Source organism: Amborella trichopoda, chromosome 1 (assembly GCF_054954075.1).
Source record: "Amborella trichopoda isolate Santa Cruz 75 chromosome 1, AtrichopodaSantaCruz75HAP2 v2.0, whole genome shotgun sequence".
In the NCBI taxonomy this organism is placed as follows: Eukaryota; Viridiplantae; Streptophyta; class Magnoliopsida; order Amborellales; family Amborellaceae; genus Amborella; species Amborella trichopoda.
This window is the reverse complement of record NC_142336.1, coordinates 3263497-3335585: the sequence shown is the minus strand read 5'-3', so window position 1 is coordinate 3335585 and position 72089 is coordinate 3263497. Positions and strand designations below refer to the sequence as shown.

Genomic DNA, 72089 nt, shown 5'->3' with positions numbered 1-72089 from the left:
CTTATACGCACAGACTGCAAAGCAGCCAAAGATATTCTGCAAAAAGATGTTAAAAATTTGATTTCTAAACAAATATTTGCTCGCTGGCAGGCCATACTTTCGGCCTTTGATTTTTCTATTGAACATCTTCCCGGGTCTTCCAATTCTTTACCCGATTTTTTAACCCGAGAATTTTTGCAGGGGGGGCCACACTGACGCCAACGACGAACCACCACTTTCACTTGCACTTCAATTATTCAAAGATAATCTCTCTGATAAGGATCTTTCATCCTTAAATATGGGTTCCCGAAGCAATACTCGCCGGGGAAAATAACCCATGAATTCTTTAGTCCCATATGAAGGGGAACCCTTACCCCTGAATATTCGCTCACCATCTCAATCACCAGTACATCAAATCACATACCCAGAGGCACGTACTTCAACTCCTACTTTTTCACCTGCCCAATCCAAGTCCACTCTTCCAACCAATACTCCCAGATCTGAATACATTGAAAGAGCCTTTCTAATAGATATTTCCATAGAGCATCAGCAGGTTCACATGGACCCAAGCAAGCTCGCACCATTATATCTATTAAATCATCTTAATCCTATCAATGGGGTTAAGACCAGAGAATACTATGAAGCAATTCTAATGGAAACAGGATCCATCTCTGTTGTCCATTATTTCCAACAAAACACCAGAATCATAGCCTATTCAAAGGTGCAAATAAAAAAGCTCCTTCCTTATACTGAGTGGGGTTCTAATCCCGCACATGGGAAGAAAATACAAAATTCTGATTTTTCTTACAGATATTTCAAATACGCTGAGTATATAGAAGCTTGGCATAAATTTTTCTACTACCAAAACCCCAACAATACTCATAGCTGGTATTTACAGTTCCGGCTACCAATTTTCGAAAGATTCCCCACCTGGTTTCAAAACTGGTTTTTTGTGTGGGGATCAACTGCTATGGTTTTACCTCCTGCCTTCAAGGATTTGCAGGAACAATTTATACAATACAATAATACTAATAATACAGTTGATACTCACCTTTACTTCATGGCCTTATATCAAATCCCTTGGATTATGAAATGGGATTATACCATCTCCCCTAATACTTCAAATGATTATACTTATATCCCTCGTTTGGGAAAGACTATTTCTGTCAAATGGTGGGATATCTTCCAAATGGATCTCACTAAAGCCACTCCTAAGAGAATACCTCCTGAATCACCTATATACCAGAAAGACCCAAATACTCCAAACACTTCATTTGATTTTCCTACTTATTTAAGGAACATGCTTCAAACCAACCCTCATGCTTCCAAGGACGAACTTGAAAAACAAATGAAAGAGATATTTGCTGAAGCAGGAAGAAAACCTACATCTTCCGAAGAAACAGTTCAGTCCTCTCCACTACACATCAATAGGTATCTTCAGCTCAGTCAAAAGGATCCAGACGAAACAGATCCAGATGAAACAGATCCAGAAGAAGATGATCCGGATGAGTTTAGCCAGAGACCATAATCATCACCTTGCAAAAAGAAAAGATAATATGGGTCCTACCACCAAAAAAAAAAAAGGACACTCATTGTAATAAGGCCAAAAGAGCCGAAATAGTTTACTTTACTTTTTACTTTACCTTTATTTTACTTTTTACAGCATCCTCCTATGCTCATGTTTTGTCCACTAGCACTTTTGTCATATACCACCGACACCTCCCCTTGTCGTATTCGCAGACATCTGGGCCCCTCTCCTTTGTCCATATGCACCAAAAGATTCCCTTCTCTTTTCCTTTTCTGTCCTATACAAAACAGTTGCCAGCTGTCTTCCTTTATTACCAATGGCCAACAAAGCTATCCACCTAATTTGTCCTCTTGCCAGCTGCTTTCCTCCACCGACAAAGCTATCCACCTCATTTGTTGTCCTCTTCCAACTTAATGGCCAGCTGTAAAGACAAAGGAATCTCCTCCGACTCCTATAAGAAGGAAGCACCTCCTTCATTCGAAGGCAGGGCCTCACTCCTCTCCTCTTCCAGAGCCAAACCTCTCCTTCAACCTAAGCCTTCCTGAAGCCTCTCGACCTTCCTGAAGCCTCTCGACCTACCTGAAGCCTTCAACCTACCTGAAGCCTCTCGACCTACCTGAAGCCTTCAACCTACCTGAAGCCTCTCAACCTACCCTAAGCCTTCAACCTACCTGAAGCCTCTCAACCTACCCGAAGCCTTCAACCTTACCTGTAACTTCAGACCTCCGTTAACCTCAGACCTCCTGTAACCTCAGACCGCCTGTAACCTCAGACCGCCTGTAACCTCAGACCGCCTGTAACCTCAGACCACCAGTAACCTGAAACTACCAACAACCTCAGGCCACCTGAACCTCTGCACTCCTGCTCTACACCTGTGCACCTCTGATCTACACCTGCACCCGAACTCTGCAACTGTTCCCATTCACAGCTATCATTGCCCTCATAGCTGGACCAGGTTCTCTCTCTCCTCACTCTTAATGTGTGATTGCAATATCAATAATTTGCCTTCTTACTGTCCTCACCACTGGAAACTCTTTTCCAGTTACTGTATATGCACCCAGTAAGTCTTATGCTTCCTTTTTCATTTATGCATTTCTAGTTTTATTTCCTGCTTTCCTGTTTTTATTTCCTCTGTAATATTTCCTTGTAATCTACCCTGTAAATGATAATAAAATGCTAGTGTGATTTCCTGGAAAAATTCCATGCAATTTAAAATTCTATTTAATATTAAAATAGGTCATATTAGTTATGCTCAGTGGATTGTAATTGACATCTCGATAATTCCTTTCATAGGAATCATATTATTCTGTTTAAATTACTACAGAATTTTACAATCATTAATTCAATATAACAGCTTGCTGTTTACTTATTTATTATAACTCTGTTATCCGCAATAGTCGAATCTCCATAGACTTAAAACTAAAAAACAATCAATTAAAATAGATAAAACCTAATCAAAAGACAGTGCTGTAGATCCTGGCGCAAAGTGGTATATTAAAATAGTGGTACAAAAATGGTTTGTCCAAGTCAAAATCATTGTTGCTAAAAATTATATTTTTGAAACATCAGCCCTTATCGATTCAGGAGCTGATCTCAATTGTATAAACGAAGGACTTGTACCTTCCAAATATTTTGACAAAACTACTCAAATATTAAATACAGCAGATGGTAGTAGGTTATTTATTAAATATAAATTATCCAATGCCTCTGTATGTAATAATCACCAATGTATTCATACACCATTTATCATGGTTAAGGGATTAAGCCAATCAGTAATTCTAGGGGTTCCATTCCTAACATTGCTTTATCCTCTAACTATTGATGAAAAAGGAATTTCATCAACAATTCAAAATATTCCAATACAGTTCAATTTCATACATAAACCAAAACTGAAAGAATTAAATAATGTCAAAAGCCAATTACAAGGCAAAGAAAAATTTCTTTGCACTCTTAAACAAGAAATTAAATATAAAGTAATTGAAGAGCAATTACAAATGCCTTCAATCCAACAAAAGATTCAAACAATACAAAAGCAAATAGAAACCTCAATATGTAGCGAACATCCTAATGCTTTTTGGGATAGGAAAAAACATAGTATTAGTTTGCCATATGAACCAACTTTCTCTGAAAGTCAAATCCCTACGAAAGCTAGGCCAATACAAATGAATACTGTTTTATTAGAAATGTGTAAAACCGAAATAGCAGAACTCCTACAGAGAAAGCTCATTAGACCAAGTTCTTCACCTTGGAGCTGTGCAGCTTTTTATGTTAACAAAAATGCTGAAAAAGAAAGAGGAGTTCCTAGATTGGTAATAAATTATAAACCATTAAATAAAGTATTACAATGGATTAGATATCCAATACCTAATAAAAAAGATTTATTAGACAGAGTTGCTCAGGCTTGCATATTTTCAAAATTTGATATGAAATCAGGATACTGGCAAATCCAGATCCAGGAACAAGATAAATACAAAACTGCATTCAATGTTCCCTTTGGACAATACGAATGGAATGTAATGCCTTTTGGATTAAAAAATGCACCATCAGAATTTCAAAAAATAATGAATGATGTTTTCAACTCTTACTACCCTTTTATGATAGTTTATATTGATGATGTCTTAATATTCTCTGAATCAATTGATCAACACATAAAACACATAAATACATAATATTTTTGTACCACCATTTTTGAGAAGTATGTTGATCACTTACTCTTTTGATAATAGCAGAGAAATTATATTCATCTGGATTTTTGATAATAGGTGATTTTGATTTATTTTTGGTAATATTGATAAATTGGGTGATGATAGCTCTTTTTTCCTCAGGATCAGTTATTTTATCTATAATGTCTAATATAAAATTATCTTCCTGTGTGAGTGTGTGAACATTATGCTGAGGTAAAGGACAACTACAATCTTCTGATGATTCTGTAGTAGTCTCAGTATTGGTAGAAGAACTATCTGAACCTATAAAATCAAGATCATTACTATCTATTTCTTCAGTATAAGGACTACTAGAAGTAGAGGAGGAAGAATCATATGATATTATACTTTTTAATTTTGCTTTAATTGAATCATCTATTTTTAATTTACATTGGTGTTTATAATGTCCTATTTTACCACACTTATAGCATACTGGGAGTTTGCTTTTTCTCTTTGTATTGGGAGAAAATTTTTTGAGTAATTTTCTTTTTGATTTTTTATAATATTCTTTATCCTTATTCTTCTTTTTGGTTTTAATATATTTTTCTTTTTTATATTTTTTCTTTTTCTTTTTGACATAGTCAGGCATATTTTTTCTATCTAAATAATATCCAAATTGCTCACAAAAGTCTCCAAGTTCTTTTTTCTTGGTGAGCTTTTGTTTGTCTATTTGTCTTTTTAATTTCATATCAGTACAGAGGGCTAAGCCTTCTGCACATATTTCTGCGGAGAGTTCTCCGAGTGTATATGATGAATATACTATTATTCCATTGTGTTTTTTGCGAAGTCTTTCTTTGACTTTTTCTGCAAATAGATATGGAAGACCAGCTATGAATTTTTCCTTCCAATGGTCTAGCTGGCAATCTTCACGTATTAAAAGCCTTGAAAAGAATACATCTTTATACCATTTATAATGAGAAAGGGTAGGACAGCGTAAATTAGATAGCAAGTCTTCTGATCTTGCTGCAAGCAATGAAGTACTGCCTACAAAATGTAAGGTAATTGTGTATATTAAGGTATTAACAGCATCACTTTCTGTATATATAACTTCTTGGTTTTGTTCATTTCTTCCAGTCCATTGTCTAGTATTGTTTAAAATCCTTTGTTTGGTGTCATCATCCACATAGAAGTCCCACCATCCTCTTAACCATCCTGTGAATCCATTTACTATTGCTTTGGCAACTTCTTGATCATGGTTGCCTGCCATTTTATTTGCAGAGGCATACATGGTCATATGTCTCATGACATCTAGTATTTTTAGTTCAGATAAACCATCTATCTGCCAATTGACTATAGATCTTCCAGAATAAGATACTGCTTGTTGTATTGAATCTTCTTCCATTTGAATGTCAACAGGAGTAGGTCTCTTATGATAGGGTAAGGTTGTTATGGGTTTCCAGTATTTCCCATAAGCTATTTTATTAATGGTATCCATTAGAGGTGTAATATCCATAAAAGCTTTTTCTTGATTTTGGATTGTATCCTCTATTATAGGTTCTTCTTCGGTGAGCATCATAGTTTCATGCTCAGGTATGACAGCTTTACCTTTGTCAGATGACTCAGGTATCTGTGAAGTGATGGTAGATGGAGGAATATGGATTTGAGGTGAAGGTACTCCTTTCAGATCTAGTTGGGATAGTTTGGAGATTAATTGATCCATAAGGGATTTATTATTTTCTCCAATATGGAATTTATTCTTATTTAACTCAGGTGGTGGTTTAAATAATACTGATTTAGGAATGGGAGATATAGTAGGTTTTTCCTTGGATACGATTCTTTCTATTCTTTCAGTTTGCTTTCCAAGGGATTGTAGATATAAGTTTGTGTAATTATTTTGTTCTACAATATGGGGTATGTACTCTTGTTTTTTATTGATTTCCTTAGGTATGGCTTTATATGGTGTAGCCACTATATCATAGAAGGAGGAAGAGTGTACAGGCTCATTTTTCTTTGGAATACCTGTTTTGAGTATAATGCTTTTCTCTGGTGGATGTATACTAGCAGTTGTAGTACCATCAGTACTTATATATGTCTTTTCTTCTATGGTTTGGATTTGTTTATTAAAAGAGGGAATAGTAATATTTTTCTCTAAACATAGGTCTTTTAGCCAATGAAAAAATCTTATATTTAATCTTTCTTTATGTAAGAATTTATTATATTTCTTATGTAGTAATTCCATTAATCTAGGTGGTTGAAATCTCTGTAAATACCATTCTCGAATATGTTTATTTTCTTCTGATAAATAATCTTTTTTAATAAAAGCTTTATTTATTTTTCTTTGTTTATTTTCTAGCTTGGCGGCTAGATAGGCTGCTATATATTCTTCTGAATATTGAGTAGGATCATCTTCTTCAAGTTGTAATGTACAAACTTGAAAGTCATATAATTCTTCTATACTGGGTTCAGTATTAGAAGTTGTAGGATGAGATGATGTATATGTTGGGATTACAATATTATCTCTGGTTCTATGTGTTCCTTGAAATTGTATACCTGGATTAGATGAATTTATTTGATTATTGGATGAAGATGGATGACTATGACTAGGAGGAGGTGGTAATATAATAACATTTGGGTTATGAGAAATTGATTTTCTATTTGGTATATTTTGTTTATTATTTCTCTTTCTGTTTATATCAATATCATCTTGTGTTCGTGTATTTGTATTTTGGAATTGTATTTCCACATTTCCATCTGTATGTTCTATGATATGATTAGGAATAAACTGTTGGGGAATTTCTCGTGGCTGATTAGCATTTTGTAATGCCCATGATTGAGGTAGAATTATATCTGACCATTTTATAGTTTTTGGGACTATCATATTAGATTTTTCTATATTTGTTTGGAACAAAATTGTTTGATCTTTTTGATCAAGTTTCAAGGTATTGGGACTTAATGTATTCATAACTTTATAGTATATTCGATAGACTATGGCAAGATTTTGTGATCCATGGATCATATTAAAACCATGTGTTTTAAGATTTATTGTTAATATATCTAAGATATTGGGGTCTGTTAAAGAAACAGAAAAATTAGGAAAACAGTTAAAATATATTGGCCCGCTACAGAGGCTGGATTCTACCATGCCTAGTAGGGAGTCTGTGAAAATATTGTGTCTTGTATCTCTTAGGCATACAAGCACAGAAGTGTTCAACCCTGGTCGGGTCAAAGGTTTCACGGCTATTTGGATTAGACCAATGTGCAAATATTTGTAATTATGTTCTTTATGTTTTTCTATTACTTTTTTAGAGAGTAGGTGAAAGTCTTCTTGATTTTGTGTAACTGATAGACTTTCTTCTACAGTTTTGATGGCATAACCCATCTTGAGTTTGAATGATCCTTTGTTATAAACATCATGTATTGGTACCTTGGGAATATTCCAATTTTGTATATTCTCCTCAATATCATTTATGATTATCTGTTCTTTATTTTTGACTCTAAGTTTGGAAGATGAAGGTACAGTTTTACTAGTAAGATTTCTTATGAGATTTGCCATCCGTAGGTTGCGGATAATGACAATCTGGACATTCAGTGGCCTTAGCTTTTTTCCCTAAGCGGCTCTCCTGGCCTTGGCGGTACTTTTCGCATCGGCGTTCACTTGTCTCTTGTCTTAACTCTCGGACCAACTTTCTTGGTGGTCAATCTCACTTAATTTCTTATAGTAAAATGTCTCTTTATCTCACTTATGAGGTAAGAAGAACAGTTGTACAAATTCTACAGTTATAACTGTTTGCACAGTTCCACTGTGGAATAGTTCTTACTGTTTAATTTGTCAGACAGTGTATCACTGTATGGCTCTGATACCACTTTGCGCCAGGATCTACAGCACTGTCTTTTGATTAGGTTTTATCTATTTTAATTGATTGTTTTTTAGTTTTAAGTCTATGGAGATTCGACTATTGCGGATAACAGAGTTATAATAAATAAGTAAACAGCAAGCTGTTATATTGAATTAATGATTGTAAAATTCTGTAGTAATTTAAACAGAATAATATGATTCCTATGAAAGGAATTATCGAGATGTCAATTACAATCCACTGAGCATAACTAATATGACCTATTTTAATATTAAATAGAATTTTAAATTGCATGGAATTTTTCCAGGAAATCACACTAGCATTTTATTATCATTTACAGGGTAGATTACAAGGAAATATTACAGAGGAAATAAAAACAGGAAAGCAGGAAATAAAACTAGAAATGCATAAATGAAAAAGGAAGCATAAGACTTACTGGGTGCATATACAGTAACTGGAAAAGAGTTTCCAGTGGTGAGGACAGTAAGAAGGCAAATTATTGATATTGCAATCACACATTAAGAGTGAGGAGAGAGAGAACCTGGTCCAGCTATGAGGGCAATGATAGCTGTGAATGGGAACAGTTGCAGAGTTCGGGTGCAGGTGTAGATCAGAGGTGCACAGGTGTAGAGCAGGAGTGCAGAGGTTCAGGTGGCCTGAGGTTGTTGGTAGTTTCAGGTTACTGGTGGTCTGAGGTTACAGGCGGTCTGAGGTTACAAGCGGTCTGAGGTTACAGGCGGTCTGAGGTTACAGGAGGTCTGAGGTTAACGGAGGTCTGAAGTTACAGGTAAGGTTGAAGGCTTCGGGTAGGTTGAGAGGCTTCAGGTAGGTTGAAGGCTTAGGGTAGGTTGAGAGGCTTCAGGTAGGTCGAGAGGCTTCAGGAAGGTCGAGAGGCTTCAGGAAGGCTTAGGTTGAAGGAGAGGTTTGGCTCTGGAAGAGGAGAGGAGTGAGGCCCTGCCTTCGAATGAAGGAGGTGCTTCCTTCTTATAGGAGTCGGAGGAGATTCCTTTGTCTTTACAGCTGGCCATTAAGTTGGAAGAGGACAACAAATGAGGTGGATAGCTTTGTCGGTGGAGGAAAGCAGCTGGCAAGAGGACAAATTAGGTGGATAGCTTTGTTGGCCATTGGTAATAAAGGAAGACAGCTGGCAACTGTTTTGTATAGGACAGAAAAGGAAAAGAGAAGGGAATCTTTTGGTGCATATGGACAAAGGAGAGGGGCCCAGATGTCTGCGAATACGACAAGGGGAGGTGTCGGTGGTATATGACAAAAGTGCTAGTGGACAAAACATGAGCATAGGAGGATGCTGTAAAAAGTAAAATAAAGGTAAAGTAAAAAGTAAAGTAAACTATTTCGGCTCTTTTGGCCTTATTACAATGAGTGTCCTTTTTTTTTTTTGGTGGTAGGACCCATATTATCTTTTCTTTTTGCAAGGTGATGATTATGGTCTCTGGCTAAACTCATCCGGATCATCTTCTTCTGGATCTGTTTCATCTGGATCTGTTTCGTCTGGATCCTTTTGACTGAGCTGAAGATACCTATTGATGTGTAGTGGAGAGGACTGAACTGTTTCTTCGGAAGATGTAGGTTTTCTTCCTGCTTCAGCAAATATCTCTTTCATTTGTTTTTCAAGTTCGTCCTTGGAAGCATGAGGGTTGGTTTGAAGCATGTTCCTTAAATAAGTAGGAAAATCAAATGAAGTGTTTGGAGTATTTGGGTCTTTCTGGTATATAGGTGATTCAGGAGGTATTCTCTTAGGAGTGGCTTTAGTGAGATCCATTTGGAAGATATCCCACCATTTGACAGAAATAGTCTTTCCCAAACGAGGGATATAAGTATAATCATTTGAAGTATTAGGGGAGATGGTATAATCCCATTTCATAATCTAAGGGATTTGATATAAGGCCATGAAGTAAAGGTGAGTATCAACTGTATTATTGGTATTATTGTATTGTATAAATTGTTCCTGCAAATCCTTGAAGGCAGGAGGTAAAACCATAGCAGTTGATCCCCACACAAAAAACCAGTTTTGAAACCAGGTGGGGAATCTTTCGAAAATTGGTAGCCGGAACTGTAAATACCAGCTATGAGTATTGTTGGGGTTTTGGTAGTAGAAAAATTTATGCCAAGCTTCTATATACTCAGCGTATTTGAAATATCTGTAAGAAAAATCAGAATTTTGTATTTTCTTCCCATGTGCGGGATTAGAACCCCACTCAGTATAAGGAAGGAGCTTTTTTATTTGCACCTTTGAATAGGCTATGATTCTGGTGTTTTGTTGGAAATAATGGACAACAGAGATGGATCCTGTTTCCATTAGAATTGCTTCATAGTATTCTCTGGTCTTAACCCCATTGATAGGATTAAGATGATTTAATAGATATAATGGTGCGAGCTTGCTTGGGTCCATGTGAACCTGCTGATGCTCTATGGAAATATCTATTAGAAAGGCTCTTTCAATGTATTCAGATCTGGGAGTATTGGTTGGAAGAGTGGACTTGGATTGGGCAGGTGAAAAAGTAGGAGTTGAAGTACGTGCCTCTGGGTATGTGATTTGATGTACTGGTGATTGAGATGGTGAGCGAATATTCAGGGGTAAGGGTTCCCCTTCATATGGGACTAAAGAATTCATGGGTTGTTTTCCCCGGCGAGTATTGCTTCGGGAACCCATATTTAAGGATGAAAGATCCTTATCAGAGAGATTATCTTTGAATAATTGAAGTGCAAGTGAAAGTGGTGGTTCGTCGTTGGCGTCAGTGTGGCCCCCCCTGCAAAAATTCTCGGGTTAGAAAATCGGGTAAAGAATTGGAAGACCCGGGAAGATGTTCAATGGAAAAATCAAAGGCCGAAAGTATGGCCTGCCAGCGAGCAAATATTTGTTTAGAAATCAAATTTTTAACATCTTTTTGCAGAATATCTTTGGCTGCTTTGCAGTCTGTGCGTATAAGGTTGATTTAAAATATCACTTTGGAATTTGGTAACGCAATGAACAATGGCTAATAGCTCTTTTTTCACCATTGAGTAATTTAATTGGGTAGAATTCCAAGCCTTTGAAGTATATCGGATTAATTGTTCTTTGGTATCTACTTGTTGTTTGAGTATACCACCAAGTCCTTTATCGGAGGCATCACATTCGATTATTTTGAAAGCAGTGGGATGAGGAAGAGAAAGGCATTCAAGGGTTTTTACCTTACTCTTTATTACCTTTATTGCGTGAGTGTGAATGTCAGACCAAGGAGGAGGATTCTTCTTGAGTCTATCATATAATGGTTTAGAATCCAAAGCAAGGTTAGGATAGAAATCACTTACGTAATTGAGGCATCCTAAAAACCTTTGTAACTCTGTTTTATCAAGAATCTTATCAGGAAATTTATCAGCAAAAGCTATAGATCTATCTATTGGAATAATGGTGCCATGATGTATCATATGTCCTAGAAATCTGATATTGGTTTTGAAAAGTGTAATCTTTTTGGCAGAAACCACTAAGCCTGCTTGGCTAACAGCATGGATAAATGTATTTATGTGTTTTATGTGTTGATCAATTGATTCAGAGAATATTAAGACATCATCAATATAAACTATCATAAAAGGGTAGTAAGAGTTGAAAACATCATTCATTATTTTTTGAAATTCTGATGGTGCATTTTTTAATCCAAAAGGCATTACATTCCATTCGTATTGTCCAAAGGGAACATTGAATGCAGTTTTGTATTTATCTTGTTCCCGGATCTGGATTTGCCAGTATCCTGATTTCATATCAAATTTTGAAAATATGCAAGCCTGAGCAACTCTGTCTAATAAATCTTTTTTATTAGGTATTGGATATCTAATCCATTGTAATACTTTATTTAATGGTTTATAGTTTATTACCAATCTAGGAACTCCTCTTTCTTTTTCAGCATTTTTGTTAACATAAAAAGCTGCACAGCTCCAAGGTGAAGAACTTGGTCTAATGAGCTTTCTCTGTAGGAGTTCTGCTATTTCGGTTTTACACATTTCTAATAAAACAGTATTCATTTGTATTGGCCTAGCTTTCGTAGGGATTTGACTTTCAGAGAAAGTTGGTTCATATGGCAAACTAATACTATGTTTTTTCCTATCCCAAAAAGCATTAGGATGTTCGCTACATATTGAGGTTTCTATTTGCTTTTGTATTGTTTGAATCTTTTGTTGGATTGAAGGCATTTGTAATTGCTCTTCAATTACTTTATATTTAATTTCTTGTTTAAGAGTGCAAAGAAATTTTTCTTTGCCTTGTAATTGGCTTTTGACATTATTTAATTCTTTCAGTTTTGGTTTATGTATGAAATTGAACTGTATTGGAATATTTTGAATTGTTGATGAAATTCCTTTTTCATCAATAGTTAGAGGATAAAGCAATGTTAGGAATGGAACCCCTAGAATTACTGATTGGCTTAATCCCTTAACCATGATAAATGGTGTATGAATACATTGGTGATTATTACATACAGAGGCATTGGATAATTTATATTTAATAAATAACCTACTACCATCTGCTGTATTTAATATTTGAGTAGTTTTGTCAAAATATTTGGAAGGTACAAGTCCTTCGTTTATACAATTGAGATCAGCTCCTGAATCGATAAGGGCTGATGTTTCAAAAATATAATTTTTAGCAACAATGATTTTGACTTGGACAAACCATTTTTGTACCACTATTTTATTTATTAAATTAACTGAAGGAATTGGAACTGTTGGTATTTCACTAGTCTCTATAGGACCAGTGGTTTCTATTGGGTTATCTGTTATCAAGTCATTGAATTCTATTTCATCTGTCTCAGAATCTTGTTGAGACATTTGTTGTAATTCTAATATTTGAATTCGTCCTTTTAATTGTACTATTTCTGATTTTATTTCTTTGATCTCTTTTTTGAGATCAGATATTGTAGGTTCTTTTTGAGAAGTATGTTGATCACTTACTCTTTTGATAATAGCAGAGAAATTATATTCATCTGGATTTTTGATAATAGGTGATTTTGATTTATTTTTGGTAATATTGATAAATTGGGTGATGATAGCTCTTTTTTCCTCAGGATCAGTTATTTTATCTATAATGTCTAATATAAAATTATCTTCCTGTGTGAGTGTGTGAACATTATGCTGAGGTAAAGGACAACTACAATCTTCTGATGATTCTGTAGTAGTCTCAGTATTGGTAGAAGAACTATCTGAACCTATAAAATCAAGATCATTACTATCTATTTCTTCAGTATAAGAACTACTAGAAGTAGAGGAGGAAGAATCATATGATATTATACTTTTTAATTTTGCTTTAATTGAATCATCTATATTTAATGAGTCTATTTTCTTTTTTAATTTACATTGGTGTTTATAATGTCCTATTTTACCACACTTATAGCATACTGGGAGTTTGCTTTTTCTCTTTGTATTGGGAGAAAATTTTTTGAGTAATTTTCTTTTTGATTTTTTATAATATTCTTTATCCTTATTCTTCTTTTTGGTTTTAATATATTTTTCTTTTTTATATTTTTTCTTTTTCTTTTTGACATAGTCAGGCATATTTTTTCTATCTAAGTAATATCCAAATTGCTCACAAAAGTCTCCAAGTTCTTTTTTCTTGGTGAGCTTTTGTTTGTCTATTTGTCTTTTTAATTTCATATCAGTACAGAGGGCTAAGCCTTCTGCACATATTTCTGCGGAGAGTTCTCCGAGTGTATATGATGAATATACTATTATTCCATTGTGTTTTTTGCGAAGTCTTTCTTTGACTTTTTCTGCAAATAGATATGGAAGACCAGCTATGAATTTTTCCTTCCAATGGTCTAGCTGGCAATCTTCACGTATTAAAAGCCTTGAAAAGAATACATCTTTATACCATTTATAATGAGAAAGGGTAGGACAGCGTAAATTAGATAGCAAGTCTTCTGATCTTGCTGCAAGCAATGAAGTACTGCCTACAAAATGTAAGGTAATTGTGTATATTAAGGTATTAACAGCATCACTTTCTGTATATATAACTTCTTGGTTTTGTTCATTTCTTCCAGTCCATTGTCTAGTATTGTTTAAAATCCTTTGTTTGGTGTCATCATCCACATAGAAGTCCCACCATCCTCTTAACCATCCTGTGAATCCATTTACTATTGCTTTGGCAACTTCTTGATCATGGTTGCCTGCCATTTTATTTGCAGAGGCATACATGGTCATATGTCTCATGACATCTAGTATTTTTAGTTCAGATAAACCATTTATCTGCCAATTGACTATAGATCTTCCAGAATAAGATACTGCCTATTGTATTGAATCTTCTTCCATTTGAATGTCAACAGGAGTAGGTCTCTTATGATAGGGTAAGGCTGTTATGGGTTTCCAGTATTTCCCATAAGCTATTTTATTAATGGTATCCATTAGAGGTGTAATATCCATAAAAGCTTTTTCTTGATTTTGGATTGTATCCTCTATTATAGGTTCTTCTTCGGTGAGCATCATAGTTTCATGCTCAGGTATGACAGCTTTACCTTTGTCAGATGACTCAGGTATCTGTGAAGTGATGGTAGATGGAGGAATATGGATTTGAGGTGAAGGTACTCCTTTCAGATCTAGTTGGGATAGTTTGGAGATTAATTGATCCATAAGGGATTTATTATTTTCTCCAATGTGGAATTTATTCTTATTTAACTCAGGTGGTGGTTTAAATAATACTGATTTAGGAATGGGAGATATAGTAGGTTTTTCCTTGGATACGATTCTTTCTATTCTTTCAGTTTGCTTTCCAAGGGATTGTAGATATAAGTTTGTGTAATTATTTTGTTCTACAATATGGGGTATGTACTCTTGTTTTTTATTGATTTCCTTAGGTATGGCTTTATATGGTGTAGCCACTATATCATAGAAGGAGGAAGAGTGTACAGGCTCATTTTTCTTTGGAATACCTGTTTTGAGTATAATGCTTTTCTCTGGTGGATGTATACTAGCAGTTGTAGTACCATCAGTACTTATATATGTCTTTTCTTCTATGGTTTGGATTTGTTTATTAAAAGAGGGAATAGTAATATTTTTCTCTAAACATAGGTCTTTTAGCCAATGAAAAAATCCTATATTTAATCTTTCTTTATGTAAGAATTTATTATATTTCTTATGTAGTAATTCCATTAATCTAGGTGGTTGAAATCTCTGTAAATACCATTCTCGAATATGTTTATTTTCTTCTGATAATTAATCTTTTTTAATAAAAGCTTTATTTATTTTTCTTTGTTTCTTTTCTAGCTTGGCGGCTAGATAGGCTGCTATATATTCTTCTGAATATTGAGTAGGATCATCTTCTTCAAGTTGTAATGTACAAACTTGAAAGTCATATAATTCTTCTATACTGGGTTCAGTATTAGAAGTTGTAGGATGAGATGATGTATATGTTGGGATTACAATATTATCTCTGGTTCTATGTGTTCCTTGAAATTGTATACCTGGATTAGATGAATTTATTTGATTATTGGATGAAGATGGATGACTATGACTAGGAGGAGGTGGTAATATAATAACATTTGGGTTATGAGAAATTGATTTTCTATTTGGTATATTTTGTTTATTATTTCTCTTTCTGTTTATATCAATATCATCTTGTGTTCGTGTATTTGTATTTTGGAATTGTATTTCTACATTTCCATCTGTATGTTCTATGATATGATTAGGAATAAACTGTTGGGGAATTTCTCGTGGCTGATTAGCATTTTGTAATGCCCATGATTGAGGTAGAATTATATCTGACCATTTTATAGTTTTTGGGACTATCATATTAGATTTTTCTATATTTGTTTGGAACAAAATTGTTTGATCTTTTTGATCAAGTTTCAAGGTATTGGGACTTAATGTATTCATAACTTTATAGTATATTCGATAGACTATGGCAAGATTTTGTGATCCATGGATCATATTAAAACCATGTGTTTTAAGATTTATTGTTAATATATCTAAGATATTGGGGTCTGTTAAAGAAACAGAAAAATTAGGAAAACAGTTAAAATATATTGGCCCGCTACAGAGGCTGGATTCTACCATGCCTAGTAGGGAGTCTGTGAAAATATTGTGTCTTGTATCTCTTAGGCATACAAGCACAGAAGTGTTCAACCCTGGTCGGGTCAAAGGTTTCACGGCTATTTGGATTAGACCAATGTGCAAATATTTGTAATTATGTTCTTTATGTTTTTCTATTACTTTTTTAGAGAGTAGGTGAAAGTCTTCTTGATTTTGTGTGACTGATAGACTTTCTTCTACAGTTTTGATGGCATAACCCATCTTGAGTTTGAATGATCCTTTGTTATAAACATCATGTATTGGTACCTTGGGAATATTCCAATTTTGTATATTCTCCTCAATATCATTTATGATTATCTGTTCTTTATTTTTGACTCTAAGTTTGGAAGATGAAGGTACAGTTTTACTAGTAAGATTTCTTATGAGATTTGCCATCCGTAGGTTGCGGATAATGACAATCTGGACATTCAGTGGCCTTAGCTTTTTTCCCTAAGCGGCTCTCCTGGCCTTGGCGGTACTTTTCGCATCGGCGTTCACTTGTCTCTTGTCTTAACTCTCGGACCAACTTTCTTGGTGGTCAATCTCACTTAATTTCTTATAGTAAAATGTCTATTTATCTCACTTATGAGGTAAGAAGAACAGTTGTACAAATTCTACAGTTATAACTGTTTGCACAGTTCCACTGTGGAATAGTTCTTACTGTTTAATTTGTCAGACAGTGTATCACTGTATGGCTCTGATACCACTTTGCGCCAGGATCTACAGCACTGTCTTTTGATTAGGTTTTATCTATTTTAATTGATTGTTTTTTAGTTTTAAGTCTATGGAGATTCGACTATTGCGGATAACAGAGTTATAATAAATAAGTAAACAGCAAGCTGTTATATTGAATTAATGATTGTGAAATTCTGTAGTAATTTAAACAGAATAATATGATTCCTATGAAAGGAATTATCGAGATGTCAATTACAATCCACTGAGCATAACTAATAATACCTATTTTAATATTAAATAGAATTTTAAATTGCATGGAATTTTTCCAGGAAATCACACTAGCATTTTATTATCATTTACAGTATATATATATATATATATATATATAGGAAGATACCTATAGGCGAAAATAAACAGTGATTTCGCCTACCCTCGTCACCATCGAAAGTTCATTGTACGGTTACGATTGTCCGGTAGTGTTTTATTTTTCATTTTTTTTTTTACAAATTAGAATGACCTAAAATTTGGAGCATATGTTCATCAAAACTAGTCGAATTTAATAAAAATATCAAAAAAACTTTTTATATGAAAAACATTAACCAAAATACCCTCGAAAAGTTTCGGGGGTATTTTGGTCAATTTATTTTCTCGAATTATTACTTTTATATTTTTATTAGGTGCGTCTCACTAAGATGTATACACACTCAAAATTTTAGATCATTTCGATTTGTAGAAAAAAATGAAAAATGAAACACTACCGGACAAAACATGATCATGCGATAAACTTTGGACAATGATAAGGATAGACGAAATCACTGTTCATTTTCATGCATAGGTGTTGCGCTACCGTCATCACTGTCCAAAGTTCATCTATAGGCGTTGAGAAGACTTTTCCATATATATATATATAATAATAATAATAATTTTATTTTTTATAATTATATTTTGACTTTGTAGTATACAAAATTAGAACTAATCTGGATCCAGATCTTATATATATATATATAGGTTTAGATCTGGATCCAAATCCAAATATTCTAGATTTGATTCGAACCCCAATTCTCAGCCCTAATAACAATAAATTAAAGAGATATTTATATGATTTTCTAAAAAATTGAGCCCCTTTTCGGGGTTCCGGAAAAGGAAAAAGAAGCGCCCAAAGCTACCACAACAAACCTAAACCTGTGTTCTATAAAACCAGGCCTTGTAAAAACCAACTATCCAAACAGGCCCTAAAAGTTGAGGATCGTCTCGTCATTTGTTTATTATAAAATGGGCGTGTGGGGATTCAGATTTCAGAAAATACTTAAGGCGGGAGTTTCTCGCTCTAAAACTCTTCACTCTCTCTGAAACCCTTTTTCTTCTTCTCTCAAGTAAGAAAGCCCTGCAACTCTGCAATTCTTTAAATTAAGCTCCATTATCGGTATCAATTATAACATACAAGAATTTTAAGCATTTTATGAGATAATCTCAAGCCCTAAAATGTAATATTATCGAAGCCATGGAGAGATTATTGAATCAGTATTTTTCTGATTTTTTTTGCATCTCTTCTGAGAAATTACTTTTTCTGATTATTGTTTTTTCTTATATGATATTCATTTGTCATATATGAATTTTTTGAAGTCCTATGATGGAATATATGGAAGACACTACGTAAGACCCATGGACGAATGAATACTGTTTTGCCCATACGCTCATCACCGTCTGAAAAAATCCGGCCGCCTGTGTTCAAGGTTCGTGACGGTCAAAAAAATCACGTGGAACCGCAACGGATAGCAAAGGGCAAAACACTGTAGCATTTGCAAAACGCTGTAGCATTTAGCCTGTAGGCGTTTTTAAGGTTTTTCCGGAATATATAGGTTTCCATTTATCCTCTGTTTCCATTGTCTTTGTTTTGATATTTTATATTTATTTCCATGATATCCACTTCTAATATCAAGCTTTAATCCCTAGAATGAATAGTGCTTATTTATTTATTTTCCCCTTCTCCAGAAATCGTTGTGCAATTTTTTCCTGGTATTTGTTCTAGTTTGATATCGATACTTCCCATTTTTTGTTAATTCTGGTTTTGTTATTTTTCCTGGTATTTCTCTATCTTTCTGCAATTTATTTAATATGCATTACACCCATTTAAATAATGTAGAATTCAGGAGCTCGAAGAGATGGCTTGTTTCCCTCCACCTGGGTCTATTACATTATGTGAAATCAATCGTGCTCTCGGTACTCATTCACTCTTCAAATTCATGTCAATGTTTCTACATTTTAGGGTTTTGTGAGTACTTTAGGGTTTCTTAGGGGTTAATGATGCTCTTTCAATTTTGCAGTTACTACTGAAAGCTACACAGATACTAGATCTTACGAGGTCTATGGGAAAGTGCTCGTAAGCAATCAAACCTCTACCAACTCTTCAATTTATTTTTCTTTAGATTCACTGGATCCCATTTCTAAAGAACTGCCATCGGTGTTTAACATTAACTTATTATTATTGTTGGGTTTTGTTGTATTTTTCTTTGAGTTGCTTGAGCTTTGTGATCAGTTATAAGAATGCTTAAAAAGGCTGACTTGGGTGAGTGTCAGTGAGACTGTGAAGATTTAACTTTAACAAAGAAAATTCAAGGAAAGGGAGGCTCTGGTCATTCTGGGTTATTTGGCATGGAATTGCCTGGTTCCTGATTGGGTCCAGCTCCAGCGAGTCCCAAGTTGGACTGCAGATTTTCAGTCACTGTTCCTAAATACCGCATTGTTGTTGTTGTTGTTGGTCTTACTGCTGCTTATATGGTTTTTACTTCATCATCCCATTTGTCATTCAAGTTTGTGCAAACATGTATGCTTATTTGGAATCTCAGTTCTCTGTGTAAATGTTCAAGGGCTTCATTGACCTTCAGATCTGTAGTATATGTCTGTTAGTCTCTATTTTGAGACTTCCTTTTAATGTGAATGACTGCATGGTGTAAAATCTTCCAGATATATCACTATGTTAGGTGTTTTTATCTCACTTTTCTTTTCGTGAAAAACTATTTTAGGTCTATTTTCAATGGTTTACATTGAACAGAGCAGTTAATATGCAATTGATTCGATGTTATTTTTTGTGGACTGGTGTATATAAGTGGTTATTCACTAGCATTCAATAACTTTTGTGTTGTCAACTCTCTCTCTGCCTCCAACCACCTCCACACCCCCCCACCAACCCCCCCCCCCCCACATATATATAAAAAAAGAACAAAACATTCACACACACACACACCTTTTTCTTGCAATGCCCTTGGTTGTCATATGCTTAGTGAGGGAAGGTTTCCTTTTTATTTGAAAGATGAACTGTTATAGGTGTGTGATTTATGTGAGTGGTTTTTCTTTCCTTCTGGGGATCATCCAAAATCATGTTTTTTGTGCTGATTCTCTGTTCGGACATTACTATGCCTTTGCACATAATGTAATTATTAATGTGTGTATGGGATTTATTAACTTAGGAAATTTTTAGAAGATCTCTTAATGGAACTTAGCATCATTTTACAGGGACTTGTGTTTGATCCGATTCCTTTCCAGTCGGACACATTGTTACCTAATTTTGAGAAAGAGTTGGAAGATGAAAGTGGTGATGGAGTTCGCATTGCATCAGAATCTCCTTTTGTTTCAAGAGGTCTTCAATATTTGCAAAGGGTATTCAATAACTTCTTTGAGCGTGGCTTTTCTCCAAAGAATGTGAGTTCTTATGGCAAACCTCAACTATAGCATGCTACTACATTTTGTTTAAGTGTTCTAGAAATCACATTTATCAAACATTTATGAATTGTGAATTGTGGAGATGTATTGGAATGAAATGGAATGAGTATAATAAGGGGAAAATATCTCCGTACCCCCAATTTTTAGGTTTCATATCTCATTACACCCAAGGTTTCAAAACATATCTTGGGCCATAGAAATCCTAAGTTTTATATCTTCTAACCCCCCAATTAATTTTACCCACCACTTTAATCCTAGTGTTTTAGCCCAAACAAATATTAGAAAGACAACTTTTTTTAAACCCATCCACTCTCTCTTTCTCTCTCTCCCTTGTGACTCCTCAAACCCCTTCTCTCTCTTCCTTTCCCGTGTCTCTCACGCTCTCTCTCCGCTTTGTGTTTCCCCAAACCCCTCTCTCTCTGTATACTGTGTTTCCCCAAAACTCAAAGATAATTTCAATTTTATTTTCTTTGCTTTACCATTAATTCATAGAATTTAAGTATTCTTATCAAAAGAACAAACCAAATTCACAGCATGCCAGGAAAAGAGATGGCAACTCTTTCTCTTTCTCTGTGCTGGTGAATAGGCTTTGTTGTTTCCCATATCATTTCCAGCTTTACGTGAAAGACTTAGATTTTCTGTTGTTACTCCTATTAAATGGCTAATTCTCCATCTTACCAAATGTGAAGTTCCTATAAAAGGTTAAAACTCTTTATAAATCAGGTCAATGGTCTCTCTTCATTCCCACACCATACACAGTTCGATCCGAACTTCTACCATGCCCAAAACCCTCTCATATACAGCATAAGAGAAAGAGGGGGAGAGAGATCATGTTCTCAATGCTGCTACGAAGAAAGAGACCATGTTCTCAACACTGCTATGCACAACCATTAGAACCCTTACCAGATAAATGTTGCTCCCATCCTCAACTTCTTCGCCAACATGAACACCTTCTTGAACTTGTAGATACTGGCAATGACCTCCTCTGGTAATGGCCTCTCCATTTCCGCAACCTCCTCCAACCGGGGAGCCAAAAGCTTCATCCTCCCCGTCAAACTTTGCACTATATCTCTCTCATCACTTACTGATCTATTGGTTACCTGGCCAAAATCCACCATTAAAGGACATGCTGGGTCTTTGGGCTCCCCCTCCACGATTTTCACCTCTATTTTTCTAGAATTAGAGCCTCTTAGAAAATGGGCTTTTTGGGATCAAACCAGGTTAATGGGGTGGGCCATTTTTAGAGAGAGAAATGCCCAACCCAATTGGGGAGAGAGAGAGGGAGGTTTGGGGAAAGACGGGAAGAGAGAGAGAGCGTGAGTGAAAGGGTTTAGCAAAAGTTGTCATTCTCAGATTAGTTTGGGCTAAAAAATAGGATTAAAGTGGGAAGATTTAGTTCAAGGGGTTAGAAATAAAACCTCGGATTTTTATAGCTCAAGATATATTTTGAAACCTTGGGTCTATTGAGATATGAAACATAACAATTGGGGGTACGGAGATATTTTCCCTATAATAAATTATGCATTGTGTATGTTTCAACATGGAGCTTAGTTAGGTCCAAAGAAACTGGATTAGTTTCTCATCTTTTTTATTTGAACTTCTAGTATTGGCTTTTCTGGGATATATTTTTTATGGGGAATATCGGTGTGCTTTGTGAATTGCTCAAATTGCATAACTCTATCATGTTGATCCATTGTGATAGCATTTGCTTCCAAGAGAGGTAAACCTAATTTTACCTATTGCATTGATGTCGGGCTGCTTTATTATATCTCCATTCTCCATCTTAAGTTTATGTACATTATATGTGAAGCTAATTTTACCTATTTCATTGATGTCGGGCTGCTTTATTGTATCTCCATTCTCCATCTTAAGTTTATGTACATTATACGTGAAGCTTGCTTGAGAGCTGATAACTAGAAGGTGATTCCTTCAACCCTATTTGGTGATCCCAAGAGTTTCTACAAGTGCATGGAGACAGACTTGTAAAGCTAATGAGGTGATAGATGAGGGCATGTTTGGATGCCACAAGAGACCATGGTTTGGGAGCATTTGGTGATGACTTTGTTTACAATAATTTTTTAAAAAATTGTTTTGGTTTTGTATATCACACAATGAACGAAAAGTTGTGCGCCCGACCTCTTAGACAGACTGTTTTAAAAATCGCCTTGACCATTAAAACGCCTAGGCATGGTCAAGGCGGATAGTATTAGGTGGAAAAAGCTAGGTGCCTGCCTAGGCTGTGTAAAAAGGGGGAGCCTAGGTGCTGCCTCGACCTTGGCGGAAATTTTTTTTGGGGAGAGGGCAAAAAATGTTATTTTAATCCCTTAAAAGCTCTTGCCCTCAAACAATTTTAGTGAACTTTAGAGTGAGAAACAACTTGAAAAAAAATAGATTTGAAGATTTTTTGAGAGATCGAATTTTTTTTCGAAAATCCTCAAATGGTCATGATATAAAAGGATATTCATCATCAATATTTTTGAGGCTTATAGGGGTTGTAAAAGACGAGATTTGGGATCCCAAACAGTTTGGTTGGCTTGAATCGAGTCCACTTCAAGAAGGTTGGTATATTTCAATAGTTTTCATTAGTTCTTGTATTTTTTCCCCTTAATGTCTAATGATGTTATTACTTGCTATTTTTTTTTTTTTGATACTTTGTGATATATATTTGATATGTTATTGTCTATGTAGATTATTGTTTTTCCATTTACTTGTATGGTTCATAAACCTTTTTTTTTTGTCTTTGTTAGTTGGATGTGACTTTTAGAACGGATATGACTTTTTTCTAATGACTTTCGAAACTTTTGTGACTTGTGAGTGACTTGTGATTTGCGAGATTCAAAGGACATCTTGAGTTGATTTTATCATTTAATGTTGCTTTTGAGTTATAATTATTTCATTTACAATCTAAAGTTGTAAGTGTTTATGTTTGATCTGTGCTTCCGGCATCTTAACAATAGATTATATACAAAACTTACTTATTAAATAAAAAAACATACAATTTTATATACAATAAAATGGGGGGAGGTGTGGGGGAACCAACTTAAAAAAAACACTGGCTGCCTTTGAGTCTAGGCCCCCGCCTTAGCGCCTAGGTGGCCCAGAGCTCTCACCGCCTAGGCGGCCGCCTACGCCTTCTTGAATATTGATATCACAAAAAAAAAAAAAAAAAAAAGAAAACCCTTATCAAACAAATCTGTTTAGGTTTTGTTTCGTGTGGATGCCCAAGTTGAGTGGTCTTCCATTTGCAGATTAGACCGCAAACCACAAAGGGAATTTAAGAGGTCTTACCCTCTTTTTTTCTCCATCCACGAATGATGCTCTCAACTGAGTTGGGGCCTTAGGCACACACAACCACAAACGACACACTCTCTCTCTTAATTTCTGCAACTGGGGCCGCCACCATTCTTTCTTTGCCATCTCTGCTGCCGCTACCACCACCATCCTTGTTCTTTCCCACTATTTCTGCTGCCATGTCCAACTGCCACCACCACCGTAGGGCATAGCCATGCTTCTTGCTCTCCATCCTCTTGGGTGGCAATGAAGAACTTTCAATAGGCAGGATTCGTTCTTCCTTTGCTTAAAGCAATATCTGAAAAGCCTAAGCTTGATGGCAGGAAGACTGAAATCAGGCTTCCTTGAAATATTCTTAAACTGGTCCAATCTCAAGGTTATGGTATTGTACGATTTTCAATGTGGAGGGAAAGCTTCAATTTCTATATCATAAACCAGTCTTATCTCTCTCTAATAAAAACAATAAAGAGATTTTCATTGTGGTGGCATTGAAATCTAGAAATTCTCTCAAAAAAACCTGGCGGTTTTCATTGAACAACTCCTAGGGTATTGAACAACAATTATTTGTATATTCTTCCCTTTTCTCCCACAATTATAATGGGTTACAATTTTGAAGGCCTTGAACAACAGTTCTTCACACTTTTTGCAACGGCTCCATACTATTTATAAGCTCTCAGGAAATTTAAGGTTTTTTCCTTGCATTCCTTCCTCGAGAAACCTTGAGGAAACCTTGAAGTTAAGCAAGAAAGCTCACAACAATCATTCTATCACAAAAATGCCAAAGAAAATGGGAGCAAACAACTAAGCCTAAGCAGCTGGAGCTAGACAGAGTACAAATGGGGCCGAGATGAAAAGCTTGAGATAAAGAAGAATAATTCCGGTGCAAAGGCAAGAGTTATACACCCAAAGCTGCTTGAAGAAAACCATTCTCGATTCCATGGTTTAGAGAGAGAGGGGTGTTCTAAGAAGGGTGAGAACCTTAAAATTTCCCTTAACCCGTCACAAGCTCGGGTAAAAAGGGTCGGCTATATTAGGAAGGTAGCCAATGTAAAACTTTGGCAAAAATTGTCATGAATCCAGGATAATTGTGTAAACCAGTGGTTAAAAGTCGCCGAATCGGCACGGAATCGGCCTATTCGACTCGAAAATCGGTAATCACGTATTGATACCTATGTAAAATGGAGAATTGCCCGGTTATAGAGAAGAATCGGTGATTCTGTACAGTAACTCAGTGCATGAAGTCATGAATCCCGCTGCATGACATCATGAATCGTACATGGCATTTTTGTAATGTTTTGGGTTAAAATGGGTTATAGGTGTCCAACAACCTCCAGGCCACGTGTCCTTAACCACAAGCCCCACGCTAATTCATGTGTTTCACACGCGTAAGAGTTGGTAACAAAGTGGTATTTATTCCCATCAATTTTCTTCCGTCTGTCTGATGTGGGATTATTGTGATAAAAGGTAATAGCTGAAATACTAATATAATATTATCTTTAAGTCGGGCGAATAGTAACACAATTCAAACTATGGTGTGGTGGCTAGCACGCCCTTTTCTCACTTGGACGTCGTAAGTTCAACTCTTGACAGGTTTCACATCCTTCCTCAAAAAAATTATAGTTTTTTGTAAAAAAAGTATATGGTTCTTATAAAAAAAAAAAAAAAAAGTAATACAACAAAATTTCTTTTTCTTGTCAAAAAAATAAAAGTATAAAAGTTTATTGTAAAAAAAACATATAAGGTTATTGTCAAAAAAAAAAAAAAAAAGGTAATACAACGTTTTTTTTTTTCTTGTTAAAAAAACAAAAGATTATTGTAAAAAAAATATAAGGTTCTTGTCAAAAAAAAAAAAAAAGAAGGTAATACAACAAGTATTTCTTTTTTAAAAAAAAGGTTCTTGTTAAAATAAATTAATAAATAAGGTAATACGACAAGCATTTCTTCTAAAAATAAATAAATAAAAGGTTATTGTTAAAAAAAATAAAAGATTTTTGTCAAAAAAAGATCAAAGGTAATACAACAAGTATTTATTGTCAAAAAAAATAAAAGGTTGGATTTTTTATTATTTGTATAATAAAATAATTATAAAATGTAAACCAACAATTTCAATTTCAGTATATAATATTATAGTTAGGTTGTAATAATTTTGGATATAGTTAGGTTGTAATAATTTGGGTTTTTTTTTTTTTTTTTTAAACGGTTTAGGGTTCTCTGACAATTCAAGATTTTTGTGGCCATTTTTCATCGATTTAAACCATTCTTTATTGTAGTCCATGTATGACTATATACTTCATCCATGATAATTCTATGATTTTTCTTTTGTGTGATGTAAATTTAATGGTTAAAATAAATTCATACAGGGAAAGAACTTCTCAATATTCGCATATTGATGAAAAAAATGAAAATGAATAATGGAGTACCCTGATTTCTTATTGGATTCCTAAAAAACAACATTTATAATGAATTTTAATAATTTTTTTGGATTTTTTTTAATGCTTAATCTGATTGATTCAGCCGATTCCGGATGGGCTTTTGGGATATCCGATCCGGGGCATTGATCCGTTTTTTAAACCACTGGTGTGAACTATCAAGGGATTAAACTTATGAGCCACACTATGAAGCTGTGGGAGAGAGTGATTGAGTAACCTCTAAAGCATGAAACGAGTGTATGAGAAAACGAATTCGGTTTTATGCCAAGGAGGTCAACAACTGAGGCTATTTTCCTACTTAAGCAACTGATTGAGAAGTTTAGGGCAAAGGGAAAGGACCTCCACATGGTTTTTATTAGTCTAGAGAAAGCTTATGATAGAGTACCTAGAGATTTGATATGGTGGGTGTTGAAAAAGAAAGGAGCCTCAAGCCACTACATCGACTTGGTGAAGGATATGTACAAGGGAACGATAACTAGTGTACGAACAACTAGCGGAGAGGTAAGTGAGTTTTCGGTGACAATAGTTCTACATTAGGAGTCAGCATTGAGCCCATACCTCGTTTTCTTCGTTATGGGCGATTTAACTTGCACTTACAAGATGAGGTACTGTGGTGTATGTTATTCGTGGATGACATAGTTTTGATCAATGAGACCCGACGCAACATCAACACAACGTTAGAACTTTGAAGGGATGCTCTAGGATTTAAGAATTTTAAAATTAGTCTGACTAAGACATAGTATATGGAATGCAAGTTTACTAATAATAGAAGTAGAGATGAGGAATTAGTTAAAATTGATGGTCAAAAAATATAAAAAAAGGTGCAATTTCGATATTTTTGGTTGATAATCCAGGAAAATGGAGAGATTGGGGAAGATGTGCACATAGAATTAGAGCTGGGTGGACGAAGTGAAGATGTGCAACCGGAGTTTTATTTGATCGCCGTGTACCAATGAAGCTGAAGGGCAAGTTCTATAAGATAGCTATGAGACCGGCTTTGTTTTATGGGGTGGAATATTGGGAGGTCAAAAAACAACATATTAATAGCACGAGTGTAGCTGAGATGGGGATGTTGAAATGGACGAGTGACAAGACAAGAAGGGATAGAATTCAAAATGACTACATACGGGAGAACTTAATAAGATGAGAGAAAGTAGACTTAGGTGGACTGGCCATGTGCAGCACAGACCCAATACAAGACTTGTTAGGAGGTGCAAGTTAGTTCAAGTGGAAGGCTAAAAAAAGGCCAGGAGTAGACCCAAAAGGACATAGTTGGATGTAACAAGAAAAAATATGGGGACTTATGGCCTCACTGAAGGTATAGTCCTTGATAGAGCAGAAAGGCGGATCGGGATTTGTATAGCTGATCCCATTTAGTTGGGGAAAGGCTTTGACAATGATAATAATGGTTTAGAGAGGGAGGGGGGCATTTAGAAAGAGAAACACAAGTTAGAGAGAGTAGTGATGGTTGCTGTGGTAGAGAGGCAGAGAGGCTTGAGAGTAAAGAGGAGGTTTGCTGGATAAGATTTTTAGTAAGTTTTATAAATCTACCGAGGGCTCACCATTGGGAAAAGTGGCATCCAAACTACCCTCAACCACTATAGATTTTGATGCAATTTGTGAAGATCTTGCAGATGGCTATCCATATTTTTAAAAAATTGAATTTTTATTTACAGCCAAATAGGGCATAAGACGACTAAATGGGTGCTATTGGGAACAGCTGGGGACATGGGATTGCTCGCTGCTGTAGAGACACCTCTATGCTATATGCACTCTTTACATTTTTTTAAGAATTATTACTTACCAGTAACAAAAGAGAAAGTACTAGATTTATTTATTTTTTTGTTTGCCTTTTACATATCTTGGGCATGAAGGCCTGTATGCTTGTAGAAAGGAAATTCATCTATAAGTAACTAATTGGTTTGAGAAATGAATTTCTGTTTTCCTCTTTTTTGTCTTGTTTAGGTACATTTCTTATCGAAAGTCTTCCTTCAAGGTGTTAGTTGGAACCAGCATAATCATATTTTAGCATATATATCTGGGCCAAATCAAGTGTCTGTACGTGATTTTGAAAATTCAGGTTGGTATTATACTCCTAATTGCTTTCTTGTGAACAATATGGGCTTATACTCCTAATTGCTTTCTTGTGAGCAATATGGGCTTTCTGGTTTAGAGTGGTCTCCATTTCTGATTTAAGACATGTTCCTTAACTTGTATCCTAATAAAAAAAAAAACTTATTATGTTCATGGGAACTACTTGAAAGCACTATTTCATTTGATCAGAGAGCAGGGAACCATCTATATTGACCAGTGAAACACAAAGGGGGGTCAGGGCAATTGAGTGGCGGCCTAATGGTGGCAAAACACTTTCTGTAGCGTGCAAGTAAGAAACATGACATGATCTCACCATCAGTTGTACATGCATCATATGTATTAACAAATTCTATTCTATAGCACTTGTAGTACTGTGATTGTCAATCTCTTTCATCACTTGTTGATTTAGGATTTTCTTTTCAGGGGAGGAATATGCATTTGGTCAGCCTCTTACCCGGGCAATGTAGCTCCTCTAAGATCTGGAGTTGCCTCTTTCTTAGGAAATCCTGCTAGAGGCTCTGGAATCAGATGGGCATTGGTAGACTTCCTCAAGAGCCCTGGTGGTGAACAGGTTACTGCATTATCTTGGAGTCCAAATGGAAGATATCCTTGAAAATTGTATGCTTCTCTGAGCCTTTTATTTTGTTAGTTTCTGTAATTTGATTTTCTTCATGCTAATGATGAAAGCTAATGATGAAATTCCCATAAGAAGTAACTTTAGTGTAGGCTAATGCCAATGTACACAAACTCTTCATGGATAGTATGGTATATCTAGGAATCATCTAGGAGGGTTTGGGGGTCTATGGAATTTACGTGGCATGACGGGTGGTTTACTACATGTTCAAAGTTTTCATTTATGATACATATTGTTTGTTGAAGTTTTTTGTCGGAAGTGAAAAACACCAGGGTTATCGTTACATTGTGCAGCCAATGTATGGGCACTCTTTTATCATTACCTATCAATCATTTTAGAAATATATCAGTTGGTTTTTTCTTATTGTATATGGCTACCTTTTTAGTGCTTATTGTCATCCTTGACATACGATTACACTTCTAGCTTCTGCATCAAGTGAGAGCTCCTCCTTCATCATTTGGGATGTTGCTCAAGGTAATGTTGCTTCTTTCATGGCATCTTTTAATAAATACACCTAACTATACCATTCTTACTACTTAGTTTTCTGGATAAATTCCAATATTTTTAACCGGACCATCAATCAAATTACCTGTTAATCTGCAGTAGTTATTATAATTTGTGAAGGCTATTGCCCATAGTGAATCATGTATGCTTGTCTGTGTTACAGCGTGTAATCAGGAGTTGCACACTTGTCATCTATGGGGGTCAGATAAATAGCTCTGCACCCATTAGGCTGTATCAATATATGTCTATCCATATATCCTTGACCATTTGATTGTCTGAACCATGGACAACTGGATTACTTAAGTTTATGTGTTGGTACATTTATTTGGCACACTGTGGCATCATATTTGATGCAATTGCGGAGTTTAGAAAACTGAGTAAGCATCCCCAAACCACTGAACATACGAATAGGTTTGGCAAATGGCAAACGAGGACTTGTTTGCTTGTTGAGGTGTTTGTGGGGTCCCGGGCCACTTTCTATTGCGTGATCTTAATGTTCTTACTATCTTGGTACATATTAGTTTCCAGCTATAGGTAAGGCATCTAATTGAGCAAGCTGTTGGAACTCTTTATGATCCCAATACTAAATTTTATCCAATCCTACTCAAAGTTAGAAAGATCAACTGCCCAGAAAACAGGTCAAATATAATATGCTGAGACAATAAGAATGTGAACCTCCAAATATGCAAGTATCGTACTGGTAAATTGCCAAGGCACCTTACAAGAGGTTGAGACCTCATGTCCTGCCCCTTGCACAGTACATTCCTTTTATCTTGCTAAAGAGGGAGCCTACTCTAATTTCCCAGGGGGGGGGGGGGCTTTAGATTTTGTTAGACCTGCCACATCCCTCCTTGGAGTTGTAATTTTGCTTTTGCACCTTTTTTATACCCTTTGAGGATGTATAGGGTCCCCTCTAAGAGGGTCCCATTTTGTGTACATTTTAATTACTCAGTAATACAATTCTAGTCATCTTTTCTCAAAAAAGAAAGTGAACCTCCAATTACACCTTCACTTTATCTCGCCGTTTACCAGAATCAAGATTGCCACTTCATCCATTCTACCGAATTGCATTGCACTACCTTGGTATTCTTGTTCATTCAGTGTTTTAACTCTTAATGCAAAGGTGACGAAAACATCATCTTGTTGTTTAATTTATGTCTAAATAGTTTAGAATTTGGTTAAAGAGATCACATAATATTCTTTGAAGTTGAGATTCTGTATTTCTTTTTCTGTTTTGTTTTATTATTGAAGGCTTATAGATGAATGTAAGTTCACTATATTTGTGTTTTTCATGATGTTTCTTCTATTCATGTAGAATACTTTGCAAGGTCAAGTTGTTACCCATTGTGAAATATATGTTCTCTTTTACACCTATAGGGACTGGAACACCAATCAGGCGAGGTTTGGGTGGTATATCATTATTGAAGTGGTCACCGACGGGGGACTATTTTTTCACCACAAAATTGTATGTTTTGGAGCCAATAGTGGATGTTTTTTCATTCATTTTCAAGTGCAGGTGGCTTTTATGTGCCCATTTCCTGTTGACTGATCTCTCTAACTCTTGCCTTTTTGTAGTGATGGAACATTTTATCTTTGGGAGACAAACACATGGACGTCAGAACCTTGGTCATCTTCTGGAAGTTTTGTTATTGTAAGTTTGGTCGTCTGCGTAATTCTGCAAGCGTGTTCAATTGGTGAAGACGTGTTTCGCTGCGTGCACTTGTTGCTCCTCTACACATATGATCCTACAATATAGTACATGTACTGAAAAACGATCCTATAGTTGGTTGCAGGTGTTTTCATAATCCCCAAGAATTTTTGAAGTGCACAACTTGTTTCCTTGCAAGACATCCTTCCCTATGTACATATATACATAGCTGTGTGTGCATTCGTGCTTATGTATTTTATGGACACTGACATGGATGTCAATATCTAGTATGTGCCTTAGGTGTCTAGTTATTTTGTCCAAAAAGCTATTATGGCCCAAGACATATGTACAAGCATTTTTCATGATAAAAAAAGAAAAAAAATTTATTTGTTGTTTTATTTTTGATCTTTCAAGATAATTCTTATTTTAATAATACCAATAACAATTTTATGGAAGTTGAGTGACACAGAACTCGAGGCATATTGGTTAATTCTTTACTCAAAAGATGAAAGGTTATGGGTTCAAGTCTTCTGCAGACAACACTTTTATATTGTGACCTAAAATAACACAAACAAAACAAAGGAATCTGTGCACCTAATTGTTAGACATGTCTGACAGGAATTGTTCATGTCTTGTCAGCAGCCTGACATGGATGACATGTCTGGCCTGCTTGCAGATGAGACCAGTGTCGAGTTGTGTCGTCACATGTCTGATTGTTGACACTATTTGCACACAACACAATGCAAAAGTCAAGGTGTCTGTGTAAGACTATATGTGCGTGCGTGAGCACGAGGTGCGCGGGCGTTTCAATACATATAGATGCTCTGCTAATGAAAATCAAGTATATGCTAGTGCAATTTTGGTTTATGACACATTGTTGCAAGTAATGTGTACTACACAGCTGCTATTTGTGAAACGTTTCATTCTTTGCACACTGCATGAATTCCTCATTCTAGCGTCCGTGATATTTGCATTGCATATTTTTTCCATATAAGATGTGATTTCCCTTTGCTTTAGAGGCACAGTAGGTGGTATAGTGGGCATTTCACTGTAGATGATACAATGAAAATTTACCTTTTTGCTGTGAACCCATATGTTATTGTTTTTACTCACTGAACAAACACTCCATGCAAAATTCATGCATCCTATTTACTTTGTGTTTTGAACTCTTAATAGGATTCATCATGGGATCCGGATGGCCGGATGATACTGGTCGCATTCTCAGATTCCACGACACTTGGTTCAATTCACTTTGCATCAAAACCTCCGTCATTGGGTAATAGTTTTCTTATTGCATGTAATGCATTGGTGTAATTATCCTAACTGTCTCCTCTCGTGGTTTAATGATTCCATCACCAGAATTTCAGCTTTCTTTGCAAATTTGGTTGTGAAATAATTATTCCATTATTTTTGCTATCCTTCCTGCCTTGAGTTCTTAAGTAGCGAATAAACTTCCATCGGAGAAGAACTGGAAACAAAGAACACCCGAGAATAAGATCCTTCCTAAAAATGACATTTATGCTCCTACCATGCTCTAATTTCTTTGCATGGCTGCTGTCATGGGGGTCTAGTTTCTACTACAGCCAAAACATAAGGCACCAAGCCAAAGCCAAACCTGGTTTAAGGCAAAGCCAACCTTCTACAAGCACACATAAGGATTAGAGCAAGACAAGACAGAAGTACCCAAGGCACATGCAAAGTATAGAAAGGGGCCCTGTGTCACATTTCCTTTATTTAACTATACACTCGCTCATATGCAAATACGGATCCCTTTAATGGTCCAGGACCACCCCCCACCAATGGCTTCCCTTATTGCACCAGGCATGTTGATTCAAACATGCATGGGCATTGAAGAAATGCGCTTCTGTGGCTGCTATTGGCCATGTGAGACAGTGAGAGAGGGTGAGTGCATATGTTATGTGCTTGTATAGTAATTGATCCTGCTAATCTTGTGTCAAGGCCTCTCAAGTGCTCACCTTGGGCCTTGAAGTATCCTTGATCTGCATCCGCCTCCAGCTTTTCAGAACATCCCATGAGGTGCATGATGCATTTGCCAGCATGGTTTTCCTCATGGGCACGGACAGCCTCAAAATATAGCTCCATGTCCCATAGGACAACCTCGAACACCCTAGATCTAGAATCGTATGTCCTTGACACTTCAAGAGTCCACCCCACCTATGGTGTTACAAAAGGCCCTCTTGACAAGGGTTGCGTGTTCTTGTGTGGCATGAACACTTCCCTTGAATGTCTTTGTGAAAGCCATGAGGTCATCTTGGAGCCCTCTCATACAGCGACGCAGGCACCACATCTCTTCTCTACATTTGCCTCCAAGACTCCAATCGAACCTCCAAGGCAGTGATGTTCTACCCTAGCCTACTGTCTTGAACTCCTTGTGTCATGAGTTGCTCCAATTGCTCCTCAAGTTGCGTGACATGTACTTAGATCTCACCGAAGACACCACTAGTCATGTTCATCGAACCACACTCTCATTCCAATTGACATGATGGCTAATTTGTACTATTGTCAAACTGTGCGGCACCAAGCCAAAGTTAAACCTGGACTAAGGCAAGGCTGGCCTTGCAAATATTATAGGAATGGGGAGAGCAGAGAAAGGTACTCACAAAGTATATGAAGGGCTTTAAGCCACCTTTATTATACTATACACTTGCTTGTGTATAGCAAGGATGCTCTCAAGGGTCTGGGCAAGGGTTTATATAGCCCCTAATAAGGAGCCACAAACTTGCCCATTTCTTGCACCACCATAAGTGCCGACCAGTGTTGCATGGATATTGATATGCATGTTGGGAGTTAGTACTTGTCGGGGTGTCTAGTAAGTGAGGCCAAAAAGTCAGTACTTCCTGACATGTTTGCACAATAATAATTTCCTATTGATTTCCATGTATGTTAAAATGACATAGCAATAGAGTTGGGCCCATGTTAAGATGCCATTGTACAAGAGGGTGCATGTTCAAACCCACCCACAAGTCGTTTTAATTTGAATAAGATAGGTTACGTTATGTATGATATAATATCTCCATATTCACTCTGAAGCTAAAGGTACAGAGAGTTCATAGTATCATACCATTGCTTTGTAAACTTCTTTTAATTTTTTGATAAGAAGCAATATTATATATCATATAATGCCCTTGTAGAACGATGTTAAAGTCGTGGAGTGGGAGCTTATGCTTTATACGCAAGTTGTCTTCAGTTCAAATCATGGCTTTGGTTGATCAGTGTTATATTTTTGCAATAAAAAAGCTCAAAAAAGGCGAGCTTGTTATACTTCTACGCATTATTTTAAAATGCAGCTGCATCGCCATATATGCGGCTGCAGCATGCGATATGTGCTAGGAGGCGCAATCGCAAAACAACGCATATGCACTTTGGTGGGATGCGCACGCATATACGCCGCATCCCACTGCATATGCAGCCGCATAGCGCATCGCACTGCATCAGCGTGACGAAAACAAAAACCCTAAAAACGGGTATTTAGGTAAGTTTTCCCCCAATAGGGGGGAAAGGATTTTTCTTTTTTTTTTTTGGGGGGGGGGGGGGGGGGGGCTGAAACATAAAAAACAACCACTTTCGTGGCTTTTTCTTCATCAAATCAATTAAAAAAAAAAGAATGGTGGAAAATGTTTTGATGTTGAGCTAGCTGCAAGGGCTAATGAAGAAGTACGGCCTAACACTAGAACACAAAAGAGTGAAAGCTCGGTTCAGTCTCATTTAAGTTCCAGAGGTCGAGGAGGAGGATGAGGCCGACTTCGAGGAAACCGAGGAAGATGAAGAATATGTGGAGGCCGTCGAGGATGATATTGATGATGATGCTGCACATGGAGACTCTCTAGATAACTTGTCTAATAAAGATTTGATATTTAGACTTGAGACTTGAGAAATGATGATTTGTATTGACTTTTGAACTGAATCTCTAGATAACTTGTCTAATAAAGATTTGAGATTTAGATTTGAGACTTGAGAAATGATGATGATTTGTCTCAACTTTTGAACTCTTCAATCTTCATAGATCTTTAGTTTGTAACTTCAAAGTTTGCAGTTGCGAATTTGTGATATGGTTTTTGAATGTTTATGAATTATAAAAATATGATGTCTTCTAAGTTCTATTGTTTTCTATGAAGTTAGTTTCAAGTTTCTAGTTTTTACTTTCGAATGTCTTCTATGATCCATCAGGGGATAGTGGGTACATAATCTCCGACAACTGATACTTTGGAGTTCATGAATAAATTAAATACCTACTATCACATAAATCACCTTCATATTTTTTTTCCATACACTAACCTATTTTTTTAGATTTTCTAGATTTTTTTATATTTATTAATCGCATTGGGGTGATGCACTCGCATCGAGTCGCATCGCCCCCCGACCGCATTGGGACCGCATTTCGCATTTTAAAACATTGCTTTTACATTAATAATTAAAAAAAAAAAGACTTTGTTACAGTAATACAAATGTAGGTCAGCTTTTTTTTTATTAAAAAAAAAGGGCAAAGGGTTTATTGCTAGGATTCGAGCCCTTGATGCTGAGTTGCTAAATTGTTCGCTCGACCATGTAAGTCTTGGCATTTGTATTAGAAATTTCCAAGACACTTCTATGAAATGTATCAACATGTACTTAAAAAGTAGCGATGTCATCAGACATGTTGGTCAAGTTTCGTGGAGTGTCTGTACGTGTTGACATGTATCTAGTTGTCGATAGATACCTGTGTTGGCATGAGACACCAAGCCAAAAACAGGGTTTCTAAGGAGCATTGCTGCTCACCACTTGGTGTGGAAGTTAGAAGCTCACATTCTACCCTCAATGGCTTGTTCATAATAGTGCACTTAAGGAGGTTAATGGTTTGGTTCACCCACTCCATGTGTCATTATTGCATTATCCATGTCAATTCTAATATGCATGTGCATTACATAGCTATTAATGGCCACACATGTCCCATTACATTTGCACTCACCTTCGCTCATATGGCGTATGGATGTCCAAGTCCATGTTTGGGACAATTGCACAATACGTATCCCCCATTTGAGGGTTATTGATCGACTCACCTGTTCAGCCTGGCTAGGTCTATGACAGCCATACCACTTCCACATGGGTTATATGACCATGTCTTGTCAATTTGTACTGCCTGAGTCAACTAGGCCTTAGCCCATTAGTCCTAGTGGTCCATTATGTCCATCTTAGCCATTAGTTCTTATCATCCTGACCAAGGTCTTGCACTAAGGGTCTTGGCCTCTAGACCACCTTGCACTAAGGGTCTTGGCCTCTAGACCACATGAGTGTGCCTACTTGAGCCTAATACCCCCCCCCCCCCCGCATTGCACAAGCCTGAGTTCTTTGTAAGGTTTACCAATGAAAGTTGTGTCTATGTAGATATCAAGCTATTAAATTTAATTTTTTTTAATTTAATATAACTGAATTTCACTTACATGGGCTACTAAATACTGTTGTAAATCAAAATGAATATCCGATATACAACCTAGGGTCTTGACTTTTACTGCCAAAGCAAATAAAAAACATCCAGGAGCTATGAACAATCTTCCGCTACAGTTTTTTAGTACAATATATGTTTCTGGAAATTCACAGAAAAATATGAAATATGACTGGAAGTTAATTAAATCTATTGGGAAGACTTATTAGAAGATGACTGGAGTTACCCTCATAGGTTTTGATATACCCCACACCCAATTTCCTAACCGACGGCACACTTTTGTCCGTCTTGATCTTACTGGAAGTTCAGACGTGGGAAGCTCCCACAGGCAGTACCTCTTTCTCTATGGTGGAAACTTAACTAGGTTTTGTAGGAACCCTTGGGAACAAATTACGGCTGGGATTGAATCCCTAACATGGGAAGCTTTCATATGCGGTACCTCTTTCTCTAGGGTGGAAACCTAACTAGGTTTTGTAGGAACCCTTAGGAACAAATTAGGACTGGGCTTGCAGGCATAGAATCCTGTTATGGCTGGTTATATCTCTTTTTCTTTTCCAAAAAGGAAAACTCTAATTAGGGTTTCGATGTGGCACCCTTGTCTTATCGAATTTTGAGTTGTATGACCCTTTTTAGAAGGGAGGGGTGAGAAAATGAAATTTAATGGTGAGAGAGATTTGGTGCATGGAGGGGAGAGAAAACTCTTGTTTAAATAAAAATAAATCCGTCCCACTTTGACTAGGATTTCTAATATGCCTTATCTTTATGTTCCAACTATACCATTAGGATATTTAGGAAATCTGTGGGTTGTGAGAGGTTCAATATGAGTCATCCATGCCACAAATTAGACATCATGATTTTAGGTGGAAATAGGAACCTTATCCTTTTATAAGTCCAACTTCCATTTAAATTTGATTTTTGACCACTTTTAGTATTATATAGATCTTCCCAAATCTATAGGAAGTCAAAGATAATCTGTTATTTTAAAATTCCCATTTGAATAGGAATCAAATCTTTTTAAACCAACTAAAAGATGGCATATTTTAAAAAAATGAGGCGTGTCACCGTAGGGTATCACGTGGGCCCAACACATGGTGGCGCCAACAATGAAATTTACAGCAGAAATAAATGTTAAAATTTTAAAAAATTTTATAAAATCATAAAAATATTTTGAATATCAAAATAAAATAATTTAGAAGTTGATTGGTACCAATGGGTCAAAATAAACGACAATAAGGGCACTCCATTTGACCCAAGAACTATGATCCATTACTTCTTTCTTATCCAACCCAACGAGGACCTATGACCCATAGTCTCAATGCATGGGCTAGTGATTGGCTTGTCAAAATTGGACAATAAGCAGTGGGACTATGATCCTGGAATATAGATTTCAGCTCCCCCCCCTTTAAGAGCAAGTCTAACACTTGTCACCACAGTGTAAAAGGAGATCTCTTTATGCACATGTACATGTCCTCTATAAGGCTGCTTCCTAGTAATGCGGCTATCATGTGTACATGCCGTGCAGAAGTTTGTTGAGGCTTTGGCCTTTTGCTCTCACAAGCCTACAATTGCACATAGGGGACCACACAGTTCTCTTGGCCTACAAACATCATCCCTGGGCATCTCTCTGACCTCAACAAGGGATGATCCTTTGTAAACCTTTCTCGGTAGTGCCACATGTCTAGGGGTAAGGGTTTTAGACATAACTAGGGCTATAAACCGCCCAACCCTTAGTCAGTCAACACACATACTCCCATTGAAGTGTATATTCTATTATAAATTATCATTTTTATATGCTCTCTAGGCCTTTAAAGGCTTCAAAATCCAACAAGTAAGGGCATAATTTATTGGTCTAAAGAAATGGTCTGCTAGGAGAGCGCTAAATCCCTCTAAAGTAGCATAAATCTGTACATGACTAGTGAGTCCTTTGTAATTTGTTCCTATCTTCGAGGAGGTTCCACACCCCTTGCTTAAGCCACTTGCATGATGCTAAGAAGGGGGGTTAACAAGTGCCTTGGTACACCTCGTCAAATCAATCTATTTGGATACTACTTCTCTAACCTTTTGACATTGCCTTACACTCTCAAAGGAGGCTTATCAATGTTTTCCTTTGCTTTCTTATGTACGGGATTTGGAAGGTTTACAAGTTTGTAGAGGGACTTTTGAGTTTTTATGGATGAATTCATCTGCTTTTACTTATTGTGTATGTTCTTGTTGCCCTTTGATGGCTATTTTTCAGATGCACATCTATTGCCTGTGGATCTGCCAGAGATAGTGTCAGTTACTGGCAGGTGAAGAAGATCCCCTAGGCTTTTGGATTATTAGGATAGTTTCCAGTTTCGTGATAACCTTGCTGTTTTACTAATTTATTTTACCATATGCAGTACCAGCGTTGAGATGATAGCGTGGGATACTTCAGGAGAGAGACTTGCTGTGTCATATAAAGATGCAGATAAGATGTATGCTGGCCTCATTGCAGTATATGACATAAGGAGGACACCACTTGTTTCAGCTTCACTCATGTAATTTTATTTTACCTTTGTTTTCTGATCTTTGCATCACTCCATAGGTTTGAGTAAAAATGATAGTCAAATCTTCTCTAACCATTTTCTTTCCCTTGATTAAATCAAGTGGGTTTATTCGAGGGCCAGGTGAAAGACCGCGGCCTCTTGCTTTTTCATTTCACAACAAGTTCAAGCAAGGGCCACTTCTATCTGTGGTAAGAAGTTATTATGTTCTCTGTGGTCCTTATCCAGGTGCCGTTCCAAGTTTCATAGACGAGAAATTGATTTCCATGCTTTTGATGCAGTGCTGGAGCAGTGGCTGGTGTTGCACATACCCACTCATCTTTCGATCACATTCCCTCTAATTAAGCTGGATATGCCTGTTGCTTATGAAATTATGAAGTGCTTAAGGATTGGGAGGAAAATCTTATGGGAAAGCACATTTTGTGGAAGGGCATTGTATGCTTCGTGTCGATCTATTGTTGTGCTGAGTCCTGGAAAGCAAGTAGTTTTGCATTTGGTTTTGTCCTGCACAAAATGTAATATGAGGCCCTTGGCATATTTGAAACATGAGAAAATCCCTATGTTTTAAACAGTCCACTGGGCATTATCTCTAGCGTATCTGATAAAATCTGAAGCTTTGTGAGTTCATACACAAAAAAGTCCAAGGATACGGCAATATATTTGAACACCATAGATTTGATGTTACAGTGGATGTGGATAACATAATCATTAAACTGTACTATGAAAGTTTGTATTGCATGATATACTTCAGGAATTCCCTGAGATTTATAGTCTCTGAATCTGGGATTCCCCACAAGAAAGTTTTTTGACCTTTGGTTCATTACAGTGGATGTGGATCCCATAATTCACTGGAACCTGTATAGTCTCTGAATCTGGGATTCCCCACAAGAAAGTTTTTTGACCTTTGGTTCATTACAGTGGATGTGGATCCCATAATTCACTGGAACTTGGGACTTAACCTTGGATTTCTGATCACCGAGAAAGGAAGTCCATGCATAATCTTGGACCTTGGGAATATGTCGATACATTCAACTAGTCTTTCCTCTGTTACGTGTCCTATATATAGTTCTCTTGTTTGTTTGCTGATATTGGAAGGTGATTTTGGATGCTATGAATATTTAAACAGTGTTTTCTTGGTTCCTGCAAGTATTCGCTGTTACATTTTTCTTCTAAAATGATCCGGTCCTTGTTTTTATGGATTGTTTTTTGGGGAATCTCCCTGTTAAATATTGCAATTGCTGCTATGGTTATTGTAGAGCTTCAAATTGGATGTTAAATAATCTTGAACTATGGGTAGTTTTCATTCAATCAGAATCTAGTATTTTTTCGAGTTTCCGTCAATACAGTTCACTGTGTTCTTCTTTCTTACATCAGTGATATTTTTTAGTAAAATTATCATTGATAAAGGAGTGAAATCATTATTTATAAAGAAAATGATAGTGAATAATACAGTGTAATGTAGATAAGAAATGACAGAGACTTGGTCTGGTTGTGTTGTCATTTTTACTTCGTAGTATTTGCATTGCTCTACTTAACCATAATAGTATTCCTCTACTTGTGGGGGATAAATAAATAGTGCTACTGAAGAGAAGCCACCATTGTAGTAGTTTTCGTACTTCCTCTCTTAGAGAAAAGGGAGTTTTACGCCAGTATGATGTAGAATACATGAATGCTAAGTGATTAATGATAAATTTTTGCTAAGTGGGGAATCAGGGTAATTATTTGTTGTCAATGCACTTTAAGCATGCTGAGCCCAAACATCTTTATCTTAGGAACGAATGTTTAATGGTATGTCAACCCTACTGAATCAAAGCCATAAATTATTATTTATATTCTCAAACATTTTATTCTAACGGATTTGGGCCCTGTTTGGACATGCTAATGGTCACATCAAAGATATATCCATACTTACATTTATGAGATATCCTGAAAAACTGTTCCTAACTCTTAACCAGTCATAGTCATATTAAAGAAGTCCCCTCTTTTAGGTTGCAAGGATAAGCAGGTTTTCTTATTTTGTATCTTTACAGACGTTTCAGCAGTGTTTTAGGATTCTGTGGGATTATAGAAGATACACTTCCATGGAATAGTGGTTGACCGAACTGGGATGCGTATCACTCTTGAATGGGTGTATGATGATAGGCTGTTGCTAAGGTTTTGTGTGCTCAGTGGTACCGCACCACTGGTTTATATAAAAAAAAAGAAAAAAAGCAAATGCATTCTGTTATCTAGCAATAAATGCTACTATTACAGGTTGCTCTTCATTTTGCATTTTATGTTACTAGTATTTGTGAGATATTTTCATTTGAAATTAATATAATAAAGTATTCCACTTCGGAAAAGTGGTAACTGTCATGAAAATGATAAACCAACCACACTACAGTGCTACACCTCTGATAAATGGTGCTGCCTCTCTGTATGCCATGCATTTTGTTGCACTCATAGTATGGGATGCTGTGTATTCTCACACTTCCATAATGGAGGGGGAGCCAAATGACTTTTTTTTTTGGGGGGGCAGGGGTTTCTCCATGGTGGCGAGCCTGTGTGATGGAACAATGTAAGGCATGGGAAGTTCGCACATTGGATCTGTAACTTCGAGAAAGGATTGGCGCTCAAGGCTAAGAGAAAAAAATTCTACACAGCTCTGGGATCTCTTCTTGAGGAAAAGGTGACCTCACTTCTGGGATCTCTTAGTGACTTGGTGGAAGTTTTCTACTGTGTTCTTACTTCTATGGTTCGAATTGTTTTATCATCTCTATATAATTTAGTGGGCCTGCCTTGATATCCTGTTCATCGCTTTATACATTACCATTTGATTCAATATAATCAGGCATAGTAATGTTTCCCGTTGTTGTCCTTTCACCATCACCATGTGATTCAATGGAATCTGGGGTGCTACAATCAGAGCCGGCAGGAAACTCATCTTCTATATCACTAACTGATTCTCCTCCTGTTATGCGTTGCAATATGTGCACCACCTGAATTCCAGCAATGACAGAACAGTTTGTATTCAGATGCACAGAAAATTAAAATCTAAGCTGGCAATGTGACCACCTTCATATTGGATGCCTTTAAATCCATTGTAGTTCTGTTCTAATCGACCAGCAATGACAGAACAGTTTGTATTCAGATGCACAGAAAATTAAAGTCTAAGCTGGCAATGTGATAACCTTCATATTTGTTGCCTTTATATTCATTGCAGTTCTGTTTCTAATGGACCAATTCACATATTTGTCCTGGTTGTATGCTTTTTATGCAATATTTGCATCTGACTATATGTCTTCCATGAAAAATTTTAAAGTTCATTATGACTATGATTATCTTGTGATTTAGAATGATTTCTTTTATCAGTTATTGTAAATTTGTTGCATAATATTCAATCTGTGAAATTATCTTAAAAATATACAATTTTCTTTGAGTTTCCTTTGTTCTGGACAAGTTCTCTTTGTGAACTTGGTATTCTGATCAACTCTATATCTCTAAGATTTTTCACATGGGTTTTTCTCCAGTTTCAAGTGATGATGGTTCTTACTTGGTTCCATGATTAATTATGCATATGGGTAGCTGCTGCTTCATGTGAAAAGAAAAATGATTATATTAGACTGACCTCATTCATAAATGGCCTCTTATTTGGATCCTTTGCAAGGCAACGGTCAGCTACAGTCACCATCCAGAAGAGTTGGTGGAGATCATATGAATCCAAAATTGTGTCATCAATCAAGCGGTCGTATTTCCTCTCCTTTAATAGCGGTCTGGCCTGTAACAGATCCAGATTAGATAGGAGCTACCTATTTCATATATCCATGCAACTTTCTATCTAATGATTTGTTTATGTAACTTGATAGGGATTTTGATGTCCTGGTTTTTAATATTTGAAAAGGAGTTGTCTCAATAGCTACCCATGCCAAAAGACTCATCTCCTCAGGAGGGCGAGTTCTATCTATATTCTTGCGGCCCGTGATGAGCTCTAGAAGAACAACACCAAAGGAATAAACATCTGTCTTTGTTGAAACCTTCCCACTTTCTACATATTCTGGTGCCAAGTATCTGCATAAGAAACATAAGTTATATTTGTTGAATCCATCCTTTGTGCTGTTACTAGGCTCTTTCAAAGTTGGGAGCTTTTATTTTATTCTAATGATTCAAAGGTATTTCATTCTCAGAGATCCACGATATACCCAAATGTCCCCACAATCCTTGTGTCAGATAGGGACTCTGATTCATCATGTTGAGCTTTTGCGAGTCCAAAATCCCCAAGCTGTTACAAGCCGTAGTTTAAAAAAATCAACAGCCCATTACACATGGGGAAACAATCAACAGAGCACTGTCAATGGCTTTAGATAAAGATTTGTGTGCATCTTCGAGCATTTGTAGTCTTACCCTTGGTTCGTAATCATGAGTTATGAGGATGTTGCTCGGCCTCATGTCTCTGTGAACTATGTTGTTCTCGTGCAGATAATGCAAACCCCTGGCAGCCCCCAACGCAATGTTCATCCTGTCTTTCCACTCTAAAGGTGTGGGGTTGTCTCCTGTATTAGATTTTAAGGCACATCAATTCTTTGGTTACAAAGGTAACGCTTCCTATAATGAAATGGACAACGGAAAACCAAAGTCCTCAAGGGTCAAATCCAATGAAATGATGGGTGGCAATGGAGAGTAAATAGATCTACCTTTTGGGTAATATCTTGTTCTTGCGGGTCTTCTCTCCCCCTCCACCAGCCATTTCATTGGCTGTTTAGACCCAATGTACCATGTTTTTCCATAGTCTATTTGTATTATAATATACATCGCTGATTGCAGTAGGGAAATGACTATGTATGCATATGTGCACTAAAAGCTGGAAACAGAGTATTCCTTACTTGAGAGGTGCTGGTCCAGTGAACCATGGCAAACAAACTCATAAACCAGCAATCTGTGACTCCCCTCGGAGCATGAACCTAGCAGCATTACAACATTCCTGTGTCGTGCCCTTTTAAGGACCTGTATCTCTGAATCAAACTCCTTATCCCCCTGTGAACTTGCGTGATTATATCGCTTAACGGCAATCAGCTGCCCATCTAGATAACCTTGATAAACATCACCAAAGCCCCCCTCAGATATATAATTATCTCTGGAAAACTGGTTTGTGGCGACTTGTAGCTCAGAGAATTTGAACTCTCTATTTCTCATCCTAGGTCTCATAGTGTCACATTTCTCACATTTATTATACTCAAGGCTCTCTTCAGAGTATGTATCTTGAAGTTCAGGCATCAGCAGGTCAGCCCGATGGAAATCACTTTGCATTTCCCTTGAATTGGGGCTTTTTGTTTCTTGCTTGTGAATCGTTGGCTCTTGTGTTTTTGTGATGGCATCAAGTACTTGGCCTTGCTCATCTGTTCTTTGGGAATCTATATAGACTTTCTCTGCTGCATTAGTAGTAGGATAACATTTCAATAGTTCTTCAGAATGCGAAACATGTGAATGTTGGATGAGCTCTGCGATCACCCTTGTTGGACTAGGGATTGACGCACTATTGGTTGAAGAAGAAAATGGTTCACTGCTTGTGGGTGTACATAGGGAAGGGCATTCTTTAAATAGAGGCCATGGGGGCTCTTTGTCACTTTCGAATTGAGGTTCTTCCTGGTAAGAAATACTACCATAGTTATTCCTGTAACTGCTCTCTAATCCTGGAGCAGAACAAACACTTTTCTGTGTTAGAATACCTTAAAGACTTAAACCTGAGCATCTGAGATCGTGATATTGCTAGATGAGACGGAACCTGGAATTGGAAGTAATGGGAATGATGACTTACGAGAAAGATCCATAGTGATAAAGTCATCGTCATCATCACTTCCAGGAATCATTTCGCCATACTTCACTGAATTCTCTTCTGACTGCGATGTGTTTTCTGGTGCTTTTGGTGCCCTCAACTGTTCAACATTATTGTTACTCTTCACCCTTGAGATTCCACATGAAAGTTTGTCCATGAAGAATTTCCTATCTTTCTTCATCTGCCTGCAACGCTTTATCATGAAAGTTTCAAATTGCCTTTCCAAACCTGGCATTTTCTAAGATTTTTTTGTTCTTCGAAGATCACTATACTTATGAAGATTGACAAAACAGTATCAATGTTCATTTATTGTTCAAATAACATGGACTTTCAATAAACGAGGGACCATTATTTTTAATTTTCACACTGTCAAAACGACATTGCAACTGAAAGTACTGTGCAATACCAAAACTTCAGATACATGGTTCATAGATGGTATATTAATCTTCATTTTTGGATGACTCTGGATTCTGTAAACCACTCATAATGATTATGCTCTATCTATGAATACCCTTTATTGCTTTAATGAAATGGCATACTATTGATATTAATACTGCAAGAGCTCCGTTTTGTATTTCAAAATTGATTTTTGGTCTTATTACTTTGCTTTACTTTGATCATAGGTCTTGCCAAGTATCACTATCATGTGCATCTGAATTCTAAGTCTGACTTCTTTGTTTTGTGGTTTATGCTGAAGCTGAACCCATGTGGTTGAAAATTTTCCTTAAACTAGTAGTAACTTCATTCTGTCTTAAATGTCTCACTTGACCATGAAGTGCTTCTTTTGTTAGCTTTACTTTTTTTTCTCGCGTTTTAAAGTTTTGATTTCTCCTTGATTCAGCTTGTCTCTCTCTATAATTTTTGTTAGAAAGTCATCTTTCTCTTGTGTTTTCAGATAAGCTTATTTTTTATAGCTTTATATGTTGTTCCTGTTTTAGAAAAAATAAAAATTGATTTTCCTTGATTTAGCTTCTCTATCCAAAAAATTATTGTAGAAAGTCCATCTCATGTTTCTCTCGTTGTTTCAAACAAGCCAATCAGTGCTAAATTGTGCATAAGGGTACTTGTGTCTGATGGTGTTATGAAGGACCCTAACATCCTCAATTTTGAGTGATCCAAAATAGTGATCATTATCATATATGGCAATTTATTTTTTCCTCTTTTATCATGAGTTGGAGTTATTATACTGCAAACTATGTTTTTAGATATTACTGTTTCTAATTTTCTTCCTCGATTTTCTTGCAACAGTGATGCCATCATCCATTTTGTAGAATTTACGTTTCAAACTTGCTTATTGTAGAATGTAAACTTATATACTGGTTCTCGATAGTTTCTTGAAAACTTTGGGGTATTTTTAAAAATCTCTCAGTTCTTGAACTTACCTGTCCAGAATTATCCATGTGGCTTGTAGTTCCTTGGCGTGATGCAATGCGACAGTTTTCGGAGAAGATCCAGGCTCCACTAAAACTCTAAACCTAATCTGTGATCCTGATAATCGAGTTAGAAATCCAATGTAGTAGATATGAACCAATTCAAAGCCCATTCTTTGGTCAATGAACTGCAAAACATTTATTCATGTGATTCTGGTACAACCTGATGTGTTTCATACAATCCCCGTATCTGCTGGAGCTCCGTGTTTTTGTTATATTCTTCCCTCTTCTTTGCTACTTCTTCTTGTATTATGTTCTGATTTGCTGCAAGCATTGAATTCGAGTCCACTCTGCTCTTGTATCCCACTAAGAAAGAACAACCAATTAGCAATAGTTGGCTTATTATATATACCCATACTTGTATTTTTGTGTATATTGGCATTGTTCCATTAGTTGATCATCTATCTGGAAATGGTAACATCCAGATAATAGAGATTAGCAGATAGTAATATATATTTACATCAGCATAAGAGTATGTTTGTTTTTATTTTTATGCATGTATTTGTGGTTTATTCCAAAATGCAATTCTCTAGGGAAGCAAAATTAATTCCAGAGAGAATCTAGCAGATCTTATACCAGGGAGATAAATATGTGATTTTGCTTTCCCAAATATTGATGCGTAAAAGTAAGACATTCTTACATCGTTTCCCAGCTCGCATGAAAGGAAACGTACTAGGAGTATTAACCTGATGAAGAACCCCGAGGAGAGTCAGCTCATCCCCAGCTTTGAGGGATAAGCCGGGGAGGACCCATCTCAATGCGCTCGAACACACCTCTCTGGATGCATCCAGGATCATCACCACCCTTTGGGCCTCTTCTTCCATATTTCTTGTGGAGCTGTAGCTGTATCCTTGTTTGGTATAAATTAAAATTTTGGTTTGTGGGTTTTGAGCATTGGTGGCTTTGCTGGAAGAAGCAGGATTCTACCTGTTGAGCTTGCTTGGTAGAATCTTGGCTGGTATATATTTGAAGCTTATATGCATAAGAAAAAAAGCATCAAAATACTAATGCATAACATTTTAAAGCAATATATTTCAGTCAGCTTGAGATGCAGAAGCAGAAAAACTGGAATATCATGGTTTCAAAATCATGAAAAGAACATCTTGTCGAAAGAGCTGGTAATTTACATTTTGAGATATCGATGGTTTGAAAACTTTGCAAATTCACAGCTTAGATGATGAGAAAAAAGGAGGGGATGCTTTTAGCTCATTTTCAACTTCTTCACACCAACTTGACCATGTGTGTTAATTTTGATCGATGAAAAAGCTATGCAGAGAACTCAAGTCACTGTGGTTACTTGGGTGTATTTGGTCTCCAAGATCACTTTAGGGGGATTCATTTGCAGGTAGTAGATCAAGGCAAAAACTGGAGAAGGGTGCTGTGGCTCCTGGAGATCATCCTGGTTGGGTGCTTGTTCGAGCGCATATTCGGATATCCAGAATCAAGGCATCAAAATGTTAAAAATTTGTTAAGATGAGATTCAATTCTAGAGTTTGAAATTCTTTGGATACTACTATGATTTTTGTCTAGTTGTGGGTTGGAATACTTAATTTTTTGGGCACAGCTAGTGTTTTGAGAGGCATTTTATTTTTGATAATGCTTTCTTTTATATGGTAGGCTTGAAAGCATCGGTATTCTAGACTTGCCTGTGTGCCCTACTTTTATTTGTGCAAAGTTCGTAAGGTGCCTTAAGGGAAATCTACCTTGTCTTTTATCATACTCTAAATAAATATTGCTTCCTTTCAGTATTGCATGAATCTAGTAGTGACAGATGCTTCCATTCTTTCTAAAAGTTTGCAGTTTATGAAAAATGAGATTGTTCTTTGATGTACAGAGTCTATGATTAATATGAGTTGATTAAATCAAATTTAAGGTTATAAAAGATTCAATTAAAAAATAAAATGTAGGGAGTAGTATTCTTCCTTTTTTGTGTTCTATTTTTTCGATATTTGTAGTTTTTTTTTTTTTTTTTTTGCTTTTTTTAGTTGTTCCCTATATTTTTCAAGAAATTTTCCTGTTAAAACCATCAGAACTTAAAATATCCTGAGAAGTTACTTTTCCTAGAATTCCAGAGAAGAGAAACTGTTGTGCTGCATATTTTATTTGCTCCATAAGTTTCCATATTTTGTTTCCTTCTTGTTGGATTCCTTTTCTTCTTTTTTATTTTGTCCGTAGCATTTCTTGATTCTATCAGTACCAAGCTGCATGCCGACATCTTCAGATTAATTTTTTTGGGACTGCCTGAATTATCTTCATGATAGAACCACATATTAATATGTGAGTTTTTTATTCTTTTCTTAAAATGAAAACATGGGTGACAACTTCTGTTCATTGCTGGCACAAAGCTCACTTTAAATTATGAAACCCCAAATTCTTATAAAATAACAAAATTGTGTTCACCCATTCCAAGAAAACATAAAGACACCATTCCGTATTTTGGGAAATCTGACCCTTTTTACCTGATTTTGGGGATTGTTAGGCTTCATCTGCCCCTGAAAAAAGATGAAGATAGACCCTGTCAATTTAAGGGTCTTTAGTCATTTTTCAAATCACAGACCTATTTATATCCAGACCTCATATCTTTGTCAATGTATATAACATGCATAGTTATATCAATACTATATTTGAACATAGTTTAAACATTTACTTTTATTATGAAACAGTGAGTATAATTTGGTTGGCCTGCAGGCTAACTGGACTTCCAAATAGAAGGGTCCAATGCCCAAGTTTTTTTTATATTATTTGATACCCAATGGCTCAAACTCTAGGTTTTGTTTATAGGTGGGGTCAAAAACCATTAGTAATGAAAACATTAATCATTGAAACCCCTGGCCATGGAATTTCTTGTAACTGGTACATTAAGGTCTTTTGTGGGGCCCTCTGATTCCATCAACTGAGATGGAGCGCTCATATTTTGATCCATTTGAATGGATGGTCCAGATTGTCTAGGTGTGAATCTGGTCCATGATATAGTATTAGGCCTGTGCTGGATCCATGTGACACGATATGTACGTCAGCACAAGAATTTACATTTTGCAGTAACCAATAATGTTCTTATCCTTGTGATTCCCTTTCTTGGTTGGTTTTTCTCAATAAAGATGCCCCTCTGTCGTTCTTTAATCAAATGAATGGAAAGAATTGTAGCAACAGTTATGGAGATGTTTTATATGCATGTGCATGCCCATGTATATGGCTATATTTGTAGACTACCATTAATGAATGTATTTGCTTATTCCAGTATGCTTAAAAGAGTATTTGTGTGGAATCATTTTTTATGGTTTCCCTTGTATCGAGGTATCAGATGTCCAATTTTGATCAACGATTGACAGTGAACTGATAATAATGTCATATGCTATTTTCTTTCTCAAAACAAAATGCCATACGCTAGTGTCTCGTCAAGTTGTAATAGTGTGATATTATTGTTGACTTGTTGCCAAATTTGATGGTTGTTAATTCCCGGACATAATAGAACCTATAGAAAGCTACCCATATTTCTCCATATGCTTATGTTTTTACATGTATAGAACCTATACATATTGGTATGTTTTTACATGTTAATTGGACTACCTACATGTCTTGCTATATTGATTATTCAAGATTCTCTTTAAATATGGTGTATTTCCTAAAGAATGAAATTTCTCTAAGGCCTAGGCTTATGAAAACAAAATAAGGGCTCACCTCAAATCTTTTGGAAAGTACTTAAGACAACGGAAATTTTCATGATGACTCTAAAATTAATTTCTAACTGATAATAAAATTTTAAACTCAAAACATAACGAAATAGATGGTATACATAATTCGTTATGATATACATTATACTTAGAGCTTGAAATCCTAATTTTTTTCATGATCATAATATTCAGGTTAAGATGATGGATGTAAAGGTTTTCAATGTAAAGGTTTTTTGAATTATAATTTTAGATGAGTTAGGAGGTGAGGCTTTAAATATTTTGATGGGGCCCCATCAAACCATTTTTTAGGTAATCTCATTTTCTAAAATAGTTAGGTTGGGTTTTTAAAAACTCCGATCATTTTTTTTTCTTTCAAAAATACTCCAGTGATTACAAAGTGGATCAAGTGCACAGTATGCACATGTGGGAGAGCGCTATACTTTATGGCAAGACGCCAAAATACACTTGGAATCTTCTCTCCCCGTTTCTCTCAAGAATGTGGATTCGGATCTGCTTCTCAATCTTTGATAAATTGAAGAGCACGTATGGCATATTCGTGAGGGAGCGCACTGTATATTTACTCCAAAAATGATTTGCGAAAATTTTTGAATTTGAAATTTAGGAATCCAAAGTATTTACTAAAAGGAAAATTGTTTCATGTGGGTTGGATCGCATGACTACATATGCGATTCAAAAGGTGTAAAGCATCCATCTTAAAGATGGATGCAAAAGTAGGCGTTCCATCTAAAAACAATGGAAACGAACAGTGCAAATGTTTTTTTTTTACTATAATTATTATTTCTCGTTTTTAAAACTTATTTTTTCATATTCATGATCTCCATGTTAGAGATACATGCCTTTAAAAATTAAGTCCAAAAATCCATCTAGAATAAGATTTATTAAGATGACCACATTTCTACATATGCGGGCTTGGCCGTATAGTAAACGGGTCCTTTACTGAAAGAATAGATTTTAAATTCTTAAATTTGACCGTCTAGAAATTAAACTATTTGTGTTCATTCTTAATGCAATTTTTAGGCATATGTAACTTCCCTTACTGAATGAAACTTATATACTTTTCCCTATTGAGCTCGGCGATTGGGATGGACTCGCATACACTATTTTATTTTTAAAAAAATTTCTATAACATTTTGACACCAAGTTTTGGGTGTACACTCCTCTCTTATACTCGTACCTATAAATAAAATAAAATGATCAAAATACTTCTAAAAGTCTTATTGAGTATCTTGGTTATTGTATTTTATCAAAAAATAATAATAATAATTTTTTTAGGTGCATCTCATTGAGGTTATGGCACGAATCAAATTTCATGTTTATATTATTTGTAAAAAAATAAAAACAAAATATTATGAGGCGTCAAATTTAGATCCATCAGTCAATAGTTCACTTGATCTAAATTAAACGGCTAGATAAAGTGAAGTATGTATCTTCTATACAGAAGGGGTAGTATAGAAACCTTTCTTTAAAAATAATCTTTTATTTGTTTTTGGAAAAAGTTTATATAGAGCCTAGGCTCTAAACAATCAAATTAGAGCTTCCTCAAAAAGTTAACTAGAGATTGTTTTGATGCGCAAACATCCTCAAATTGATCATCTCGACATCAAGGATGTGAGAAAAAAATGGATTTCAAGTTTTGGAAATATGTATTTTTTTGTCATCGATTTTTAAATTATTAAAGTTTTTATAGATCTGTTCAATTTACACTATTTTTGAAGTTTTAAATGTTATAATTAAAGATAAAAATAAATTTTAAGGCTAGTCAAAGATTTTCAGTATTGAAACAACATTTCTTGCCACTATTCAAAGGTGGGTTCGAATTTGATTGTTTACATCCTCGGCTCGATAAAAACCGTACCCTTTTTGGCTAAAGCAAATGGGAATTGGTTCTTGCCATAAATTCATTTTAAAATCTTAGTTAGCACAAGAAGATTATACTACTCTTTTTGGCAAGAATCTTGAGTAGGATAATGAAACTTTTAGGTAGGGGAATCTGCTTTGGATTTGTTGTATTTAAAGATACAACGATAAATTATTTTAGGGGAGATAATGAACCGCTATGATTTTCTTAGAAGAAATCAAGGGCCTTCATTCACTTGCTTGTGACCAGACAATTAGAAGGCAGTACAAATTAATTTTCATTATATAATGCCTTCACTAGTATGTGGGCCTTTATTGTACACCTTTATTTTGGCATATCATGGGAGGGGAGTAGAAATGGCCGGTATGGCCGATACAGGTTTTGTGTAGATGACTCCAAATAGTTATGATATGATAAAAGTTACGATGATGATCGGATAAAAGTAAAAATAGTGAAAAAGTTTATTGTGTATTCCTGCACATGGGTTCACCCTCAATTTTTTTTATGGATTTGGAATGGTAGACGTGATCCATGCATTTGTGGCTCAAAAAATAATCTAGATTTACTGATGGTTTGCAAAACATCAAAATGCATGGTCCCAAAAGCTGTTCAAAACAAGTAGTTTATTGATAACTTGAGACCTAGTGAGATTGGATTTCCAAACTTAACATTCTAGCATCTATCATCCTAATCACCTATGCCTAAAGCCTGGTCTCCAGAGTTTATTTATTGGGATTGACTACAAAGCGACAATTTATTTTTATTACAAAATCACAATTACCACAATTACTTTCACTCTTTAGATGTCAAATTGAATGGTTTATATAGAACATAAACTCTCAAATTGGAAATAGTGCGTCTTGTAATACATTTTTGGACTCTTAATTTTTAAGATTTTCAAGTTTCCATAAATATACTTGATCGACATTATTTTTTAAGCTTTAAATTTTATCATTAAAGATAATATATTTTAAAACGATCACAAAGATTTTCAATATTGAAACCATTGATACTATTTGAAAGAGTGCTTTTTTTAAAGGGCTCATTTTTTTATAAAAATATTTATTCACATATCCGTTAAATCTGTAGTATTTTTTGAGCTTCAAATATGATAATGCAAATATTATAGTGATGAAAATTGATTTGCAAAATGTACACTATTTTTTAAGCTTTAAATATTACATGTATTCAATTTTCTCCCTTTAACTCTTTCTTTTTCTCCTTAAACATTTTTTCTTTTCTCTTCGTTAATTCTTCCTTTTTCCTCCTGTCTGTAACATTTTGTATTTTCTTCTCCCCCTCGGAAGATATTTCATAATCGTCATCAATAAATGTTACGGGGCCAGACATACCTTCTAAAAGTTGTTGGCCCAACAAGTACGAAAACACAAAATTGAGTATTACAAGAGGCCTGTTTAGATGAGAGAGCATACAAAGACATCCATTATCTTTCGCCGTTCACATCTAGCCATCAGATATAAAATCGTACAGCTAAAAATGTACAACAAAACATGCTTCAAATAAATATTCTCAAAATATTTTCTTTCCCAATATCCCATCTAATGGTCTAGCTTGATTGTGATATTGCACACATTCTTACACAAGCCATTCTTATAGTATAAGATCTATGTTCAGATATATAATCAATGGTTTACTTATCGAAATGCAATGATCATGATTAGTCTTTTTAAGAGTCCTATATTTACTCTTAAGAATCAATAACCAATCATGGACTGGACAAATTATATTTTATTTTAAATAAGAATTACTTATAAGATCGAAAAAATAGCACCTCCCCCATACTTAAGTTGCATCTACCTCCCCCATACCTAAGTTGCATGTTGTGGAATGTGTCCATTAAACCACTAACGATCTCAAAAACATAATAAAACACCAGGTTGAGAGAGAGGGAAAAAAATAAATTCATTTTGGGAAAAAGCAACCTTTTCTCCTACAAGAGATGGAGACAGAAAAGAATAGCCTTTGAAAGACCAATACAGCAAGCAAAGCCAACATTTTTTCAATAGAGAACTCCAGACAGGAAAAAGAATATAAATAACCTTTTCAAAGGCCAATACATAGTTTCTCAGCTTTCATATCAAGCCCAAAAAGGAGAGAAAAACGGCTTTTAAACAGTGTCTCCTCCATTAACTCAGAGACCCATGTCAAGAAACATTTAGCCAAAATGAAGCTAAATCATAAGTTGACCAAATAGACACCTTCATTCTCTCACCATACCAAAACTCAAAGAACAAACAGTAAAACCATGGACAGAGAGAGAGAGAGAGAGAGAAAAGCCTAGCTGTCATCTTCATCACCCTCCTCATCCGAGCTATCCTCGGACTCTCCCTGCAAATAGTAAAAACGGCCACCAATTACATAAATAAGTTAAAAATACAAATTATAAACTACTAGCAATGACTGAACAAATAATTAAAAGGATGAAACCCGCATCCCTTACGTTTAGAGCTCTCACATCCAACAGTAAGCAATCAGTGAAAGAGGAAACAAGTGAGCAGAAATCAGATAAGACAGTTTCGGACAAAGAAGACAAGGGCGATAAAAAGAACATAAGCAGCAGAAAAGAAAGCATGAGACGCCAAGGAAGCAGGATAGAGTGAGAAACATGGCAAGCCAGAAGAAAAGAAAGAAAGAGAGAGAAAGTAGAGAGAGAATCACAGACATGGAAGATAAGCGGAGACAAAATGGGGGCTAGAGAGAGCAGATCAAGAATACAGGAGCAGACGGGAAAGCAGGGGATGAGGAAGGCTAAAAGGAAGTCCAAAACTCAAGTCGAAGGGCGAAATGGGAACAAAAGCAAGACAAAAACAGAGAGAGGTAAGAGCTTTAGCATAGGAGAGAGCAACAACTCAATTCGAATTTATCAAATAACCAAATCCGGAGAGTAAAAAGAGTTCTTACTTCATCGTCTTCATTCTCATCATCATCGTCATCTTCATCAAAATCTCCCTCTGCTTCCTGAACCAGAAGAGTAGATCACGGCACTTAGAAATTCCAGGTGGGCTAAATCCGGCCAATAAATGATGCAACTGATAATTATAAAAGAAACTTTTGAAAGGAGATCCAAAAGAATTAAACTGATATTTCAAAAAATAATTTAGCAATCAAAGAAAAATGTAATTTATCCAAACTTACATTGTTGAAATATTTCAAAGGGTTTGGCCACAAATCCTCCTTAATTATCTCAGCAACCTGGGGATTCCACAACTAACACCGATCAGTTTGTCATACAATATTTGTGTAAGGAGCGTGTAGGACGTGATTCCACAAAATCACTCCTTCAGAAACCATGTTAGGGGCATTTATTTGATCCCAAATATAAAAAGGAATACACTAAGCATTTATTTGATCCCAAATATAAAAAGGAATACACTATGAGATCATTTTATATTTGGTACAAGGAGGTCACTAGCCACTCTTAGCCACTGTTAGCCACTGGATGTGAAATATAATAGACGAAATTGTGTCACAACATTCAAAAAATTTTATTTTGGACTATATGCCCAAACAATGACACATCCTCAGCCACTTGATTTCAAATCTAACGATCAATGATGATTGTGACCTCATTGGATCAAAAGCAAATGACCTCATTGTATACATTTCCAAAATAAAATACCAATTCTCTTCATCTCCTTGGAACAACCCAAAACAAACAACATTCATACACACCTTAAAAAACAGTGCTTTTGAATGCCAGGAATATAGCTTGTCATTTGATGAGACAATTAAACCTGGCTGTCTTTTAAACCTGGGTGTTTTTTTTTTACCCAAATTTTGTAGGTAACCTACTAATTTAAAAAAGTAATATATGATTTTGAGTTCTTAAAGGCCTAGCCCTAAATACCTTTACCAAATGGACAGCCTGCGATCTATGGTGCAAATTTTTTCATTGGTATGAAACAAATAATCCCAAAATTTAGGGTGATCTGAAATTTTGGGATCCACTTTAGCAAACTTGAACTCCTCCCCAACTCGGTCACAACAATAACAGAATCAACTTGCAACATATTTTCAATTTTTTTGGGAAAAACATGACCTTTCAATCTTGGGAAAGAAGTTTCAAGCCAAACTCTAAATAAAGCCACAAAAATTAGCACAAAACCCACAAATATATTTGGAAAAAGTTATATAAGGTTCATGCCTTGAAATGTGGAATTAAAGTGCACCTCTAAAATCCTTCGAAAAAGGTCGATCTGATGTTTGGAAAAACATCTAATTGATCATCCTGACATCAAAATGAATAGATATGAAGAAAAACAGTTATTGTTTTTTTTTTGAGGTTAAGATTGACTAAAAAAAGAGATTTCAAGTCCTAAAAATAATACATCTTGCAACACATTATCTGGACCATCCATTTGCAAGATTTTCATGCATTTATAGATACTGCTCAATTTGAAGCATATTCGGAGTTTGAATTTTTATAATATAGATAAAAGAAGATATTATTTTACCATCTTAATATATTTCAACACAAAAATTGCATCTCATGACACAGTTTGGAGATGGCACCTTACTGTGATTGTTTAAGGTTGCAACCTAATACCAACCACACCCAATGTTTTGATGTCAATAACTGTATTTTTATTTTGAAAAATGAAAAACTGCCCAAATTTGTTCATCATACAACTCAGAGACCTTGAGAGTTGACTTGACTCTCCAAGAGTTTTTGAAGAGTCAAAATGAGTTTTGGAAGGCTGGTTGAGACATGGAGTTTCCACAGCGTACGTCGGCATTTTGCGTATTCATCCTTAAATTTTATCCCACAAGAGGCTTATTAATATGATTATTGTTCTCAAATTCCTACTGTTCCTACTGTATTATTTTCATACTTATTCTATGATCTGTAGCTTTCCTACACATGAGTAGACAAGTTTAAGAGGCCACTGAACCACTGAGAAAATGGAACTTTTCTCAGTACAAAATATCTCCACTGTCCATTAATGGGAATGACCAGTAGATTGCCTCGTGGTGCAACATATGATAACACTTGGTGCTTAGCATAATCAATTTTATATTGTACCAAATTCACTGCTTTATTATACTTCTTTTAGAATTTTTATTTTTAAAAATACACAGACCCCCTAAAATGCGTAATGAAAAAGTTTATATAAGGATGCAACCTTATAATGTAGAACTACGGATGCACCTCAAAAATCCATCGGAAAAGGTAGTTTTAATGTTGAAAAACCCTTTGATTGATCAGCTCGACATCAAGACGTATGACCATGAAAACTAAAAAGATTATAAGTATCAGAAATAGTGAATTTTACAACATATTATCTACACCGTCCATTTTCAAGATTTTTATATGTTTATAGATCTACTTGATTTTAACCATTTGTGAAATTTAAAATTTTATAATTAGATATAAAAATAGATTTTGAGACAATCCTAACAACATTTTACATCAAAATTATATACCATGATAAAATTTGAAGGTGCATCTTACTTCTACAGCTACGGATGCATCCGTATGCCAACTGCACCCTTAAGTAAAATGTAAAAGAAATGCATAATTTTCCTTTAGAATTTTTATTTTAAAAAAACACATCTACTTCCCCTAATCGGCTGAAGAGTGGAACCACTTCCCATTCCCGGTCAACACAAAAAGCCCTCCGAACCATATCTGATAACATTGGGTATAGTTCCCATTGACAAAGAATTACCTCATCTTGTAGCCCTTCCGTAAAATCCTTTTGTTGGTCTGTTTCACTGAACCATGTGAAGAAACTGAAATAAAAAGCAAACTAGTAAGAAAATGAGTTAATAACTAACAAGCAAAGCAGAAAGAAGATGTCCTTAGGACCAATGCCAAAACCAAGCCAAATATAAGGAACTCATAAGACATTAATCAAATTATTGGAAGGTCGTCACCTTCAAAAGGATTAAAAAAAGAACAGATAAAAAACAGAAAAAATGTCTTTCATCAAGAGGAAGTAGGAACTAACCTTTTACCTACAAAAATGTACTATCAATCAAGGTTTAAAAAAATGCCAATCCAGATTGGAACCAGCCAATCCGCATCAGGAAGCATCGGAGGCAAACTGGTTGCCCTCATGAAACAGTAGGTTCTGGCCAGTTCTCTGACCGAAGTAGGCCTGATTCTTTGACAAAACCAGTTGGTTCTATCAAAGAACTGGTCAGAACCGGCTCCACTTTTTTTTTCAAAATTTTATTTTTTTAATGATCAATTCAGTAGACCAGATTGCCGATTCACTAAACTAGATCGAAAATCTGGATGTGCAATCTGGGTCACCAATCAGTTTTTAAAAACCTTTGTATTAACCAAAGACAGATACAAGAATGAAACCCAACCTACACTCCTAAACAATTTTTTTAGGGTAATAATTACACCTAAGCTAGGGAAACTCTTAAACTCCTAAAACAATTTTTTTAGGGTAACAATTACACTTAGCTAGGGAAACTCCTTAACAATTCCATTAAGCTCACCGCACAATTCTTCTATTCCCCCTCCCTTCCTCGCATGTGATTGTGCAAATGAATACGCATCAAGGGGTGAGTAGTATGTTGTATATGCAGAGAGGGAGGGAGGGAGGATTAGTTTCATATCTTGAAAGTTTTAAAGGTCTTGCACATTTGTTGAACTAAAATCACAGGAAATATCTTTACGCTTCCACAAAAATCAAAACTAGTGACTGATGGTATTTTGGTACTCTTTTTAAAAATATATTTAGGCTTCCACAAAAATCAAAACTAGTGACTGATGGTATTTTGGTAATCTTTTTAAAAATATATTTAGGCTTCCACAAAAATCAATACTAGTGACTGATGGTATTTCAGTAATCTTTTTAAAAATATATTTAAACAGCTTCACTACTTCCTTGTTAAAAAGAGAAAAACAAATGAGAAATAACAATGCTATTTTTCTCCTGAACGAGTGTTAAACAAAAATAACGATGCTATTCTTCCCTAAATAATCTAAGACTTGCATGCTCAGATATAAGAAATACTAACCTTCCTTCAGAAAAGGGCCGCTTTTTTCCCTCCTTTCCATGGTTGATTCCATTTGAGACATCCTGTTAAGTAAAATTAGAACTACCACTGTTACAATTCACGTAAGAAATGAAAATCCACGTAAGACCAAACAAACAAATATACAGAGAAACATAAAGATCTATCTATATTACAGAAAGGGAAACTTACCATTCCTTCTTTCCATTTGATGGTGGTACCTGTGACCTTTGTGCTCCCATCATCAGAGAAGGTCAATGTCTTTATTAGCTTTGCATCCTCGAAGTAGGGGTTAGTGTTGAAGTTCTGAAGCATACAAGGCACAAACATGAGAGAGCTAAAACAGGTCTATGACTGTTCCATGAAAATAAATACAATTTTTTTTATAATACAGGAAAACAAATAAGTTCCCATCTAAAGATACTTAGACCAGTGGAAAGCAGACATCTATAATCAAAACTAATCATTGCAAAAATCATAGTCCACTTAGTCATGACGGTCCGTCCATTGAAATGTTAGGAGTTATAGAGAGCGGGTGGCATCCACCATAGGTGTGTCGCTTGCTTGAGTGGGGGGTCCACTGTCAATCCATCACATCCATTTCAATGGATGAGTGTGACCAATTGACCAGTGCTTTTTCCATAAAGAATGGGTTGAAGTGTACTTTTCATGCCAGTCAATAAGCTCAAGAACCACTAAATATTGTTCCATGTAAATTAGTGGTCTTCATGTTTCTCTATCTAGAAATGCCACTAAAATCATTTAATGAACAAAATATGAATAAAGCTCGAATAAAATCTCAGCATGACAAAAATCACAGAAACAAATTGTTCAATTTTTTTCTTTTAATAAATAAAGAGTGATAGACAAATGATTCAGATTGGCTTTAAAAAGGCTTCCAATGGAATAATCTCAGACTGGTGCACAGTAAAATATGAAAGTTAGGGAAAGTCATACCAGTCAAGTGGCACAGACAACATTTTTCCTTACGTATTTGTGTTGTATGCGTGCGCATCAGAGTCTGTTCAGGAAGGACAAGAGACTTACAAATGTGATAGTATACCCCGATTTAATGTCTTTTGAATCCTCAACGTCCAAAGAATGCAAGTACTTAAATATCTGCATAAGAAAACAGAGTAAGCTTGAAATTGATGCAGGGTAACGTGTAAAACAAAAATTCTTGGTTCTCATTCATTTCGCTTTTATTATCCTTTTTTGAAAAATGGTGGTAAATGAGAAGGATATTCCCATTTTGAATGATCAGCGAAGATAAAATGAGCTTCGCTGACAAAGTGAAGCTAATGGGATCATTGATTAAATATCAGGGACCGGTTCATCCCTGAGGCAAAGTACATAAAGCCAAAGGGGCAGACGTCCAGTCCCATGATTAAAAAAGGATAACAAATACGCATTAATTCCAAAAAGATAAAGAGAAAGAAGCACCCAATATGTTCAAAAATAGAGATAAAAACAATCAAGAGTTTAGAAAAGAAAAACCCTGTCTTGTGAGATGAGCGGGAATAAGCATGAAGAAAGAGGTGGAAGAAGAGAAACCCTACATTTGTGGGGCTAAAAGAATAAGAATGAAGAAATAAAAATCCTTATTTAGGTAGAAAAGAAAATATAGTTCTGGAAAATGAAAGGAGGTTGAAGGACTAAAACCCTAATTTTGAGCAGTGGCTAAATAAGAACAGCAAACAACTAGGGGCCAACAACACTACTTTATGCCTAGGGCGATACAAAACCACAACTCTAAATCCTTTTTCTTTTTTATTGTAAATTAAAAAACCAATATCTAAATTCAATTTGATCAGATATCATGGACCAATTTCTAAATTCGAATCAGGTGTCCATGTGTGTGTAGGTGGTTTGGATACAGACCTTCTGATCTTCTTCAGATAGGAGATCGCACAGTGCTGGGTGACTGAGAAACTACAAAACCAACAAAAGTTCAAATGGATATCATACAACAACTATCAATAAAACAAATTATCAAAAATAAATAAACAACTAAAAAGAAAACCATGGCCTAAAGCTCCATGTCTAGACTATTCAAGTAGCAACCTTGAATATATTAGTCAGGCTTATACAAAAAAAGAGAGTACATACCGCAGTCAACCAGAAGTCAGGTATCGTCTGAATGATTTCATTTCGTCTCCCATACACAGGTCTTCGTATCTCATTGTATTTTTGCTCCACCTCCAACACTTTATCACTGGCTTCCTCGTTCACCTAAAAGGGCCAACCAAAAAGAACAAGGCCACATGCAGAAGAAGTGCCATTAGTAAAAAAAAATTAACAAGTGACGACCAGGGGCACATAGTTACTAGGGCATTGATTAGAGAAGGCCAACAAGGTAAGTGCCATAAGACATGAAACTAGAAAAAAAGACAAATATATAGCACTTGAATGCAATTTTTAGCCCCTTAATCAGCTAGTATTGTTCATTATGTGTCTTCTTAGAAAGGTAAAATAAATGTATTTCATAAGATTCCACAGTTTTGGAACCCCCATCTGCGGTAAAATACAAAAACATATGTAATTTAAACAAACCAATAGTAGTTTACAATTTACCATATTCAAAAAATAGTAGTTTACAATTTCCATGCACATCCAATTTCGTAAGAACCCAAGTTTTCTTATTTATGCGATGATTTTTTTTTAAATCTGGACTGTATTTATATGATGAAATTAACACTTACAAGGGCACTCAAACTGAAGAGTCAGAGATCAATGAGATAGGCAACATTGAGTCAAAAAATTTTTGAATGCTACATCAATCAAGATTCATTCCATGGCCATAGTTTGAATTTGTGAAAAAACAAAGTAAAAAATAATTCGAATTTGTGGGGCATTTTATACGATCATGGAAAATCAGTAGAAACCGATACATGCACTATGAAAAATAACAATCGAAAAAAAGCGAGAAAAAAAAACACACAAAATGCAATATATTTTCTGGAAAAGTCTACTCCCCCTCACCCATCCCTTTATCTTAGGTCTCTCTATTTCTCCCTTCTTTTACTCACATTAGACTCCTAGCTTTACCCTTTTTCTCCTTTAAATTCTTAGAGAGAGAGAAACACAAATGAAAAATGGACCATAAACACTCGAGCTGAATTCCTTGGAGAAAAAACATAGCATAAACATAGAAGAAATGCTTACCTTCTCCAGTTCATCCTGGATTTCCTGGAGCTTCTCGATTGAAAGAACCAGTTCTCCATCAATGTGGTCCGATACGTCATCTTCAACTGGTTGAGCTTTGGATTTCTTTCCCTTCTCAACCATGGCTGAACCTCGCAAAACCCTAAAAACCAAATGAATAATAGAAACCCAAATAAACCCTATATCACCAAAATAAGGCTTCGAAAAAACTCCTCTCCAATGAAGCTTAAATACCGTAAAAACCTCAAAAAGAGCACCTATACAACCAGAATAAACATCTACATCTGATAAAGCTGCTCTCAGATGAAGCTTAAATAGCCCAAATAGCTAACCCTAAATAGAAACCAAAGACTGCTGCAAAAAAATATGAAAAAAACCTAAACACCATTAAGAATCTACTGCAAATGCATGAGAAAGGCCATAAAATACCTTATCAACACTGCAAAAATAAATAGCTTCCCAATTAGCAATTAATTTGTGGCCTCTTCGCAGTAACTCGAGCCATGAAACCCTAAAACCTTGCGTCTCAACCTTAAAACCCTAAACCCTAATTCTCCCCTAAATCCCTAGCCCTAACCCCACTCAATTTCTTCTAAAAAAAAACACTCGGCGCTGAAGTACCATGAGCTCTAAGCTTTGATACGAGTGCCACGTGTCAACATCGGGACACGTGTATGGACCAAATGAGTGGGCCCCTATTTGTCGATGGACAAACGGCCCAGATATTTTGTTTATAATGATCAGCGACTAAGATTAACGAGGGAATTGGAGTCGGGGAATCACAGCCGTTTGAAGTTTCCTGATATTGGCTCTTGAATGGACGGTCCAGATGGTCATCTTTTTAGATCGTGGGTCTCAAACCGTTGGATTTCACCGATGTCCGCTCTCCAGGCTAGTCTTGCTGAAATTAGCGAGCAAATGTAACGAAATTTCGGTCTCTAATTTGAATTTCGGAACTTTTCGTCTAGGGCATAGATGAGATGGAATGAAGCGTTGGCTTGAATGTTAGGTTTAGTATAGTAATCTCATCGTGTTTTTCAAAACCCATATAAATGGGTGGATTGTTCACCCTATCGATCTGTATTGAATCCCGGACTGATTTGGCTTGGTCTGATCCAATCATCATCATCATTACCATTATCATTGAGTCTGATCCAATTGTCAGGGGTCGATTATATAATTCATATTCTTCCATTCTGCTCTATCAAGAACAAACTATAAATTATTATTATATCTCTTCTTACTACTTTCATATGTCTTTTCACACCATTCTCTAGCCCCCTATTATATATAGCCTTTTAGTTACAAATTCACCCCTCCTAATCGGTATTGCATTAGGTCTACACTGCATATGTTCACCCCTCATAACTGGTATTGTATTAGGTCTACGTTACACATGCTCAGCCTCTTAAGTCTAGTTTCCCTCATCTTATTGCTTATTGGTACCACCCCTCCATTTTTTCATATGTATTCATTCTAAATTATATCATTGAATTGCCACTCATCCATCTCAATATCATCATCTCACATACACTCATTCTATAGATGCGTTGTTTCATAACCTCCCAACATTGCATCCCATAAAAGCATGTCTCATATTACAACTATCCTATAGAACTTCTAGTTTAATTTCATAGGTACACGGTGACCACATAAAAGTTGCGATGTACATCTCCACTTAACCCACAAATCTAATTATATACGTGGTTGTCGTACGTCATTTTTAACGTACTTATCTTTCCCATACGAACAAGGAGAGGGCCGGCAACAGCTTGGCCCTACGGGTACACAAGACACCGGTAGGCCAAAATTGTGTCGTAAAATAAAGCCTCGAGACATACGATCTGAGTACGGTGCCATCGCACTAATGAATGACCTTACAACTATAGCCCTATGCTAACGGCTTCAAAACTATACCAGACCACCACCATCGCATTCGGAATGTCGAAAAAACCCCGAGGACCAAATTCGGGCTCAATCGGACCACTTTAAAGGAGTCTACGCCCATGCGGCCTTACAACAGGCAAGTTTCACAGTAGTGCGGTGCGGCTTCAGCAAACTAGTCCTCAAACATTTAGACTGTGACATTGTGTTTAAGGAGTAGCTTCAAGGACCCATGGCGCCTTCCACTGAAACCAAGAAAAGCCCAGATCCATAGATGTTCTAGATCGCGTCAACCTCGTCATTTTGACCTATAGCATGCACTATGGCACGACCTATAGTCAAATTTATCATGGAAGGAAGGTGCCCGCAAAACGATAAAAAACTAGGCTTTTAGAAAAAGAAGCCTCTAATCCAGTGAAGCAAACCTCAATATCCAAGCATCAGATCACCGTGGGGACGAGTTCAATGCAACCATCTTGCGAAGAGCTACAAATTGGCTTGCATTTAATCTAAAGTCCGATGGATGCAAATCCTCAAGTCACATAATAAGTAAATCCGTTAGGTTGTCGAAACTCCTCTTTCCGGCATCCTCCCAAATTAGGCAAAAAACGCAAACCAGAATCAAATCAACCCAAACTTGGTGCAAAATAACTGCGACTGTCTCCTCTATCATTTGCAAGCAAAGCCAGGAGCTAGAACAATGCGAGTCGAACTGCATTGGCACGCAAATATCACAAATCTGACCGGACTTCCACCCCGTAGGACAAATGTTACCCCAACACGATTAAATGGCATCAAAATTGGCAAAATAGCAAGGACAATGACGATATGCTGACGAATCATCTGAACTATCGCCACAATTTTCAGAAAAAGCTTCCAAGGTCTAGCCATGGCAGAATGAGCTTCATGCAGGGACGCTTCGTCATTAGCAAAAACGATCTCAAGGACATTTTGGTCATTATGCCTAAATTCGGGATTTATTCCTAATTTCTTAAATTGTAATTAAGTCACTTGTAAAAGGGCTGAGATTTTGACCCCTTATTCTCTTTAGGCAGAGCATCCACTCATTATAAAACAGAGGCAATACGTTTGTCGTCTTGTTGTTTGTTTATAAGTCATCAATCCCGTGGAGATGAGATAGAAAACTTTGAGAGAGATAAAGTACCCCTTAGCGTGCCGGTCCGTAAACACCTCCAAGTGCGCGGACCTGTCTTCCCTCTCTCATAAACCGGGTCACGTCCTAGCCTTTCTCTCTCTCTCTCTCTCTTCTGCAACGCACCATCTGCCATGTGCAGTAACCCGCGTCTTCAACAGATGCGTGGATGCGAGCGAACCCACGGCCCCAACCCTCAGGTCCTCTCGTGCCCCTCCATCTGCCAGGCAGCTCCCTCGAGATGATAGCCATATGGGGGGACAGTCGGATCCCATACCGGTCCTAAGCGACGAAGAGAGAGTAGAGAGGTTGCAAGCTTGAATATAGTATTTGTCCAAACCGCACTGACACATATCCGGAGGGTTTCGTGACTGTTATAAGAGGGTTGATCGTCCGGACATGTCCCCCGAACCCTAAGGGGTGAGACTAGCATCCCAAAGTGCCCCCGTCGTAAATTCTCTCTCATTGTTGGTACCTATCAGCATCAAGGGTCCCCCGCACCCGGGCGCACCCACACCGGGGTGTGCCCCCACCTCCACGTGCGAGCGACCCCACAGTTGTCCGAGAGAGGGTTCTCTCCCGACCCTGAGAACAAGGTCCGACCAGTAGAATCATCCTCAATATCTCAATTCTCATGGATTGTCGACCTATACCTAAAATAATAATTTTAAGTATTTATTGGTCATCTATCTTAATTATTTAATGGGAAAAGTTTATATAGAGTTGAGGCTCTAAACAATTAAATTGTGGGCCTACCTCAAAATTTTCACTAAAAGAGGTTGTTTTGATGCTTGAATATCCTCAAATTGACCATATCGACATCAAGATTCATGGACATGAGAAAAAAATAGATTTCAAGTTTCATAAATAGTGTATTTTGTAACACATTTTTTGACAATCAATTTTCAAGATTTTCAAGTTTTCATAGATCTGTCGATATACACTATTTTTTAAGCTTTAAACTTTATAAATAAAGATGAAAATATATTTCAAGGCTATCACAAAGATTTCCAATATTGAAACCACATTTCTCGACACTGTTGGAAGGAGGGCTCTAATTTGATATCTCAACACTATTTGAAGGTAGACTCTAATTTGATTGTTTATAGCCTAGGCTCTATACAAACTGTACCCTTATTTAATTGATTCTATTTCTATTATTAATAGATTTATATTCCATATATTATGTATTACTCTGGCTAGTTTTAAAATATTTAGATTCTCGAGCATCTCTTCAAAGTTATAACTTTGCGTTGATGCCGCCTCTTGATTGTCAATCAAAACCATATAAAAAAAAACACAAATAATAATAAAAAAATTAAGATTCGTTTTATAGGGTGCAGAGTTTGGCAGACACGATAACATATTAGATAAGCTTAAAAATATAATATAAAATGAGGGGATTTATGTGGAATTGGGTTGGACTTGTAATTGATTCAGTCCCGACCCATTCCTATATGGATCAAAAATCACTAGGTTTCAAAATACTTATCTCATTGAAAATAGAAGTGATGATATTCAACTATTTATTTTGATTTCAAAAGTTATTGACTATGGTTTGGATGAGAGAGCATGGAAGATTGATCGTGTAAAATGTGCGGGTTCAAAAGCCTTGAACTGGTTTAAAAATCATTTATCCTAATCGAGCAATATTATTAACTTGAATCAAAATCATTGGGATTTTTGTCCAAAACTAGAAATCGACCTAGTCGAGCATTGTTTTGTTTCAATGGCGTGTTGTTTTGGTCGAAGTTTTGAGTAATGGGAGACCAAGTCCCGGACTTCCACGTTTGTTGCAAGCTTGCAACTTCCATGACTAAGTCCACGTTTGTTACCTGAGAGAACTAAATGTCACCATGTCACCTCTTAAAATCTATTTTTTAGATGGATTTTTAGACTTAATTTTTAAAGATATGTAATCTCCAACACAAAGATCATGAATATGAAAAATAAATAAAATTTTAAATTTTAAAATAATAAATCTATTAATAAAATATTTGGACTGTTAATTTCAATTGTTTTTAGATGGACCACCTATTTGCATCCATCTTAAAGATGGATGCTTTATACCTTCAGATTGTATATTGTAGAAATGCGGTCTAGCCCGTATGAAACAATCTTCATTTTCTATTTTATAGCTTTTAAGACTTGAATATTATTATTTTAGTTTTTTTTTTTTTTACCAATTCCCACAACATAGAAATGGACTGATACCCCCAAGATTGGCAATCCATACTCATTGAGCTAGCGGTAACCAATCTAGCCACCACGTTGAGGCTTTAAAACAGTGGTAGCATATATTGGAAAATTGGCAAGCTGAATCACTCAACTCAACAAGGGGTGGCAACATATTGGGACCAGCCAAAGTTAGATTTGATCGGACCCGATTGGACTTAGACCAGACCCGACCCATATATATATATATATATATATATATATATATATATATATATATATATATATATATATATATATATATATATATATGGGGAATGATTTCATGCGACGGTTGTAAATTAGTATAATGCAACCACACCTCTAGGCATTGTATGAACCGAAATTTTGCGCACACATTCTCTTCATCCTTATAATCAACCATACAGAGAAAAAAAATTCAATTTGTACCCTATATATGGTAAAAATTAGTACCTTTCAACAATGAATCTTAACCATTCATTTGGTGAATTTCAAGATCTAGCTCTTAACAAATTCAAAAGAATTTTTATTTTTTGTGATTGCACTTTAGAATGAAAAGAGTGTACATTTCAAAATTTGTTCTCTAACATGGTTTTTGAAGATGGTCGCATTATACTACTATACAACTGTTGCATGAAATCAATCCCTTATATATATAAAATTTAAATACAAAATTAAATCGTGACCATCAGATCGGCTCAGATTCAATCTGGGTCATTGGGCTCATATGTTCATCTGAGCTAGTGAGCTAATCCTAACATTTTCCATATATATATATATATATATATATATATATATATATATATATATATATATATATATATATATATATATATGGCAATGATTTCATTCAACCGTTGTATAGTAATATGATGCAATAACCTTAAAAAACCATCTTCTGGCCATTTGTTTGATCCAAATTTTGAAATATACAGTCTTTTCATTCTAATAAACAATAACAAAAAAGGAAACTTTGAAAACACAACTTATAAAGTATTTTTTTCGCCCAATTAGAAGGATTTTTTCATTTCCAAATTTTTTGGATGGCTTTATTATCATTAGATGAACAATGTTAAAAACTAAAAAAATGATTTTGAGTTTATAAAGGCTGTGATCTTTAAATTCACAAAATGAATGGTCTAGATTTTTTTTTGGAGGTGACTCATTTTAACCATATATAAGGTTCAAATTGAACTTTTTTTTTTGGGGGGGATTGATTATTGAGATGAAGAGAGTGTGTGTACAAATTTGGGGTTATACAAATACCACAAACATGGTTTTCTATAAGTGTCGTTGCATTATACTATGATACAACAGTTGCATTAGATCAATGCTCATATATATAGGAAAAAGAAAAAGTTTATATTGGTTGCAACCTTAAAATGTAGAATCACATATGCACCTTAAAAATCTATCGAAATATTGTTTTAATGTTGAAAAAACCCTCTAATCGATCATCTCGACATCGATATGCATGAATATGAAAAAAAACGTTTTTGAGTCCTGAAAATAGTGTATCTTGCAACATATTATCTAGACCGTCCATTTTCAAGATTTTCATATATTTATAGATCTACTTGATTTTAACCATTTTTGGAATTTAAATTTTTTTAATTAAGTATGAAAATAGGTTTTAAGATAATACTAAGTATTTTTTACAACAAAATTACCTGTTACAATAAAATTTTAAGGTGTGCCTTAATTGGATTGTTTAAAGTTGCAACCTTATAGGAACCGTACCGATATATATATATATACATGGGAAAAGTTTATATAGAGCCGAGGCTCTAAACAATCAAATATGAGCCTACCTCAAAATTTTCACTAAAAGAGGTTGTTTTGATGCCCAAATATCTTCAAATTTATCATCTCGATATGAAGGGCATGGACATGAGAAATAAATAGATTGCAAGTTTAAGGAATGGTATATTTTGTAACGCATTTTTTGACCATCAATTTTGAAGATTTTAAAGTTTTCATAGATATGTCAATCTACACTATTTTTGAAGCTTTAAACTTTGTAAATAAATATGATTTTTTTTTTTTAAAGCTATTACAAGGATTTCCAATATTGAAACCACATTTCTCAACACTATTTGAAGGTAAGCTCTAATTTGATTGTTTAGAGCCCAGGCTCTATACAAACCGCACCCAATATATATATATATAATTCATTTTAGATGATTTTTTTTTAAAAAATTATTTTGTAGATTCATCATCTAGGCTAAGATGATCATAAATATGAAAAGAAAAATCAACTTTAAAAAAAAAAAAAAAGTATTTTTTTATGCACTGTCTACATTTTAATTGGAAAATTATAGAAACCCCCAAAATCAACTTTTTAGATATCCTATCTCCAATACTTTTTCTCTCATACCCTAAACCCCAACATTTTTTTTTTTTGTATGTACCCCCAAGTCAAGAAATCAACAAGTTTAATATGAAACTACCCTTACCTTCTCTCTACATAAACAAAAATCAGCTTTTGAACTCTCTCATTCTCTCTACATGCCATCTCTCTCCTCTCTCTATCGGCCATCTCTTTCTTTCTCTCTACCTGCCCTTTATTTTTCTCTCTCTATATATCATCTCTCTCTATCTCTTAGTTGGATCAATACACGGTCCGACTCACTGGTTGTTGGACTGAATTTTTTTTGCTGTACAACACATTGTCTACAAAAAAATTTCGGTGTAGCACCTAGTGTGTTGGATCGTCTTCGAGGGACAGAGGCTTATCTAGATCAATACTTGCCGGACATACTAATGAGGTCCGGCACACTAGGTGCTAGATTAGATTTTTTTTGCGAGAGGAGAGAGAAAATGAGAGGAGAGAGAAGGGACAGGTAGAGAGATAAAGATGATGGGTAGAGAGAGAAAGAGAGATGTCGTGTAAAGATAGAGTGAGAGAGAGTTAAAAAAGTTGTCATATGTCATATTTTTGTTTGTGTAGAGAGAGGGTAAGAGCATTTTTGTCTTAAACTTGTTGACTTCTTGACTAGGACATAAATAAAAGAAAAAATACCGTCGAAGTTTAGGGTGTGAGACAAAAATTATGAGGTGTAGGATGTATAGCAAGCTGATTTTGGAGAGATACCTATAATTTTCCTTATTTTAATTTATGGACAATACACTTTTTTTAGATGACATCCATCTTTAGGATGAACATTTGTAAGAGTGGGCGCAAATTTGTAAGAGCGGGCTCTTGCGCCCGCTGACTTATGAAACAAATTTCCTTATTTATTTCCAGATATTTAAAAACTCGGATTATTTGAATCACCATCTAGTGTATTAATTCAATTTGGAAAAACGGCAAGCCTGATTTAATAAAGGAATTGTATACAAAAAGATCATATACATCTGATACAAGGCGGTCACAATTGCTTAAAACCATCCGATGTGAAATTTAATAAGTTGGATGTGTCACAAAGTTTGAATTTTTCTTTTTTAAAGTTTGAATTTGGTAATGGGATAATTGCAGCCACCCAATTTACATTTATTAGTCAAGATCATCGTGACCGCTTTGTATCAAAAGTAAATGATCTTATTTTATACTTTCCCTTTAATAAATATCAACAAATGTCACGCCATCATTGTCACTATCTTAACAAAATAACCGCCTTCTTTCTATTTTCTCTTATTTCAAATGCCAATATATTTTATACTTTCTCGGGTGTACACTATTCATTTAATCCATCGAGTAAAACCCACCTAAGATTAATTTAAGACCTCAAATTTTGCGACGTAATCTCTTTATAAAAAAACATATCCTACTTGCATCCTCTAAGCACAAGAAAGAAATAATATTTTAACATATTGACTCACAACAATAAAAAATATTTCCTACTTGCATCATCCGAACACAAAAAAAAAAAATTTTTTTAATAAATATAAAAAAGTAAATTTGCTCATTCTATACTTTCCCTTTAATAAACTATCAACACATGCCAGGGCCATTGTCGTCACTCTCCGAACAAAATAACCGCCCTGTTTCTGTTTTCTCTTTTTTCCAAATGCCAATAGACATTCTACTCCCTCGGTATACACTATTCATTTAATCCATCAGGTGAAACTAGGATTAATTTTAGAACCTCAAATTTTGGGATATAAACTCTTTAACATATAGATTCACAACAATAAAAAACATTTCCTACTTGTATCCTCCAAGCACAAGAAAGAAATAATATTTTAAAATTGAATAGAAACTATGTAATTTTTATATTAATTTTAATCCCTCCATAAAACAACACCTATAATTAATTTTAGGACCCCAAATTTTGAGATATAATCTCTTTAACATATAGATTCACCACAATAATTTTTTTTTTCCTATTTTCATCCTCTAAGCATATGAAAAGAATAATATCTCAAGATTGAATATAAAGTATTTAATTTGTAGAGTGTGAGATCTAAATGTTGGAAAAATCATATTTCAATTTTTTTTTAGAATAATTAGCTAGTGATTTTAAAATGGTTGTTAAAATTTGTTATAAAAAAAATCTTCCCAAAACATGACCAAGAGAGTAGAACTAAATTATACATGCGCAAAATATTAAATCATTATTTTCAAATATTATACCATCATTTTCCCCTCTCTTTCTGCCTTTTCGAATCGCAACATTTTTAACCCCTCTCTCTCTCCTCAAATCACAGCATTTTTTAACCCCTCTCTCTCCTCACATCCCAGCATTTTTTAACCACTCTCTTTCTCTCTCTTCAAGTCGCCACTTTTTTGAACCCCTCTCTCTCCAAAATCGCAACACGTTTGAACTCCTCTCTCTCTCTCTCTCCAAAATCGCAGCACTTTTGAACCCCTCTCTCTCTCCTCAAATCGCAACACTTTTGAACCCCCCTCTCTCTCTCTCCTCAAATCGCAACATTTTTGAACCAGCCATGT

General features: G+C 35.7%; 4 protein-coding genes and 1 non-coding gene across 11 annotated transcripts in view; 2 read left to right on the top strand and 3 right to left on the bottom strand.

The window, feature by feature from the left end:
• The first annotated feature begins 17891 nt into the window (after positions 1 to 17891).
• LOC18427094 (Transducin/WD40 repeat-like superfamily protein) lies at positions 17892 to 48062 on the top strand. 6 transcript variants are annotated; one of them, XM_088857314.1, is made up of 17 exons: positions 17892 to 18100; positions 18351 to 18552; positions 18871 to 18947; positions 19052 to 19107; positions 20241 to 20426; positions 28133 to 28247; positions 28451 to 28550; positions 28685 to 28865; positions 29312 to 29369; positions 30777 to 30864; positions 30975 to 31050; positions 32224 to 32323; positions 38724 to 38775; positions 38869 to 39006; positions 39116 to 39203; positions 39294 to 41680; positions 46904 to 48062. In XM_088857314.1, exons 3-16 carry the CDS (start codon positions 18890 to 18892, stop codon positions 39351 to 39353), a joined length of 1356 nt encoding a protein of 451 aa, XP_088713440.1. In that variant the 5' UTR covers positions 17892 to 18100; positions 18351 to 18552; positions 18871 to 18889; the 3' UTR covers positions 39354 to 41680; positions 46904 to 48062. The 6 variants fall into 6 exon arrangements, with proteins under 6 accessions (XP_088713440.1, XP_088713432.1, XP_088713460.1 ...); XM_088857306.1 differs by having other exon boundaries at positions 17947 to 18100; positions 18351 to 18567; XM_088857334.1 differs by having other exon boundaries at positions 17953 to 18100; positions 18351 to 18460.
• On the bottom strand, positions 39293 to 47075 carry LOC18427093 (uncharacterized). Its single transcript, XM_011622445.3, has 10 exons — positions 46892 to 47075; positions 46415 to 46557; positions 46204 to 46301; positions 44804 to 45006; positions 43872 to 44678; positions 43393 to 43541; positions 43191 to 43270; positions 42912 to 43059; positions 42620 to 42769; positions 39293 to 41990 (listed from the first exon to the last, which is right to left on the bottom strand). Exons 1-10 carry the CDS (start codon positions 47073 to 47075, stop codon positions 41811 to 41813), a joined length of 2142 nt encoding a protein of 713 aa, XP_011620747.2. The 3' UTR covers positions 39293 to 41810.
• Positions 48063 to 53837: 5775 nt separating the features above from the next.
• Positions 53838 to 62556, bottom strand: LOC18427092 (NAP1-related protein 2). 2 transcript variants are annotated; one of them, XM_011622406.3, is made up of 11 exons: positions 62392 to 62556; positions 61963 to 62104; positions 60907 to 61029; positions 60679 to 60729; positions 59845 to 59916; positions 58990 to 59103; positions 58801 to 58862; positions 57492 to 57555; positions 54958 to 55014; positions 54724 to 54780; positions 53838 to 54150 (listed from the first exon to the last, which is right to left on the bottom strand). In XM_011622406.3, the coding sequence occupies exons 2-11, from the start codon at positions 62083 to 62085 to the stop codon at positions 54100 to 54102; spliced, it is 774 nt and encodes a 257-aa protein (XP_011620708.1). In that variant the 5' UTR covers positions 62086 to 62104; positions 62392 to 62556; the 3' UTR covers positions 53838 to 54099. The 2 variants fall into 2 exon arrangements, with proteins under 2 accessions (XP_011620708.1, XP_006836211.1); XM_006836148.4 differs by having other exon boundaries at positions 61963 to 62087.
• Positions 60037 to 60145, bottom strand: LOC148783486 (small nucleolar RNA snoR99). The gene has a single exon (XR_016047583.1). It is a non-coding gene; the product is annotated as a small nucleolar RNA snoR99 (small nucleolar RNA).
• A 9458-nt stretch (positions 62557 to 72014) lies between the features above and the next one.
• Positions 72015 to 72089, top strand: part of LOC18427091 (SUN domain-containing protein 1) — a 7403-nt gene continuing 7328 nt past the window's right edge. The window contains exon 1 of the mRNA XM_006836147.4: positions 72015 to 72089. This exon is cut by the window's right edge and continues 1859 nt beyond it. The gene's annotated coding sequence lies outside the window, so the exon portion shown is untranslated.

Coding starts and splice junctions, on each gene's coding strand:
- LOC18427093 (XM_011622445.3), bottom strand. CDS start 47,075: ATGGAAGAAGAGGCCCAAAGGGTGGTGATGATCCTGGATGCATCCAGA. Junction 46,558..46,891: donor CATGCGAGCTGGGAAACGAT/GTAAGAATGTCT, acceptor GTTCTTTCTTAG/TGGGATACAAGAGCAGAGTG. Junction 46,302..46,414: donor GATTGTATGAAACACATCAG/GTTGTACCAGAA, acceptor TCAGGATCACAG/ATTAGGTTTAGAGTTTTAGT.
- LOC18427092 (XM_011622406.3), bottom strand. CDS start 62,085: ATGGTTGAGAAGGGAAAGAAATCCAAAGCTCAACCAGTTGAAGATGAC. Junction 60,730..60,906: donor CTGACTTCTGGTTGACTGCG/GTATGTACTCTC, acceptor TTGGTTTTGTAG/TTTCTCAGTCACCCAGCACT. Junction 54,781..54,957: donor CTTTGAAATATTTCAACAAT/GTAAGTTTGGAT, acceptor CTTCTGGTTCAG/GAAGCAGAGGGAGATTTTGA.
- LOC18427094 (XM_088857314.1), top strand. CDS start 18,890: ATGGCTTGTTTCCCTCCACCTGGGTCTATTACATTATGTGAAATCAAT. Junction 28,866..29,311: donor CTTGGAGTCCAAATGGAAGA/TATCCTTGAAAA, acceptor CATACGATTACA/CTTCTAGCTTCTGCATCAAG. Junction 38,776..38,868: donor ATAGTGTCAGTTACTGGCAG/GTGAAGAAGATC, acceptor TACCATATGCAG/TACCAGCGTTGAGATGATAG.